This window comes from Hibiscus syriacus, unplaced genomic scaffold (assembly GCF_006381635.1).
Source record: "Hibiscus syriacus cultivar Baekdansim isolate YM2019G1 unplaced genomic scaffold, ASM638163v2 tig00000340_pilon, whole genome shotgun sequence".
Classification (NCBI taxonomy): domain Eukaryota; kingdom Viridiplantae; phylum Streptophyta; class Magnoliopsida; order Malvales; family Malvaceae; genus Hibiscus; species Hibiscus syriacus.
In genome coordinates, this window is record NW_024061783.1 from 7583777 (window position 1) to 7655865 (window position 72089).

Consider the following 72089-nt stretch of genomic DNA (forward strand, 5'->3'; position numbering starts at 1 on the left):
ACATTATTATTCCTTACTAACTAAATACGTAGTGTGTGTTGATTTCACTCGTAGGTAAGAGCAAAGACTAGCCGAGTAAGGAGTGCAACAACAATCATCAATCCAAGGTTGACTCATTAGTAATATTAGGACAATTATATCTATTCTGATAATTAGCTGGCATGTATTTGAACTTAAGAAAAATGCTCTAGAATGTATTAAAGTGATAATTTTTGTAATATTTTACAAAGAATGTTTTATTATTGTATTAAAATGTTTTGTTTTATTTTTGAATCAAAATTTTATGGGTTTTACAAATAAGAAAATGTTTTTAAAAGTCATGTGACACATGTGACTTGTGTACGGAAACGTATACGGGAAATAGATGTTAAATCGAGTGTCCTGGCTATTTCTTAAGCGTCAATCAAGGCTAGTTTTATATCATCATAACTGTTATCATTTCTAACTGTTTTGAGTTTATTATTGTTCTCACTTGTAGTATCATTTCGTGGTATTCTGGTGTTATTGGGTCCTTCAACTCTACCATTTGTACCCATGAATTCCTTATCCAAAATGGTTCATGGGTACCGATATTGTACTCTTTAGTATCGATACTTCATGTGGGATATCGATACTTCCCTTTGAGTATCGATAATGATTTTTGCTTCAATGTTTGATAAATATACCCTAGTATCAATACCCCTACTTGAAGTATTGATACTCAACCCTAATATCATCCTCCCATGAGTATCGATACCAAAACTGGCTATTAGAATTCACTAAATAAACCTGGTATCAATATGCCTCATACGAGTATCGATACCCTGTGAATGGTATCGATACCCATTGAATGAGTATCGATAATTCTAGCCTAAAAGCCCTTTATTTAACCCGTGCAACGAACAATATCGGTACTGATCTTCTAGTATCGATATCTAAGCCTAGAAATGCCTTGTTTTATCACAAAAATGCCTCTCTAACTCTCTTGTGAGACCTACTAGGTCTCCAAACATTATTAGAGTTTTATGTATGATAGTAAGGGTCATAATAGGTCCATAAACATGCTAAAAACATCAATTACTGAAACTACCATGAAACATGCTTCATGACTCATGCAAGCTAACCAATGCACATAGTGATCTACATATGGTAGAGTTGAGTTAAGAATGAGTTACCTTAAATTTTAAGCTGCTGAAATTGACCCAAAGCTCACCCAATGATTAGCTTTTCATTGTCTTTAGCGTTTAAGATTTCTCCCACTTCTTTCACTATCAAAGATCAAAAAAGGTGTTAATAACTTAACTAAGAGGTTAGAAAGAGATTAAGAATTATTTCCTAAGGTTTGTACTTCTTAGAAATGGATTAAACACATGATTTCCTTAAACCCACACAAAAACCCATATTTGGAAACCAAAGTGAAATGGAGAGGTTGAGGGCTTGATTTGAAGCTACGAAGATAGAGGTTGAGAGTCTTACCTTAGAATTTCTAAACTAAAATTGGAATGCTACAAATTTGTTACCTTTGATATCTTCTTGAGAAAAAAAGAGGATGTTGGAGAGGAAGAGAAAAAGACAAAGAAAAATGAAGGAAATGAGAAAATGTTCAGGCATGAGATCACACAACATTAAAAGTTTTGAGTCTTTCAAAATAAAAAGGGTATAATGACCTCCTTGGTCACCCTACCTTGTTGAAGATTAAAAAAAATACTCATTTTCAACTCTAGTTGGACCCAAACCAAGCCCAATCCAACCCCCAAATAAACCAAACTTCCTTACAATGATAAAGGTCCTTCTAAACACTCTCGGTTTAGCCTGAAACTATGAACCCAAGATTTAAGGCGTTACACATAAAATATAGTACAATTCGAGGAACACACCTATATCATCTAAACGACATTAGTTAATTCCTACGCTTCCCATGGTTGGTAGTACTAGGTCTTACGGAGTAAGAACCTAATATAATAATAATATAGTATTATGTGAGTAATAAAATAATAATTACTTAAACAGAAAAAACCAATAATTCATTTACAACTCTCACACATATCTCGAGTCGAATGTATAAAGTTAAACTAAGCTAAATGGAGATGATCTGGGTCCATTAGAGAGCGACGTGGAGATACTTGATCACCTTTAGAACATAACATCATCTGTAAGATCATAAATTCTAGAATTTACTTAATATAAATATAACATTAAGTAATAGAAGATTCAAAATAGAACTTTCGGGTTAGAATTGGCAAAAATACTTTGAAAACAGAGTCAGGACGTCAAAAAACATTAAAGGTAAGGGTCAATAAAAAGGTCAATAGTCAATGGTCAAAGTCAACGATCAATAGTTAAAATCAACGATCAACGGTTTTAGTCAATGATTAACAGATCAAGTCAATAATTAAAGTCAATGGGTCAGTTAGATTAGTTTGAGTCATATTCAACTCAGCTCGACGGTTCAGATCTGGATTAGGTCAGACTAATCCAACTCCTAAAACAGTTTAACCAGTTTGCTAAATTCACTCCCACACACACAACGATGATCCTTGTTGTGCTCTTTAGTGACTGAAAAATTACAAAAAAGTTCTAGATTTTGATTTTAAGGTAAGGAGAGTATCTTATTGAGGTTGGTTCATGATAGAGGACGGCGAATATGTAGTTTTTGAAAACTCAAAACAATGTTTTCTTTTAAATTAGTGATGATGGTGACATTGGAGACACCAAGAACATCAAATGAACGTGAATGGAGAGATGAGTTAAGTGACATAAACAATGACACTCACGGTAGCATGAATAACAACAAAAATGAGGCCAAACAAAAGAGACAATAGAGAGGAAAAAAGAGAGAAAAGAAACAAATGTGAATGCAAATATGGAAAAAAGAAGAAGAATGAAGTAACAGGTAGTTTAATACCCTAAAATTTGGGCTAATAAAGCAACAAGTCCCCTATAATTTTTGTAGTTTGCAAAATATGCAAAAATTTCATAAGTAAATCAATTTAACCCCAATTTTAGAGTGTGAAAACTCTCTCCCTTAAGAAAATTTTATTCTTGAAATTTTACCAGATGGAAAAGATGAGGCAATTCCGTCCTCATGAATCCTCAATCTGTCAGGTGGCCTGTACAATGCTATGGACACTCTACAATACCTTAACCATCGTTATACATATTCTTCTTAGAACTCAATCCTTAAATACAATAATCTTAATAGGATTCTACTCATAACTCAAATCAGGCCTGAGCTCAATATCTTCAATAGAAATAACATGGGATTGGTGAGAACGATAACGCCTCAATATAGAAACATGAAAGATATTATGAATTTGCTCAAGCTCTACCTGCAACTCATATTGATATGCAGCTGGTCTTACTCTACGTAAAATTTGATAATGTCCAATAAACCTTGGGCTCAACTTGCTTTTTCATCTAAATCTAAGTACCATATTCCAAATAGATATAGCTTTTCTCTAAGAAGTACAAAAATGATTACAATTTCGATTAGTTCTATTACAAGAGAGAATGAACAAAATTATTTTGAGGAGGAAGAAAGTAAATTACCAACCAAGAAGAAAGAAACATACATCGAAAGAACATAATAAGAAAAATTCTTTAAGTGGAAACAAGATCAACACTCAACATGTCCAAGATGTTTGTTGTTACTGGTGTTTGGGAAAATGACATAATTTAAGCCAATATCCTAACTAGAGCATCACTATGTTTAAAGGTGTTATTAACACTAAAGATAATCAAAATATAAGATCAAAAAAGAGGGATGTGAGCAAGATAATTCAAACAAAGACGAAAGTAAAGTTGCAACCAAGAATTGTTTAGAAGACGAAGAAACAAACAAGACCAATTATCCAACTAAAGGAGATTTTTCAAAATTCTATCAATCCATGCCTTTACACCATACATGATGAAACAAGTGTGACTTTGGTGGAAAATATTGAAGTGTCAATGAAGAGTCTTGAACCTTTCAAGTTGAAGTTGTTGATCAATGAATGACAAGTTTTACTTAGGTTGTGTCAATATGAAAAGCAAATTATTGTTGATGAAATTTTTGTCAAGTACCCAACTATATGAAAGAAATCGAATGTGAAAGAAAATTTTCCTAATAAAGATCAAGTGTTTTCCAATTATGTTATATTGTTTCAGGATTTTTTGAACCACTATGAGAGGCTCAATTGAATTACTCCACCTATATGAAAATAAAATTCTTGAAAATGATGTTCATTTTTTCCACTGTGTTTTCAATTTGAGAAATAATCTTACAAAATAGGAAAGGAATGATATGCTCTTGGTATGGTACAAGGTAAACATAGACGTTCCCTTTTCTATAAAAATATTTGATTTGAGGAAGAATGACCTAAAAGAGGGAGGGTATGATGTGTTTTTGTTAACCTTTTACGAGGCAACTTGATCGAGGCAAATCACTCGTTTCTAAGGAGTTTCAAGAATATCATATAGCTTAATCCAAATAACTCAAAGTAAGAAACCTCAACAAAAAAATATGTCACACAAACTTAAAGGAAGATTAATATTACCACATGTTTTAATTCGTTGTCACATTTGCTTAAATGTTTCTACATGACTTGCTATATTCATGAAACTTGGAAGAGAAGTTTAGATAAAACTTGGATGATCATTTATGTTATTTGGAATCTACATTGTTCATTTAATTTTTATTTCACTGTGTTCACACTTGCATGGCTGGCCACATTAAAGGAAAACCTCAGAAGCTAGCTTGCTTGAAGACTTAGATGACAAACATGCATTATTTGGAGGCTTGCACCTTATGTTAACATGGTTAGAAGTTTCTAGCTCTCAAATATATCATTTTGGAGGCTTTTGACGTTCCATACATTAACTAATGCTAGAAGATTCATTCAAGAAGATTGCTTAGAAGATTCTAAGTCTTCAAAGCATGCATTCACCGTTTAACTACCTTAAATTCATGATCATCATTCTTTCATACTTTCACAAGGAAATGGATGGTATTCAAGTAAATCGGAAGCTCTTGTTGAAGAATCAAACCTAGAAAGCTCTAGGCTCGATGAAGAATAAAAGGGGATGAATAGTAGAAGGTGGCTCCCTTATGAAGGTGGATGACAAAGATGATGATGGTGAGGATGGATTTGTGGAAAATAGATAGATAAATATTCTATCGAACCCTCCTAGTCTCAATGAAAAGTCAAACTCGATAATAGGGCTCTAAGTGTCCCATCAAACCCTCATTGTCGCAATAAAAAGGCAAACTCGATAATATGGCTCTAACCAACCCTCTTAGTCATGATGAAAAGGAAAATTGGAGTGTGAAGATTAATCTCCCTCACAAGAACTTGAAAGAACTCCAGGAGAAGAAGCTTCGAAGGCACAAGGCAATCATCACTTGCAAAAACAAACTCTCGTTGTATTATGAATCAAAGAAATCTATTTTACAGAGTTAAATAAAGCCTCTTTTATATAGGGACTGAGTTTTAAAGGTCCTAAATAACTAATGAATAAAATAATAACAAACTAAACATGTCTTAACTCTAATTCCTGATAAAATAATAATAACTAAAAATAATATTTTAACTCAACCTTAATACCTAATAAAATAATAAATATAATCCTAAAAGATAATGCATCATCCAATATTAAATTATATTACAAATAATCAATATAAATATTGAAAATTCATAATATTTACAAAATCACGTATTAATCTCATATAAAAATTTCTGCATGTGTTGTCTTCAATAAAATTAACGTATCTTGAGTTCACAATATTAAATTGATGAAATTCAAGAACTGTTGGAAAGATAAGAGACAGAAAGTTGTATCTTCAGAAGACATGTTGACCAAATAAGATCAGGATCTCATTCAAAAAGTCATTGCAAGTCTGTTGTTGTTCTGGTCTTCTTTTCCAAGGCTTGGACGAGTGGATCATTTGGAAGAGTTATTATTTCTTCCTTCGATGTGAGCCTTGTGATGCATGTATCATCCTCTATTTCTTCAAAATGATTTGACCTCGAATATGAAACATTAAAAGGAGCAACATTAGAATCGTTTAATGATTCATTCCCATTATGCTTACCGAATAGATATGCTTTGAATCTTCGAGACTTTGTAGGTTCGAGTAGAAACATTAGACCAAAGAAGCATGTATTATAGAATCTTATGCATGTATCATTCTCCCACTCCTCAAAAGGATTTGTCCTTGAATATGAAAATCCAAGAGAAATAGAATTAGATGTGTTGAAAGGAAAACTTGTGAAATATTTACCAGGATCAATGTGATGTGTCATTATGCATTTTAATCGAGGTTTCTTATTTATAGGATTGATTTCTTGTAGTCTTGAAATCCACTTTTGCATACAAGTCTTGTAATCTAATGTTTAGGTTGAAATTCAACATGGCACCAGCTATTGCTGGCTTTCTTTATGATTGCTTCAAATATTCTCTCCATGGTTTGACTCGTGTGTGGCGAGAATGAGTTTTGAAAAAATCATGTCAACTGATTTGTGAAAGTAATCCCTTAAGTCTCCTAAGTGTGGTTCATAAATTAATAATTCTCGGGAAGAGATTTATGGACTATATAACCTTTGTGGTAGTGCATCGTCTATTGTATTTTGCTTATCTCGGTCTTTTATGCACTTAAATGAGTTGTGTTTAGTATGGATGACAACTTCAAGAGTCTTACCTTGTAAAAAAGATAAGAAATATGTTACAATATCATTAAAATAAGTAATAAAATACTTACCTTTATACTCTCGTAAATCGTGACTCTTCATTGATATACCATATTGATTAGGGCTTTCATGTGGTAACCCGTCAGGAGGGTCACCTAACACCATTTGACAACTCTTGGCGATGAAAGATAGTGTGGACCAGTCTCGTGTTGCTTTTACTTTTTTATCATTTACATGGATGCCCTGTGCACAAACTATAAAGCCTATGAAGTTGTTCAAATCATGTTTCCTCATTAAGATGGAGTCACGACTAAGGCTTTCCTAGATGTAACCTTTTTGTAACAAATCTAACTCTTTGGTTTCTTTGAGATTGTATATTTGATGAGGTATGATAGAACCTTGAATTAGATTGGTTTGCTGTTGTTTTCCTCTTTCCGTTGGTAATCCGTCAGGTAGATCACCTAACACTTCTCAGAAATCCTATAAAAGAGAGGAAAACACACTATGTAAATCCTTGTTAATGTTAGAAATTGAAACAATTAATTCCCTAAAGCGAACAAGGACGCAAGGTTGTTTGTAAAGAAGATTCTCTCTCAATTCTTTTGTGCTCACACATAGATTTTGAGTCACTCTTTTTTTCTCACAATTAGGTTCACCCACCTCCCATGGGTCATTTTTCTTTTGGCTTTTGTAACTAGTGACATTTTTTTTTTCTTTTGCCTTTTTCTTAGCTTTTCCTTTTTTGCTTTCCTTACCTACTCACAAATTCTCATTTGATCTTTAGGGGCTGGAGGTGTGTCATTCTTTACTGGTCATTGTTTCTCCTTGTCAGGTTTGTCATCTCTTGGCTTTTTTTAGAGAAAGTGGAGTAGAAGATGAGGAATGATTTGAAGGATTACCTTGGTAAGAGGATGAAGTACGTTGGTAATGTTCTCTGAATCGGAATCTCTTTTAGATTTGTGATTCGATTGTTATTGCCTTCTTTAGTGTATCTGTTGAACTATATTTTGATATAATAATTAAGGTTTCAAAAATAATTCAAAGTCCTTAAAAGTTTGGAATTGAGCATAAAATAATTTTCTTTACAAGTAGTACTGATATTGTTCTTACAATATCGAAACCAATTGAACAAGTACTGATACTGTTCATATGGTACCGATACCAAAGGTAAGGGAAGTATCGATACTCACTAGGTAGTACTGATACTACCATCTTTGCTCAGATTTCATAATGAAAAAATGGTATCGATACCCAAAGGGGTACCGATACTACTTTGTATAGTAGTATCGATACCAAAGGCATAGTATCGATACCATAAGGCCCTAATGGCTAGTTAATTTAAATATAAAAAAGTTAGTACCAATACTCCCTTTAGGAGTACTAATACCCTTTGGTCTGGGTAACTTTATTTTGCACAAAAATTGATCCCCAACGGCTCCAAACAACCTCCAACGGCTAGAAACGACCACAACAACATTCCAACACATAAATAAAAGTTCAAGATACTTGAAGAAGGGTTAGAACATCTATCCAAGCAATCAAACACAAGAAAAACGTTTTTCATTCTTATTTTCAATTCTCTTATAAATATTTGTGTTTTTGTGAGCTTTTAATTTGTAAACACCTTCATTTCTAGAGGTTTATTTGTTTATACTCTTTTTCTTTGTAAAGGGTTTTGGTTCTATCTTAGCCACTGAAAAGATATGGAGTTGTAAAGGTTATCTCTTTGTCCTTGAAAAAGATATGAATTTGTTAGAAAATCCTTAATGAAGAGCTAAGGTAGTGGATGTAGACTTGGTTGATAAGTTGAACCACTTTAAATACTTATGCAAAATCTTTCTAACTTTTACTCTCCTTACTCCCTAAACATATTTTTACCAATTAACCCTCTTTGTACTTTTTCGATTGTCAATTTGAGCCTCTTCATAATCCTAACAATTGGTATCAGAGCCTAACTCATTTAGAAGGTTCAACCTCCTTGAGACATTCCTATAAGAAGCTCTAGCAATTCCCAGCACAACCGAGAAGAAATGGCTTCAACCTCCGGTGCATACTACATTGAAGATTCACAATCGGTCAACAAGCCACCTTACTTCAATGGAGTAAATTATGCCTATTGGAAGAATATAATGATGCTCTTCATTCAAACTCATGATTTAGAAGCTTGGAATTAGATCTTTAAAGGATACACCCGGCGAGATGGATGATTGGAGTGATGGAGAGAATAAGAAGTTCCAGCTCAATCCCAAGGCTATGCACATCCGCTTTTGTGCATTAGGCCCGGATGAATACGGAAGAGTCTCATCTTGTTCCAATGCCAAGGTGATATGGGATAAGCTCCAAGTCACTCATGAGGGAACCGATGAAGTAAGAAAAACCAAGATAAGTCTTCTCAACCATAGCTACGAGAATTTCAAGATAAAACCCGATGAAGACATCAAAGCTATGACGGATAGATTTTTCGTGATTGTTAACGGTCTCAAAGGATTTAAAGAAATTATCTCTAATGAGAAGTTAGTGAGGAATATGATGAACTCTTTTCCAAACTCTTGGGAATCAAAGAAGATGGTGATTATCGAAGCTAGAGACCTATTGTCTCTCACTCTCGACGAGCTAATTGGTTCTTTACTCACCCATGAGTTGATGGTGAAGGAAGAGGAAGAAGATGAAGAGAAGCAAAACAAGAAGAAGGAGGAGGTAGGCATTGCCTTCAAGTCCACCAATGAGAGCTATGAAGATTCAAGTGAAGAGGTGGATGAAGACGATGATGAAGAATAATAGATGGCAAGCTCTTCAAAAAGTTCAAAAGATTCATGTCTTCCAAGGAAGTGAAGAACGAATCAACCAAAAAGAAGGGTCTCCCGATGTGCTTCAATTGTCAAAGAAAGGGAGATGTCAAGTATGAATGCCCACTCCTAAAGAAAAAGGGATCTTCAAAGAAAAAGGCATTTGTGGCAGCTTGGAGGGATGAAGATGACTCCAATGATGAAGATGAAGTAGCCGACCTATACCTCATGGCCATCGAAGATGATTCCGAGGTATCTTTTAACTTAAATGATTTAAATTCACATTCTTTTAATGAGTTACAAGATGCTTATAATGAGTTGTATTTGGAATTTGAGACCATGGATTCCAAATATAAGAAATTAATTTCACAATTTAAAGTTGAAAATGATTTGATTTTGAAATCCAAAGTTGATTTTCAATATCAAAATGAAATTTTGAAAAATGATTTTGAGTTTTCAAAAGTCAAAATCAATGATTTAGAAAAAAAAAATTTGATTTAAAAGTCAAGCTTGAGAGCTTAACAAAAGAAAAAAAGAATTAATTTCCAAAAACAACTCATTATGCTTAAAAATGGCAAAATGCTCACATTGCCAATTTCATGGTCATTTGGAACATTCTTGTCCTATAAAGGAAAGAAAATCTTTTAAAATTAGATAAGTATGGGTTCCTAAGGGAATAAGGGGTATTGAAACTAACATTCAAGGATCCAAATAAATTTGGATACCAAAATCTACTTAAATGTCTCTTGTAGGTGTGTGGCAGCAATGGTGATGAAGATGAAGATACTCAAATGCTCTAGCCACACTTGAAAAGGAATGGGTAACCTCTAAGCTTAATAATTTTTATTTTGGTTATCTGGTTGCTTATTTAGTTTTAAGCATGCATGAGTTTTGATTTTAAATGATTATGCATTGCTTTTTAATCTCATGTATGTTGAAAAGTTTTATGATGAACATTTTAAATTTTAATGATTTTTCATAATTTTTAGTTCATCATAATGAATTTTGGTCAAAATTGATTTTCAATGCAAATGATATCTCTTTAACAATTGATATCAACTTTTCAAATGATTTGATTTTAATTTTTGACCTAAAATTAAATGTTTAAGCATGAGTTTTAAAATGTTAAAGATATCTCTCTAACAATTGATATCAAATTCTTCAAATACATATGTACTTAATTTCAACTATTGCTACTGCATAAAGTATTTTAAACTTGGATATATTGAATTTCATGAGCTTCTAACATTTTTGTTAATCTTTGTTGAAATTCAGTTTTGTTTAAGTGTCAAAATTTTAAAGCTAAATTTTGTTTGAAATGCACTTTTTGAGGGGGAGCTTTGATTTTTCAAATTTTTTTAATGTAAAAATTATCACTTACTCTCCAATGTTATGTTTGAACTTTAAAGTTGAAATCTTTTTTATTTAACAAAAAGGGGGAGAAGTATTGGTTTGAAAAAAAATCAATTTCTTGATGAAAAATGAGAGCTGAACATTTTTACATATTTTTCAACCTTTGGTACCTTTTTCATTAAACATTTTAGTAAGGGGGAGTTTTGCCAAAAACAATTTTTCAAATGTTTTGTTATATAAAAAATGAGAGATTGTTGAACTATATTTTGATATAACAATTAAGACAAAATGTTTTTCGACTTGAATTGAATTTATTCAAAAATTTTCAAAGTTTTCAAAAATAATTCAAAGTTCTTAAAAGTTTGGAATTGAGCACAAAATAATTTTCTGTACAAGTAGTACCGATATTGTTCTTACAGTATCAATACCAATTAAACAAGTACCGATATTGTTCATATGGTACCGATACCAAAGGTAAGGAAAATATCGATACTCACTAGGTAGTACTGATACTACCAGCTTTGCTCAGATTCCAGAATGCAAAAATGGTACCGTTACCCAAAGGGGTACCGATACAACTTTGTATAGTAGTATCGATACCAAAGGCATAGTATCGATACCATAAGGCCCCAACGGCTAGTTGATTTAAATATAACAAAGGTAGTTCTGATACTCCGTTTAGGAGTACCAATACCCCTTGGTCTGGGCAACTTTATTTTGCACGAAAATTGATCCCCAACGGCTCCAAAAAAACTTCAAACGGCTAGAAACGACCACAACAACATTCCAACACATAAATGCAAGTTCAAGACACTTGAAGAAGGATTAGAAAACCTACCCAAGCAATCAAACACAAGAGAAGAGTTTTTCATTCTTATTTTCAATTCTCTTGTAAATATTTGTGTTTTTATGAGCTTTTAATTTGTAAACACCTTTCTTTCTAAAGGTTTATTTATTTATACTCTTTTTCTTTGTAAAGGGTTTTGGTTCTATCTTAGCCATTTAAAACATAGGGAGTTGCAAAGGTTATCTCTTTGTCCTTGAAAAAGAAAGAACAAATTAGTGAATTTGCTAGAAAATCCTTAGTGATGAGCTAAGGTAGTGGATGTAGACTTGGTTGATAAGTCGAACCACTTTAAATACTTGTGTCAAATCTTTCTATCTTTTGCTCTCTTTACTCCCTAAACATATTTTTACCAATTAACCCCTTTGCACTTTTTTCGTTTTCAATTTAAGCCTCTTCATAATCCTAACAGTATCTTCAAGGTTTTCGTACCCATGGAGGTCAATAAGATCATTGATGTTTGAGTTCAAGCCGATGATAAATCTTGACACGGTGTCCTTTTCTTCTTCGGTTTAGTTAGCCCTATTGAGTAAGGACTGCATCTCCTTGTAGTAGTCTTCAACTGAACTTCTACCTTGTCGAAGTCGGTGTAGTCATAGTTTAACTTCTCATGTATAATGTGTCGGTAGGAATCACTTTCTTATAGTTTGTTTGAGGTCCGTCCAAGAAGTGATTGGTTGAATTTGGAAGTTCTCGATCTTTTTCCTTGTTTGCATCCACCAAGTGTGATCATATCCTTCGAATTCCATGGTGATGAAGGGAACTTGTTCAGCTTGGGGCAGTCATGGTACGTGAACATGAGATCAATTTTTCCTTCCCAATCGATGTACTTGTCCATATCGTTGTCTCCTTTGAAAGACGGGATCGTGAACTTTGGTTTTGTAAAGAGTTTGGGTGCTTGGAAATATGGTTGTGCTCGCCTGGTTACCAAAAGTTCAGTATTGTTTGGTCTTGGATTCTGGTTTGATGGATCCAGTTGTGGTTCTTGCCGTTCTCTCATGGTATTGTTAAGTTCATCAAACCTTGTTTCAAATTGAGTCGTGAGTCATACAAGTGCAACTAAGATAGCCGTAAGTGTCTTGTTGTTATTGTAGCCCATCCTAAATTTTAACACTCAAAAGAAAATTTTAAAGTAAAATAAAAATAAAAGAAAGAAAATTCAACAAAGCAAGAAACATCACAAGTCACTCCAAAAAAGTAACACAACGAGAGGCAAGTAAGCTGATCTTGTACTCTTTGAAACTCACTTTACCAATTAGTCTTCCACAGTTCGTATCGGAGTTTGATTACTACCAAAGATGATAAGAAAAACTTAAAAGCTCTAAGATGCCAAACAAGGGTTAGACTCTAAGAGAACAAGAATGCAAAGAAGGAAGAAGTATGCAAACTCTTTAGTCCTACTAACACAAGGAAGATAATGTGATAGATAATGTAAAAGAACAATTAAAAGGAAAACAAAAGGACCTAAAGCACTAAGAGTCAAATTAAAAGAAAAGAAAAGAAAAAAGAACCAAACCAGAAACCTAGAAAACACTGGGTCAACTTGAGCAACGTTTTTGAGGGGTTTACCGATGTCCAAAAATTCTAGAAAATTCTTGAATGTCTTTCAATGTGTGTAAAAACCACTTCAGAACCAAATACCTTCATTAGTATCCAATAGACTCTGTTGAATAGTGAGTCCTCAAACAACCTATTTTTCATGAACGCTTTGTTCGAAGGTGTTATTGATCTACAAAATTTCTTATTTTTTGTGTTCTTCAATATATGTAGTTTCAATCTGGAAATTTTCACCATGAAATTCCTCCTGTAAAATTTTCAAGAAATTCGACAATATTCTATATTGAATCTACCGATGAAACTTGAACGATGTATTTGAAGGCACTAATGATTTTAGACTGGAGATTACCCTTAGGATGAATATGAGATCTGGAGAAAATCAGCCCTAAATTCCTTCGTTTGTAATTTTTTTGTTTTTTTTTTGACTTTTTTTTTGTTGTTGAAAAAATAGCAAACTAACATGAATGATTTGAATCTAAATTAAAATTAAATAAAAAGAACCTCAAACGATGAATCTTTTACGAACTAGCTCCGTTGGGGTATCTTGACAGTTTTATCAAACCTAGAAAGCTCTAGACTCGATGAAGAATAAAGGGGAATGAATAGTAGAAGATGGCTCCCTTATAAAGGTGGATGGAAAATAAGGTAATGGTGAGGATGGATGGAAAATAAATGGATAAATGTCCTATCAATCTCTCCTTGTCGCAGCGAAAAGGTAAATTCGATAATATGGCTCTAAGTGTCCTCTCGAACCCTCCTAGTCGCAATGAAAAGGCAAATTGGAGTGTGAAGATTAATCTCCCTTACAAGAACTTGAAAGAACTCTAGGAGAAGAAGCTTCGAAGGCACAAGGCAATCAACACTTGCAAAAATGAACTCTTGTTTTATTATTAATCAAATTAATCTATTTTACAAAGTTAAATGAAGCCTCCTTTATATAGGGGCTGAGTTATAAAGGTCCTAAATAGCTATTGAATAAAATAATAACAAACTAAAAATGTCTTAACTCTAATTCCTAATAAAATATTAATAACTAAAAATAATGTTTTAACTCAACCTGAATTCCTAATAAAATAATAAATCTAATCCTAAAAGATAAGGAATCATCCTATATTAAATTATATTACAAATAATCAATATAAATATTGAAAATTCATAATATTTACAAAATCACGTATTAATATCGTATAGGAATTTCTGCATGCCCTGTCTTCGGTAAAATGAACGTATCTAGAGTTCTCGATATCAGATTGATGCGATTCAAGAACCGTTGGAAAGATAAGAGACATACGGTTGTGTATTCAGAAGACATGTTGACCAAATAAGATCAGGATCCCATTCAAAAAGTCATCGCAAGTCTATTTCTGTTTTGGTCTTCTTTTCCAAGGCTTGGACGAGTGGATCATTTGGAAGAGTTATTACTTCTTCCTTAAGAGTTATTACTTCTTCCTTCGATGTGAGCCTTGTGATGCATGTATCACTAACCATTCATTCATTTGGACATTAATTCACTTGGAAATACATGTATTGACGAACAAGATGAAGCATTTGAACACCAAAGGACATTTGAACACCAAAGGACATTTATTCATCTCCAAATACATGAATGGATGCCATAAAAAAGGCTTGTAGATCAAGGATTCATGATTCATCCATCTTATACATGCACCTAACTTTATTCATTTAATTTTATCATATGACTTTTGTAAGCATATAAATTGTGGCTCATTTTTCTCATTTAAAAAAAAAAACACATGGTACCTCTTTCAATTGAGAAATATGTCTAGGAGTTATCTCTTATTTTATCCTTAGGCTTATCAAGTTTGTTTGTGGTGTCTTCCTATCGAACTTATCACTTTCTAAGTGTGGTGTTCACTCATTTTGATATCATTGATTCCTATTTCGTTTATTGATAGTGGGTCACGATCCATCCTTAAACTTTCATACAAATCCATCAATTATCAATCATCCAACATTTTATCCAATACGTACCATTTCAAACAAAATTCTAATTCAAAGTTTACTTTGCTCATATCACCTTAACTCAATCAGGAACAAAAGCATCTCGACTTCATCATTCGAAGGCGTGCACACATCATACCTTTTTTTACTTGCCCTGATTTTCATTCTTTATATTCCTCATTTTGCTTTTTGTTCAAGTCTACATACGGTTGCATATCATATGCATACATCTCCTCTCATTTCTTCGCAAAAGCTTTTTTTGTCTAATAACTATTGGAGGAAATTTTTCATAATTTAACCTATAAAGAATTTGCATCGTGTGCATTTAAAATTAGCATAGCCAAATCAAAACATTTAACCTGCCTCAACATTCATTTTTTTTCATTCATTTAATCGTTCACATTCACTAATATCGTAAATAATTAACATTTTTATTCTTATGTCAATTAATTAATTTAATAAAACAATAAGGAGTACAACAATAAAATACAACTCAATACCATACAATATATGCTTACAAGATCATATTGTATGATTTTATAGTTGTTTGTCGTCACCTACATTTAGATTTACATTCACAATTTACTGCTTAATGGTTATTTAAAAAATTAGACCTGCAATGAGAATAATATGATATTTACAAGATCATAAGCTCAAATCTGATGATTATTTCAATAAAAAAAACAAAGCGTGAGAAGAATATGATGTTTTCAGTATCATAACCTAAATTCTAACGATTATTCCAATGCAAACGGAGCATGAGAAATATTTTCAAAATCAATACATAAAATCCAATGATTATTTCATAAAAATAGAGCATGGGAACAATATGATGTTTTCATAATCATAACCCATAATCCAATGATTATTTCATAGAAACATACATTTCTTTACTTTTTAGAACAACGTCGTCTTTAGACAAACTACCATAATAAAGTCACCCCCTTTCCATTCATAGAATTTCAATACAGCTGAGAAACGCCATGGAACCGAGGCTCCAACAGGGAGGGTATCCAGAAGAGGTTGCTTTGTGGGAGGAAATAGCTGCTAAGATGAGTTGTTTAGGCTTCGAAAGGAGTAGTTTAATGTGCAAAAACAAATGGAATACCCTAATGAAAACAAAGGAGAGGTTAGAATTTCAATATCAAAATATAAGTTTCTTAACTTTTCTAAACAAACCTTTTCACTATCGCAACAACACGTTTTTAAAACTCTCGCAACACATTTTAACTATCGCAACACATTTTTCAAAATCACGTTGCGAATCTTACAATCGCGTTGCGAATTTTGATATCCGCGTTGCGAATTTTGATATCCGCGTTGCGAATTTGGAAACTGAGTTGGAAAATTAGAGTTCGCGTTGCGATTTTGTTGGTCATTTTGGTAAATCCAAAATAAGTTGGTCAAAATCGTATATTATAAGGCATTTTCGGTCACTGAGGTTATTTTCTCAATAAATATTCCTACTCATGCAACAATATGTGGTTTAAACACATTTTCGAACCAGTAATTTATATAATTTTGAACCAATTTCAAACTAGGAATTTTTATAAATGCCTTTGGTTTTTTGAGTTCAAATGAAATGGAGCAGGTATATGTCTTGATCACCTTGATTCATCCAATAATCACAACAAATTCTTTTGATTTTATCAAACTCATTGCAAATTTGAGAGGATTTTGTTATTTTTTAATGCACCCACAAATATAACTAGTTTTCCCATTTTAATTCCCGCTAATCTTTTACGGCAAGTATCGATACTTGTTACGAGTATCGAACCTTATTGAAAGTTAATTTTTTCTTACGATAAGTCTTTATACTTATAGTGAATTCTATTATCTCACAAATTATTTTTAACATGTATCTCAAAATTTCTCCGATATATAACTTACGGGGACTAAATGTTACCCGAATAAATAGTTTGTTTTTAAAGTTCCAACAGTTCCTCCCCCAAATTTGGTCATCCAACGACTGAGACAAATATATCAATTTTTAGGATCGTTTATAATAATGTCATGACATAAATGAAATCTATCTCAATCCTTTGTGAATGTTTTGATAAAGAAAATGTTTACCAATTATGTCTAGTAGTATTTCACAATAAATTCAAGTTCTCTAAATTTAATACTCACAATTCATATCGAAAACTCAAATGTTTTACAATTATTTTTATTTTTTAAATTTTAGGGGTCAGATTAAAAATTGACCTATCTTACTATCGTTCCATATCATCAAACAAATGAGAGTTAACGGCTCAATTACAAAAATAACAAATTGATAACACAAGTAAAAAAAAGGTATAATTTTTAAAAATTAGTGATCAAAAGTGAATAAATTTGAAAACAAAGTGACCATTTCTGTAGTTTATCCAAAAATTTAATTCAGATGTTACCCCGTATATATTCTTAAATATTTAAATTTTTTATTAAATTAAAGACTAAAAATTCCCCCATTAACCGAGTAGAAAACAAAGTATTTCAATTATACGAGATGGAACAAAGACAAAAGGGGGCGCGAAACAAGAACTTGGCTGCAAAAATGGAGTTGGATGAATGGGAGTTGAGCGTTGAAGAATTGGATTCTCTTGAAAGAGACGCTCTCCAGAAGATCTCTCAGCAACGCCACTCTTCTTCTTCTTCTCCTTCTCCTTCTCCCTCCATTCAACAACCCGTCACCCATTGGCTTTATCAGAAGGCAATTATTTTCTTTACTTTTCTGGCATTTCTCTTCTTCTTCTTCTTCTTCTTTTTTTCAATTATGAATATGGGTTTCTTTTCAATTTTCAGTTTTTGGGTTTTCAATCTTCTTCTATTTCATTTATGATTACGACTCAGGGTGAAGCTTCGTCCAGAGTATTGCCTTCATCAATTGTGCCAAAAGCAAAACCTGGTAAGTTGCTTTCCTTTTCATTTATGTATTTTTTTACATCTATTATTCTATATAAATGTAAAGCGCTTGGATTTCTTTGAACGTATATTTGTCCAACAGCTGATCAGTGCTCCAAGGAACAAGAATCCAGGGTTTCCGTCAAACTTTTTCTCCAGGCCACTGGAAACATTGCTGCAAAATTTCCCTATAACCAGGTTAAAACACAGTCCTTCCTCAAAGTGAAACTGCTTTTATGGTTGCACTTACCCCCATGCTTTTATCGTTACTTAGGTTGTAATTGATGCTTTCCGTAAGATCCCTAAAGCCACTTGGAATGCAGAAGAAAGGTTCCTGCTTTCACTCTAATATTGACAATTATGACTTTATGGTTGGCAAGTTTTCTTTGGCATTCATGTAAATGTACCTTAGCCTGATCAGATGCTGTTGAACCTGCAGATTGTGGATGTTCCCGCAATCTTCTTTGTCATCAGCAGAAAAAGTTCTTTCTGAAATATCTGGGTGTAATGTTGAGGTCATAAATAATTTCATTTTGTTTCTCTCACATTAAGAATGCACTACCTTGTTGCTAAACTTCTGAGTTTGACTTCAATATGTCTCGATATTATTTTGTGATGTACTGGTGTTATAGGTAGAGAATTTACATCCCTTGGTGCAACGTGCTGTTGCTGCTGCAGCTGCACTCCCAGATCTTCAAGGTAATTTGATATGTGTGTAAGAATGTCTCCTTGCTAGTTTTCCTTGATAGACCATTACCACTCACCTGTTGCATGTGTTTGAGTTCTCTATTGGTATTCACTTTTATACTATTTAGTAGTTCGTATTTTCTCCTTATTTCTTGGCTTCTTCCTTTTCTTTTTTCCTAGAGTTGTATGACAGGATTCCTAAGTGTATTGAGTCAAAGCTTCTACCATTTCAGCGGGAGGGTGTTAGGTATGTGATAATCGTGGAGAGTTTTCCTCATCAAACCTTTTCTTTGTGATGCATGGATTAGTGCCTTTTCTAAGAAAATAAGAACTTTTACCTCCTCTTTCCTTGGTTTTATGTCTGTGATGCATTTACTATAGGTTATTCTTTCCCTCAGGTTTGTGTTGCAACATGGAGGACGTGCACTTCTAGCTGATGAAATGGGACTAGGAAAGACTTTACAGGTAAGTAATTGTTGGCATGTATATATATGAACTGTTCTGTTGTACGATACATTTATAGGATTATCTAGATACATAGTGTTCCACAATAGGTTTTATCGCATGGGAAATAAAGAGTTAAAGACAAAAACAATCTGCAAGTGGTCTCTGAGTTCTTTTTTTTTTGGGGGGGGGGTTTGAATTGTATCTCATGGACATTCTTGATATGCTTTACTGCTTTATTTTCAATGAAAGAAGCGTATAAAAAGTTGAAACTCATGTTTTCTAATTTATGCATTATTTACCAACAATGTTTTATAGTCAGGGTGTATTTTCTTCCTTTGAATCAAAACTACAATAAAGGTTTAGGGCTAGTTTAACATTGCTTTTGGAAAGTGTGGTCTAAGATTTCAGTTGTTTAGCACTCCTATCAAAATGTTAAAATTTGTAGTTTTAGATATGATGTTGTAAAGTACAAAATAAGTTAATTTAAATGATACTCAAGATCATTAATATTTGTAGAAATCAGAATAATTCTTTGTATTTTCTTCTTCTTTTCAATAGGACATATTACATATTTATATACAAATTATCTCTATAAAGTAGGAAACTCTAAGTAAGGAAAGATATTAATCCTAGGATATGATCCCTTAAAATAAGGAATTGTAGAAATCTATTTACAGAATCCCTTAACTAAAGGAATGGTAACAAATCATATCTCTATAATTCGTACACTCCCCCTCAAGCTGGAGAATATACATTGTATAATCCTAGCTTGAATAGGAATTTATTGAAAACAGGCTTTGGCAAAACCTTAGTAAGAAGGTCTGCAACTTATTCTTTTGAAGGAATGTATGAAAGTGTGGTTGTCTTTTTGTTAACTTGATCAACAATAAAATGCCTATCAATCTCAACATGCTTTGTCCGATCATGTTGAATTGGGTTCTTGGCAATCTGAGTAGCAGATTGATTATCACACAAAACTTCAATGTGATCCTCTTGATTAGTAACAAGTTCTTTCAGTAGTTTAAGTAGCCCAATTCCTTCGCATATTCCTAATGCTAGTGCTCTGAATTCAGCTTCAGCACTACTTGAAATGACAGATTGTTTATTACTTCTCCAAGTTGTAAGGTTTCCCCAAACAAAGGTGTTGTAGCCACTAGTGGATCTCCTTTCAGTAAGGTCTCCGGCCCAACTAAAGTCTGTAAAGATCTTAACAGTTCTGTCTTGTGTCTTCTTAAACATTAAACCGTGTCCTGGAGTTTTCTTCAAGTACTTGAGAATTCTATTTGCTGTTGCCATATGCTCTTCAGTAGGATTAGTCATGTGTTGACTTATCACATTTAGGGGAAAGGCTATATCTGGCCTTAAGGATAAATAAATTAGTTTCCCAACTAATCTTTGAAATTTCTCTGTCTACTAAGGACCCACCTTTTTTGCTAAATTTCAAGCTTGCCTATATTGGTGTATCAATCGGTTTACAACCAAGAAAACTAGTTTCTTTGAGTAAATCAAGTACATATTTTCTTTGGTTGATCACAAGTCCTTCTTTTGACCTTGCCACCTCCACCTTAGCTTTCCCAAGTCCTTGGTTTCGAATTCCTTATTTAACAACTTCAATTAGCAAATCTCTTCTTCATCATCTTCGGTAAGAATTATGTCGTCCACGTACGCAATAAGGATAGCTTTCTATTTGTAGAAGTTACCTTGATGAAAAGAGTATGATCGGCGAGGGACTGCTTGTAGCCATTTTTCATGACTTTAGTGAACCTCTCGAACCAAGCACTGGTGATTGTTTTAATCCGTATAGAAACTTGTTGAGCTTGCAAACCTTGTTGCTTCCTTCAACAGGCTTTAAGCCAGGTGGCAACTTCATATAGACTTCTTCTAGCTTGCCATTAAAAAAAACGTTTTTTACATCAAGTTGGTGTAATTTCCAATCGCAATTTACAGCAAAACTTAGGAGTACTCGAATAGTATTCAACTTCGCCACAGGTGCAAAAGTTTATGTGAAATCTATCCTATATTTTGCGTAAAGTCTCTGGCCACTAGACTAGCTTTGTATCGTTGAATACTACCATTGAAGTTATACTTTATAGCAAAGATCCATTTACAACTAACAACTTTTTTTCCTTGAGGAAGGTATGAAACGGTCCAAGTAGCATTTTTCTCTAGTGCACAAATTTCTTCTTCAACAACCCTTCTCCATTTTGAATCCTTTAGAGCTTCAGTTATGCTTGTGGGAACATGTTCTTTAACCAAGGTTGCTGTAAATGCTTGAAAAGACGGCATCAATGAATTATAACCAACAAATTTTTCAATAGGATGTTTGGTGCATGTCTAACCCCTTTTTTAATAGAAATAGGGAAGTCATCTAGAGTAGGGGAAGTGGACTTACTGATTTCTTCTTCTATTTCAGCAGTTAGACCCAAATCCAATTCTCAGCAAGCATCATATTGCAAAACAGCCTCAGGAATATGTTTTATTTTCCTTCTATAGACACGAAGTTGTTTGATTGGTGATATTTGTGGAAGATTTTGAATGAGAGTAGGTGTATTTTCAGGAAGGGTGTTTAAAGTAGGTGTGGGTGAAGTAGTGATAGGTACTACAGATGAATCAATGAGAGTAGTTACAGGTGACAAATCTATAGGTAAAGACAAAATTGGTGGCAATTCTGAAGGTTGAGAATGAAGAGTAGGAGGAGATACCTGATGTGGCTGAAAATCCTTCCATGTCTCCCCTGAATTTCAGCCTGAGTGAAATAGGATCCTGCTCATAAAATGTTATCCATAGTGGTAAAAATCGTTTAAAAGGAGAGATAGCATTTATAACCCTTCTTAAGTGAAGAATACCCAACTAGTACACACTTTAATGATTTAGGATCTAACTTGGACTTATTAGGAGCAATGTTTTGATAAAAGCAGTACATCCAAATATTTTAAGTGGAAGAATGGAGGAGATAGGTTTAAAATGGGGAAAGTATTGCAAAAATATAGATTGAGGTGTTTGAAATTATAAAACCTTATTAGGCATTCGATTGATTAAATATGTGGCAGTTAATAAGGTTTCCCCCCACAAATATTTTGGAACATTAGTGGTAAATAGAAGAGAACGGGTAACTTCAAGGAGATGTCTATTTTTCTTTCGGCAATGTCGTTTTGTTGTGGGGTTCCAACATAAGAACTAATATAAAACTATGCCATTTTCCCTGAAAAACGCACCCAAAGACTTAGCAAAAAATTCACTGCCATTATCAGATTTAAAGAGCTGAATTTTAGACCCAAATTGAGTGAGAACCATGTTATAAAATTGGGCAAAAACACAAGCAGTTTTTGATTTATCTTTTAGCAAATAAGTCCAAGTTATCCTAATGTGATCATCAATGAAAGTGATAAACCACTTACAATTATCAGCATTCTTCACCCGAGAAAGGCCCCAAATATCACTGTGGATCAAAGCAAAAGGGTGAGAAGGCTTGTGTGTAGAAGGACAATAAGAAGATTTAGTATGTTTGGCAAGAGAGCAAACTTTGCAAGAAAAAGAATTTGACCTTTTATGTATGAATAGAGCAGGAAAAACTTTCACAAGATAGTGGAAACTAGGATGGCCTAAACGATAGTGCCATAACATAACATTATCATCTTTTTTTTTAAAACGGTGAAAGATTTCGAGATTTCAGTTTTAGTAGAGGCATGAAGAATATAGAGACCATTCTGCAAGCTGGCCTTACCAATCATCTTCTTCGAGTTCAGTGCCTGCAAAGTACAATCAATATCAGTAAAAATTGCAGAACAGTGCAAGTCGGTGGAAAATTTACTAACTGAAACAAGATTGCAAACCAGATTTGGTACAAAGAGGACATTTTTAAGTACAATTTGTTCATTGAGAATAACAGTGCCATGTCCTTCTATTTTGCACAAGGAACCATCAGCCGTTTTGACAACTTTACCAAAGTTTGGAAAAAAATTGCAAAACAAATCCTTATTACCAGTCATATGATCCGTAGTACCAGAATTGAGGATCCAATTAGGGGTCAACTGGGAGGAGAAAAAAACTGTAGCATAAGGATTACCTTCTGATTGAGCAGCAAAACCAGAAAAATTTTATGGATTCGAAGTGATCTCCGGAATAGGAGAAGAAGTTGTGGACATCATCTAGGTTGGAAAGAAACCGTAACCTAATCTGATACCATGTAGAAATCAGAGTAATTCTCTGTATTTTCTTCTTCTTTTCAATAGGACAGATTACATATTTATATACAAATTATCTCTCTAAAGTAGGAAACTCTAAGAAAGGAAAGATATCAATCCTAGGATATGATCCTTTAAAATAAGGAATTGTAGAAATCTATTACAAAATCCCTTAACTAAAGGAATGGTAACAAATCATATCTCTATAATTCCTACAATATTATGATATATGGTATGTAAATTTTAAATGATTTTTGTTTGTAAAATTTAATTCGAATATATAAATCATATTTCCGATATTAAAATCATATACAAACATAACTCTTACAAATTAATAAAAATTTCATAACTGATGGAATAATGGACTCAAATGAAAAGTATCCTTCTTTCCTCGTGTCATTATCATTACATGTTAGTATTAATTTTGTATTAACATTTCAACTTAGATTATGATAAAAATATTTTGAAAAATATTATGGTAACCCATTGATAATATTGTGGTATATGTAATATAAATTTTTAATTTTTTAATCAATTAATATATATTGTTTGTAAAATTTATTTTGAATATATAAACCATATCGATAATTTATAATTAATATAAATGAGGGGTAAACTTATAATTTGGCACCCAAACGGGCTTTTGAGAAGCCCAAAGCTAGAAATTTTAGCTTTTGGTTTGGCTTGAAAAGCCAGTTTGAAAAGCAATGCTATAAAAGGCCTTAGTGTATTATGACCTTTTAGATGGTCAATATGTTGATAACTAGCAAATTTGTTCATGAGAAGGCATTTCAATCTTGCATTTTATGTTGCATAATACATAACATTTTTAATCTTTATGATTGGTCAATTTTCATTTATTATACCAGCCATAAATCTTTACCTTTTCCTTTAGGAGTTCTGTGACTATTCTTCTATTGCTAACTTTAAATATTGATGTTTTTCACTAAAGAATACCTTGTAATAATGCTTCCACCTCTTTACCGTGCTCTTGTGCGCAGACAATCTATTATAATAGCAAGTTTTATCAAGGAGATTTTTTGGTGTTTAATGAGTGGCGTTTAATTGTTTGGACTTTGGAGTGTAATAATTCTTTTAAAGTTTAACAAAAAGAACCTAGTTTACTACTTTTATCCCTTTTATTATATTTATTTTTGGTTTTGTGCTGCATATTAAACCTTTATGGGCTTGGCAGGCTATTGCTGTTGCTGCATGTGTTCGTGACTGTTGGCCTGTTCTTATACTTGCGCCATCTTCATTGCGTTTGTATTGGGCTTTAGTGAGTGCCCATCATCTTTATGTTTAAGTTACTTTTGGGAAAAAAAAGTCTATTTTTTTTTGGGGGGGGGGGGGGAAATGCTTATACTCCTTTCATGCAGACGATTCAACAATGGCTCAATATTCCTCCATCAGATATAATTGTATGTTATCTTGATTCCATTTCATGTTTCCTACCAAAATTGAAGAAAAACTGGAAATGATCCTACGAACATTTATAGGTTGTTTTCTCCCAAATGGTTGGGTCAAATAGAAGTGGATTCACAATCTTATCCTCAAATAGCAACGGTGGTATTCATCTTGATGGTCTGTTCAACATCATCTCCTATGATTTGGTAGCAAAACTTAAAAATATATTAGTGGCGTCAGATTTCAAGGTCAGTACAATCTTTGTACTTTTCAAGTTTTATGCAATCTTTTCTCCTTTTGAATTTTATACTTTTCAATATGTTGTTAATATCACCTTGAATTCATCATCTATAACGAAAGGGTAATAGTTGAGCAAAGACATAGTTTGAATTGGAGAAAGATGAATAGAAAATTTAAGAGTGTTAAACTTTGATATGGTGTCTAAACTGTCTTTTTGTTAGAAACATGTAAATGAAAAGAGTTTAGAACGGTGGGATGGATGCTCAGCAACTTTTTTTTTATAAGAAAGAGGCCTCGTTAAAACCCCCTTCATAACCGTTAAGCTACAAGGTATTTTAACAGCATTGGAAGGAGGAAATGAGTGACCAAATTTTATTAATAGAAACAAAGATTACATCCTAGGTACAACCCCCTAGATTACAACCTTTCTCATATACCTACACCTTTCTATAGGTAATAAAGCTAACACTCCAAACAAAATTCTAAAACAGACCACAAACATGGCAAACTTTACCCTATTCCCTTCTTGGCTAAAGCATCAGCTTCCCAATTACTACTCTTCACAAACCTTAGCAGGACATTTGAAACCAACAAACTATTCGCTAAATCTTTACCCAGATTGCTAAATACAGCTGAACAGAACTGTGGGTTTTTAATCCAATTAACAACCAAAGAATCAGTCTCCAATATTAGATCCACTTTGAATCTAAAAACATTTTCAGCCCTTCTTGAATAGCTTTGAGTTCTGCCAGAACCAGCGGACCAGGACCTGATGCAACTGAGAAATACTCCAGCTTCTTGCCTTCTGTATCCCTAAGCAAACCGCCGATACCACTGCACCTCCAATCACTGTTTATTGCCCCATTAACTTTAAGCCAGCCCAAAAGGGGAGGACACCATCATGTCAATGGCGAAATTATCCTTAACGTGGCCTTGTGCACATCTGCCAATGTAAGGTCACCTACAAGCAAGTCAAGAGCAACTAGAAACCCAGACTTCTTCGCCAAGAACCAAGCAGCCACTCTATATCTAACCAGAAAGCACAAATAGGTTAGATCCAACCTTCCATTTTCAAAAATTAATTTATTCCTACATAACCAAATAGACCACATAATTGCTCATGGAATAAATTTCCAAATCTCATAATTCGGAACTAAATTAGCCCACATAACAATGAATTCATTTGGAGTATTAGGCAAAGATGTACAAACGTTTCACATGCTCATGAATCTCATCCACACCCCCCAAACTAATTTACAAGATAAGAATAAATGGCTAACCGACTCGACATCCGAACCACAAAACGGGCACAGACAGAGGATCTTCAATTCCGCTGAAACCCCGCCTAATTAAGGCAGCTTTTACTGCAATCTTCTGGCGGAAAATCTGCCATAAAAAAGTTTCAACTTTAGGAGGAGCTAAACCAGTCTAGATAAATTCCGACAAAAGCGAAACCGGTTCCGAATTGCTTGACACTGCTTTAATACCCGTTTTTATCGAATAAACTCCTTCCACATTCCCTCTCCACACACAATGGTCATCATCACCTGCTCCAACACTTACTTTTTCCAATAACGAAAGCAATTCAACCCAAAGATCCATCTCCCAATCCAACAAATTCCTCCTCATCTTAATATCCCACACCCACCTACCATACTTAAGCGATCCAAAATTTGCTATAACCCTGTCGTAACCGGTTTTTGCCCGGGCACGAAATTTTACTTGGCGGGAAAACTAAAATGAATAAATGATTTTGTCAACCCAAAGATCCATCTCCCAATCCAACAAATTCCTCCTCATCTTAATATCCCACACCCACCTACCATACTTAAGCGATCCAAAATTTGCTATAAACCCTGTCGTAACCGGTTTTTGCCCGGGCACGAAATTTTTACTTGGCGGGAAAACTAAAATGAATAAATGATTTTGATTTAAACAATGTTTTGAGAGTCACCATTGATCATTTTGGGTTAGGTAGGTCAAATACCTAAAAACAATCTTTTAAAATAGTTTTTAAGAAAACATAATTTAAAAGATAAACTGATCTACGTATAACCAAAAATATTTTTAGTAAAGAAGGGATTCGTGGTCGATTACGTTTACGGAAGGAGTAGTGCCCCTATAACTCCCAAAATTGGTACTCATTAATTATAAATTCTCTATTATTGGAAAAAAATTTAAAAATATATTTATTTGAGAATCCTATTATTTCAAATTTATTAGTATAATTTTAAGAAAATATATTAATATATATATATATATATATATATATATATATATATATATATATTATAAATAAGATATTTATTAAATTAAAAATATCAGAAAAGAACTTCTAGGTGTTTTAAGACAGTCAATTTCTTAATATTAAAAAATAAATAAATATTAATAAAATATTTCTCTAAAAATAATTAAAATAAATTAATATATAATTTATAAAAATAGGATATTTATTTATTTAAGAATATCATAAAAAGACTTCTAGGTGCTTTAAGACAGCCTATTTCTTAATATTAAAAAAATATATTAAAATATGATTATTTTTCTTAAAAGTAATTTAGATAAAATTAAATTTATAAATAGAATTTTAATTTAATATATAAAAAAATAAGTAAATAAATATTATTTATTATATATGTTTATATAACTACATAATAATAATTAAATATATAAACATATAAAATTAAAATATAAATATAAATAAACAATGACTAAAAGAAATAAAATTAAAACTATAGTATTAAAATATAAAAAGTAATAAAACTTGTAAGATAAATGAAAGTATTTGAAATTAGTGACTAAATTATAACATTTTAAAATTAAATACCTAATACCTAATTAATTATTCAAAATTACAGGGGCTAAACATGCTATTTTACCTTATTGTTAATTTAGTGACTAAAATAAACATAATTAAAACAATATAATTTAAATGTAAAATATTAAAATTCACAGGCCTAATTCGAATTTAGCCTTAATTAATTATTTCGGGATTAAAATAAATGTTATCAAAATTTTAGGGACTAAATGTGATATTTATCCTTAATATATAAATATATATAGGTAGTGACTAAAATATAATAAATTAAAACTTGAATGCAAAATTAATATGCTCATAAATGAATTTCAGTGACTAAAATGAAAGGATTACAAACTAAAAGGACTACGGACGAGGTTTGACCTTTAATAAATTACACACAGACCCCTCCCCAAAACGACGTCGTTCGGGGAGGGGTATTTAAACCCTAAACCGAACGTCCTTAAGGCCAAAATTTTTTATTCTCTTCCCCTCTCTTTCTCTAAAAATCGAGAGAACAAATTCTCTTTGGCTTCTCTCTAGTTTCCCTCACCGGAGGGAATTCTGGCGCCGATCGCCGTCGCCAACCTTGCCGCCGGCCACTGCCTCCGGTGTCCGAAAAATAAAACCTTATACCAAAATGTATATTGGATCGTCCTAATGACGATTCCGGTGTCCGTTTCCCTTAAAAAGCTCCAAATCAGAGCAAATCTATGAAAATATCTTCGATTTTCGAAGGCTTGTGGTGGAGCGTGGAGGCGCGTGGTTACTCCGGTGGTGGTGTGGTTTTCCTCGATAAGGTTTCTTTCGATTTTTATCTCGGTATTTTGGCTATTTTTGGTTGATGTGTTGCTTGTGGTTCTCTGTTTTTTCTTTCTTTTCTATTTTCTGTCTGTGGTTGCTGTGGGTTTGTTTGTGTGGCTTCTCTCTCTGTTGCTTCGTGGTCTTCTCTTACAGGTTCGGTCGATGGTTTTATAACCATCACCGGCGCTCGTCTTGGACCGGGTAAAAGGGTGGCAGTTTGGTGAGTCACCAAAGTTTAGTGGTGACTCATGGTAGCCTTTAACGTGGACGGCTGGCTTTGAGTCTTCTGTAGGCTCTCGGTTGGCATCGTGGTAGTGTGTGAAGCGACGTGGAGGCGCGTAGATCGGTGGCAATAGAGGCGGCAGCCGCGTGTCCCTAGGGTTATGATACCCTAGGGTTTGTTGTTGGGATCATCTGGACCGTTGGATCTAAGCTAGATCCAACGGTGGACAAGGAGAGGCTGCTGGGGCATTAGATGAAAACCCTAAATGGGTTTAGGGTTTCTTGTTGGGCCGGTCTGGATTGGACTCTTGTAACTGGGCCGGTCAGGTTTTGGGCCTACAATGTATTAAAATTATATATTATTTAATAATAATAAAATAATATAATAATAATATTAAAACAAAATAATAATAAATAAAATATAAGAAACAAATGAAATAAAAAAACTAGTGTCTTCAGCTGCCCTCTTTGCTCATTCTTGTGTTAATAATAATAGGGCAAATATGAAAAGATAATAAGTTTCTTTTTCATTTGATTTCACTTGATTAGGATGGAAATGTTGAACAAGTTCTTCTTTGGGATTAGTTCTTCTCATTATGAACTTTTCCACTGGGGATGACAATTTATCTCTTTCTGTGATGTAATCTAGCAAAAAGTTGAATAAATTCTTCTCATTATGAACTTCTTCTTCTTTTTCAGATGAGTTCTTCTCATTATGAACTCCTTCTGGAAATGCTGATCTTCTAAAGAGGGGTTGGTAATTCAACTTCAATATGTGATGAATTAAGGCAAGATTGAACAAGTTCTTCTCATTATGAACTTCTCCACTAGGGATGACAATTTATCTCCTTCTGTGATGTAATCTAGCAAAAAGTTGAATAAATTTTTCTCATTATGAATTTCTTCTTTTTCAGATGAGTTCTTTTCATTATGAACACTTCTGGAAAAGTTAATGTTGATATATCTCCTGTGATAGAGTTATGCAAAAGGTTGAACAAGTTATTCTCATTATGAACTTCTTCTTTCGCTTTAGATAAGTTCTTCTCATTATGAACTTTCTCTGGAAAAGTTGATGCTAATCTATCTCCTTCTGTGATAGAGTCATGCAAAATGTTGAACAAGTTCTTCTCATTATGAACTTATTCTCCTTCTTCAGATGAGTTCTTCTCATTATGAACTCTACCTGGCAATGCTGATCCATCGAGTGATGAATTAGAGCAAAAGGTTGAACAAGTTCTTCTCATTATGAACTTCTTCTTCCTCTTCAGATAAGTTCTTCTCATTATGAACTTTCTCTGGAAAAGTTGATCCATCGATGATGAATTCGAATCTTTGCTAAAATCTTTGAAATTCCCGTCAAATATTCAACATGGATAAAATGAATGAAAATGTCCCTAATTTTGCAAATGTCTAAATATGATACATGAATATTAAGTTCATTTTTATTTGATTTCAAAGTGGCCAACTCGGTCTTCCTTCACTTAATAAAAATCATTTCCAGTTGGAACTCTCGTCGTAGTTAGAACAATGACCTTGATGCCCCATTTGGTCTTTGATAAAACTGGCTTTCTTTTTTTGAACTTGCATAGAAATCCAATAAATCTTTCTTCTTTGAAAAGAGAATCTATCATCTTTGAAGAGAGAATCTATTATATTTGGAAAATGTAGATGTAGATACGTCAAACTTAGTAGAGATAAATTAAGAGAGCAGTATGTTCTGATTTGACTCTTGAAACACATCATAAGGAAGATTTATCCTAATTCCTTTCATATTTCCACATCTAATCAGATCTCAAACAAAACCATTCAGACCATATCATGTTGAGATGCTTAACAACCTATTGTTCAATCTCAGTAGGCTCCACTAGTTTCTTGTTGCTAAAATTTCAGCTCCCCTTCTGTGGAAAGAAATCTTCATCATCTCACTTCAAATCTTAGTGTTGAAGAAGACAAACTTCATTTCGAATCAATAAATGGATACACCATATGACTGCAACATTGGTTCAGCACCATAATTACTGGTTCGTAAAACATTTGACAACACATTCATCCTTTCTTGTGGCTTCTGCCCAGAATTTCTTTTCTGCTTTTCTGTTTTACTTGCTTCCAAATGACTCAACAATGATTGCAAATGTTGATAAGACTTACTTTGGATTCCATGCACTTAAAAGTATTAACATAAAGTGATAGCCATAAATTTTATTTGTTTCAAAATTATGTTAATCCATTTGCAAGATGTTTATATAAAAGAATAAATTGAATTTCGAAAATAAATTGAATTTCTAAAAGATAAACTTGGAATTTATTAATAAATATATAGAAATGTATTCAAAGTCATGGCAAACATAGGAATAATAAAAATTCAAATGACTCAACAAATTATTAGCATAAGTATTTCTAAACCAATCAATTTGATATAATTTAGAGCACTGAGGTAAGCTTATGTCTGGAAGATCTTAAACGTTGCCAGAATGCTTGTAGATGTAAAGTTCCTTCCAAAATATCAAACTCTTAAGAGGGTTTAATTGCCAGATGCCTAATATCTTGACCCTCATTTTCTATTTTTTATTTATTTATTTTTTCTTTTTCATTTCATTTTTTTTCTTTTTCAAGCTTAATATTTCTTGACAGAATCTGAGTTTATTGGGTTTCTCAGAACTTTTCCATCCATTTCTGCCAAAATCAACGCTCCTTCAGAAAAGGCCTTTTTTACAACATATGACCCTTCCCAATTAGGCATTCATTTCCTACAGAAATCTTTATGTATAGGCAAGATATTTTTCAGCACTAGATCACCCTCTTGGAATTCTCTTGGATGTACTCTCTTGTCATGAGACTTCATCATCCGTTTCTGATACATCTGTCAATGGCAAATAGCTTTCAATCTCTTCTCATCAATAAGGTTCAATTGATCAAATCGAGCTTGGATCCATTCAGATTCATCCAATTTTACCTCTCTTAAAATTCGAAGTGACGAAATCTCAACTTGAATTGGTAGGACTGCTTCCATTCCATAGACTAAAGAAAAAGGCGTTGCCCCAGTAGATGTTCGCACAGTAGTTCGATATGCATATAAGGCAAAAGGTAATTTATTGTGCCAATCTTTGTAAGTTTCAGTAGTCTTTGTAATGATTCTCTTGATGTTCTTATTTGCTGCTTCAACTGCCCCATTCATCTTTGGGCAATATGCCATCGAGTTTGCATGCTTGATCTTAAATTGTGCACAAAGTTCAGTCATCATTTTGTTGTTCACGTTCAGAGCATTATCTGTAATGATTCTCTCTGGTACCCCATACCGGAAGATTATTTCTTTCTTTATAAATTTGCAAACTATAGACCTCTTAATATTGGCATATGAAGCAGCTTCAACCCACTTGGTAAAACAGTTAATTGCCACTAGGATGAAACAATGTCCATTTGATGCTTTTGGTGTGATTGCCCCAATGACGTCTATTCCTCACATAGAAAATGGCTAAGGTGTTGTCATTACAGGTAAAGGTGATGGAGGTACATGAATCTTATCTGCATATACGTGGCATTTATGACATCTCCTTGCATAATCAATGCAATCTGTATGCATAGTAGCCCCAATAATACCCATATCTCATTATTTTTCTAGCCATGGAAAGACCATTTGCATGTGTTCCACATATCCCACTATGTACTTCTTCAATGATGCTTCTAGCTTCGCTATTATTTACACATCTCAATAGCATTTGATCATTGTTTCTTCTATACAAAGTCTCACCATCAAGAAAGTATCCAGCAGTCATTCTTCTCAATGTTCTTTTATCAATCTCAGATGCATTTTGTGGATAACTTTGATACTTGATATATTGCAAGATATCATAATACCATGGTTTGTCATCTGCCTCTTCTTCTACACTGTAGCAATGTGCAGGAATTTCATATACTTGCATTTTGATCGGCATCATATCAACTTTCTTAGTTACTTGAAACATTGCAACTAATATAGCCAAAGCATCTGCCATTTGATTTTCCTCTCAAGGGAGATAATTGAAGGTGACTCTCTCAAATTCTTTCACTAATTCGAGGGTAAAATCTTGGTATTCCAGCAATTTGGGATCTTTCGTTTCCCATTCTCCTTGTAATTGATACACCACTAACGATGAATCTCTATATATCTTGAGAAATTTAATTTTTCTTTCTATGGCTACCTTCAATCCCATGACACAAGCTTCATATTCCGCCATGTTATTGGTGCAAAAGAACTCCAATCTACTTGTAAAAGGATAATAAATATTTTCTGGAGAAATTAACACTGTCCCAATTCCTCGTCCCAAGGCGTTGGATGCTCCATCAAAATAAAGCTTCTAGGATTCATCATTTGTTTTGACTTCTTCATTTATGGATATGCACAACAAATCTTCATCTGGAAAATTAAAACTCAAAGACTGATAATCATTTGATACACGACTGGCCAGAAAATCAGCTATGACACTTTTTTTTATCACTTTTTGGTTGACATATACAATATCAAACTCGGATAATAACATCTGCCATCTAGCCATTTTGCCTGTCAAAGCTGGTGATTCCATTAAGAACTTTAAAGGATCAAGTCTAGATATCAGCCAAGTGGTATGATATAACATGTATTGTCTGAGTCTTCGAGTAGCCCACACAAAGGCACAACATAATTTTTGTATTGGCGGGTATCGAATTTCACAATTAGTAAATTTCTTACTCAGATAATAAATGACTTTCTCTTTTCTTTCAGAATCATCATGCTGTTCCAGTACGCATTCCATCGAATTTTCAAAGACTGTTAAATAGAGGATTAACGGTCTATCAGGCACTGGTGATACTAAAATGGGGGCATTGGATAAATATTTCTTAATAATATCCAAAGTTTCTTGACATTCATCATTCCATACTTCAGAATTGTTCTTTCGAAGTAATTTGAATACTGGATCACATTTGTCAGTTAATTGAGAAATGAATCGAGATATATAATTTAATCTCCCCTAAAAGCCTCGAACTACTTTTTTTGTATTAGGTGATGGAAGATCTTGAATTGTTTTTACTTTATCTGGATCAATCTCGATTCCTTTTTTGCTGACTACAAATCCCAAAAGCTTCCCTGATGTTACCCAAAAGTGCATTTAGCGGGGTTGAGCTTTAATTAATACTTTCTCAATCTTTGGAAAAACTTTCTTAGATTTTGAATATGTTCTTCGATTCGGGACTTGGCAATCATGTCATCTACATATACTTCAATCTCTTTATGCATTATGTCGTGGAACAGAGTTACCATTGCTCTCTAATACGTTGCCCTTGCATTTTTCAATCCAAATGGCATTACTTTGTAACAGAATGTGCCCCATATGGTTACAAATATTTTTTTCATGTCCTCAGGGTTCATTTTTATATGATTATATCCTGAAAAGCCATCCATAAAGGAAAACCATGCATGTCCTGTAGTATTGTCCACCAATGTGTCTATGTGAGGTAATAGAAAGCTATCTTTCGGACTAGCTTTGTTGAGATCTTTGTAATCCACACACATTCGAACTTTCCCATTCTTCTTTGGTACTGGAACTATGTTGGCTACCCATTCTGGGTATTTGGTTGCTTGTAGGAAACCTGCATTAATCTGTTTCATCACTTCTTTAATTTGCAACAATATTTCTGGCCTCATTCGTCTGAGCTTTTTTTGAACAGGTTTATATTCTGGACTGATCGGAAGTTTATGGACCACTATATCTGTACTCAAACCAGGCATATCTTGATAAGACCAGGCGAAGATATCTTTGAACTCTTGGAGGAGATTTATCAATTCTTGTTTTATCTGGGCTGACAAAGTAGTGCCAATTTTCACTTCTTTCATTTCTTCATTGGTTCCAGATTTACAGTCTCAATCTCTTCTTTGTGAGGTAAGATTTGTTTATCTTCTTTTTCTACCAGTCTTAACAATTCAGTAGGAACATCACATTCTACTTCATCCTCACACTCATTGATTTCCACCAAACATATGAGACGCTCTAAATTTATCTCATGATTAAATTTAGGAATAATCATGCTATTAACATTGTGACACCTGCAAATTTAAATCGGACATATTTTCGAAAGGATTTAGTAAATTTATGAAATAAATATAAAGAATAATAAATAATGAATGTAAAAATGTAAGGTATAAAAAAATGATTGTCATTTGAGAATTTTAAGAAAACTTATATTTGATATTATGTGAACTTAACATAATTGCCCTTACAAGATAACAAAAACTTTTTATATTCCTAAAGCATAAAAGATTAGTTCTGAGTATTACTCTGAGTTAATACTAAAAACTACGGGGAGATCTTCAGCAGTCCAACTGTTGAGCGTTTTACCAGGAAGACAAGGGCGAATTCCAGCCAAGTATTTGCCAGTCTTGTGGTCATTTGTGATCATGTTGATAAATAATCCTCCCATAGCTTCTTCAATCATGCTCTTTGATCTTTTGTCAACTCTTCTTCTTTAAGAGCATCAACCAGCTGTTGCTCCACATTAACCATTCCTCCTGATTTGAATGTAGACTTCAAGTGAGGGAAAGACATGCGTTCCCATGAGACTTCTTTTCCTTTTAGTCTTGCCCTTCTATCTTCACCTCTTCTTTTCATCTCTTTGTTCCTTTGCTGAAAGTTGGGCTTAAATCCAAACCCAAAACAATCTTTCTTCATCTTCATACTTACAGGAACTGAACTTCCCTGAAGATTCCTTCCCAAACCTTTCCCAGTTTTAGCTCCTACGCCTAAAGTCTGTCGTACAGTCATTTTAGTGCAATCAAACAATCTGGGATGTGGAATTTTGCTTCCCTCAGCAATAAAGGTTGCATTGACAAATTCCAAAACTCGGAAAGAGCACTCGAGAGCATCATCATTGGTTTCAATATACGGAGCATCACTTGTTATAGAAGCAATGATTTCTTCCTCGGCTCCTACACATATTAGTTGACCATCAACAATGAACTTCAGTTTCTGATGCAATGAAGAAGGAACATCTCCTGCAGAATGAATCCACGGCCTCCCCAATAAACAATTATATGTAGGGTGGATATCTATTACCACAAAATCGACATTGTACACTACTGGTCCGATCAACAATGGTATTTCCATTTTTCCCAGCACCTCCTTTTGAGTGCCATCAAAAGCTAACACTATGTTCTGATAATACTTCATGTGCGATTTATCCACCGGCATCCTTTGCAGTGTGACCAGTGGCATCAAGTTAAGAGCAGATCCATTATCAATTAGCACTCCTGGAAAAACATGGCCATGACAATGTGTGGTAATATTCAAAGCTTTTAATGATCCCATTCCACCTTCAGGTATTTCATCATCAGTGAACGTTATGTAATTATCAGCGGCTATGTGCCCCACAATCCTGTCAAGCTTGTTTTGAGATATATCTTCAGGGATAAATGTTTGATTAAGAACTTTCATCAAGGCATTTCTGTGTACTTCTGAATTCATCAACAAATCAAGAATTGAAATTCGCGCTTGCTGTTTATGTAGCTGTTCAACCACACTATATTCGCTATGTTTCAGAAATTTCAAAAAATTTTGTGCTTGTTTTTCTGTTACGGGCTCATTAACGGTTGGCGGGGATTCATCATCAAATACCTTTTGGGTTATCACTGTAGCTTTTCCTTTTCCTTTTGCCTGTTCTGATGCATTTGATGTCTCGGGGGAATAACACCTCCCACTTCTTGTAAAGAATCCGACTTCACTTACTGTTTCAGATGTCGAATCCACACTCTTTACTTTCTCTTCTGCTTTTTCCAGAGAAACAGATCCTCATACCATTGAAATATTGGTAGTATAATTCCAAGGTACCCTGCGGGTATCCTTATATGGAAATGGTAAAGGAGTTGTGATAACCACTTTCGGCTTTGTTGGTGCAGGATTCACTGTAGATGATTTCACAGTGATGATCACTGGATCACTTGTTCTCTGGTTAGGTTTAGAATCTTCTGATGCGCAAATGTCATCGTCCCTTTTTCCTGGTTCTTCTTCAAAGAACTCTATCTCTTTGTCATTTATCAAATTTTGCACCAATCCCCTAAATTCAGGGCATAGTTGAATTCCATGTCTCTTTTCGTGATGATATTCACAATAATTCTCGCCTTCATTATGCTTTGGCTTGAATTGTTGCTGAATCATACCAGATAGGGAGTTGTTAAAATATCCAACCAAAGGGAGATTTAATCTTAGAAACATCAGTTTTTTTTTTCCTTATGTTCTCTTCCTGGATTGCGTTCACGCTTTTATCTCCATGATTTGGCAACAGATGATTTGACGTAGTTGGTGAATTGAATTACAATTTGCTAATATTAATCAAATTTTGGACCACCCTTTTGAATGCCAAACAATTTTCAATATAATGACCCGTAATTCCGTTATGGTAAACACAGTGTGATTTTACATCGTACCATGGAGGGAATGGTGGTTGCATAGGAATCAAGGGATAAGGCCGTATTACATCTGCCTTCAATAGTGAATCATAGATCTCAGCATAGGGTACTGGTAATGGTGCAAAAGAAGGCCTTTCATTTTCCCTGCGAGATCCTCTGGATTCCGTTCGATTAGTGTTTGTTTCTTCCTTCTTAACCCTTGGCTGGGTTATCGTAACACTTTTCGAGGTATCCTTGTTGTAGGCGTTCGCATTGTTAGCTTCATTCTCCTTTTTTCGATACATGGGTCTTTTGGAACTAGACCCCTCACTTGATTCCATTTTGCCACTTTTCATGACATTCTCAATGAGTTCTCCAGAAATAACCAAATCTGCAAAATTTCTGGTTGTATTCCCCATTACATGGCCTAAATATGGAGCCTTTAAAGTGTGGACGAACATCACTGTGGCTTCTTTTTCTGATAATGGTGGCTAAACTTGGGACGCTGTATCACGCCATCTCTGAGCGTACTGTCTAAATGTTTCATTGTTCTCTTTCTCCAGATTTTGGAGAGTTCATCTATCGGAGACCATATCTGTAACGTGGCGGTACTGCTCTAAAAATGCTTTTGCCAGATCCTTCCATGATCTAATGTTGGCTTTGGTCAATTGAGTATACCACTTTAAAGCTGGTCCTGTCAAGCTATCTTGAAAGCAATGAATTAACAATTTCTCGTCTTTCACATGACATGTCATTCTGCGACAAAACATGGTAATGTGGGACGAAGGGCATGTAGTACCGTCATATCTTTCAAATTAGGAACTTTGAACTTGATGGGGAGGATTAGGTCTGGAACTAAACTTAACTCGCTGGCATCAAATCCATAGAATGATTCAATTACCTCTACGGATTTTATTCTTTGCTCCAAGCTCTTGATCTGTCTGGTCAATTCTTCATTGACTTTTTCTTTCTCATTCAACTCATTCAAATCTGAAATTAGATGCTCAGGATTAAATTCTCCTATCTTCATATCTGACATAAGCGGATTTTTGCTTGAAGACGCGGGATCCACTTGTTGGTTTTCATTAGGTTTGGTCTCTTGAAGTGTTGAAGTGCGAGCATAGATTTGCACAGGTGTGATACCAGAATGATAAACTGGTTCCGGTGGGAAACCTAAAGGATACATAGGTTCCTGGTCAAAAGATACATGATTTTTATGAATTTTTCCAATGGTAGCTTGCTTTTTGAGCATATCTTCTATTTTCTGCATCATACTGTCTTGTGAGTTTGCAATGCTAGCTTCAATTTTTTCTAACTTCATTCTCATTTCTGCTTGTTCTTTACTATGTTGTTCCTCCGAGACGTTGTATTTTATCCTCCATTTTCTTAGTTGCTTTTTTAGTACCGTAGTGGTGTTGAATTTCTTGTTTGGCCAGGATAATTGCGATTGAAAATCCTTTTCATATTATTTTTTCAAATTTTATTTAATGAATGTTTATGTTAATGTAAAATAAAAATTATACATAAAGAAAATAATGTAATGGATAATGAATGTATGCAAAAGGTATTGATCCCAAAAAGTTAACTGTCATATAACAACTTCCATCGGCAGACAAAAGTTTATATATAATAGTTCATAACTAAAGATACGACATAGCTTTCCTATTAAGTTGTATGATTTCCTTTATCAGCCATGACATCTTCTTTCCAAACTTAGAAACTGGATCAACATGATGCTGAATGATCTTTGCTTCAGCAGCTAACTCCCCAATATATCTGACAACTTCGCTCATTTGTACCATGGCCTCGAATACCATGTTGTTTCTTTCTTCACTTCTTTCTTCATAGAAATCAGTAGATTTTTGCCATTGTTCATTAGTTCCATCGAGAGTTTGCTCTAACTCGGTGATTCTAACTTGACAACTGTGCAAAGTATTTTCAAGATCTCAGATTCGTCTTCGTAGTGAAGCATTCTCCTCATAACTCTCTTTAAGATCAGTAGGTCCTAGACGAACCTTTTCTTAGAATAATGATTCCTCAAGTTGCAAGATGTAAGCATTAAACTCTATGTTTTTGTTTCTACACTGATCCAAATCTTCTTCAAATTTTGTTCGTGTTTCATGTTTCATGTTTCCTTTGATTAAGCTTCTGGATTTGCACATTCTTGTTTCTACATCATTGCATTCAATTATTGGCCACCTCTTGCTCTACTTCGAGTCTGGTATTGAAGTTCTTTTTCTCCAAATCTCATTTTTCCTTTTCAACATCGAACTCTTCAATCCTTTGGCCCCTAAGTTCAAGTTCGGCAATCATATTGTTCATTTCAGCTTCAAATCCCTTGAACATGGTGTTTTTCTCAACCTCAAACCCCTCAAGCATGCTATTCTTCATATTTTCTAATTCTTTGGCTCGATCCCTTTCTTTCTGCATTTTATTCATAATCTCACGACTTTCAGTTTTGTGCTTTATAATTCGTTCCCTTTTGTCAACCTCAAGATCTTCCATTTTCTGCTTTCCTTTCTCAAGGCTTTTGAGTAAACGACTATTCTTTCCTTTCAAATCTTCGACTTGTCATTTCTCAATGTTCAACTCTTTGGTCATCTGTGTTGTTGCTTTGTTCGATCCTGATGCTCTTCGAGATTTTTGCAGCTCGTGATAATTCTTCTTTAACGTTCTAAACTCACCATCTACTTTTTCTTTGTTTTCCCTCAGCATTGCACATTGTGCTGAATGAAAGTCAACATCGACGCCCAACATAGCTTTATCTCGTCGCATTTGTTCTAACTCTTTTGAACCCTCACTTTCTGCTTCAAACTCAGCTCTTAGGATTTCTATCTCTGATGGGACTACCCGAATGTGATCTTCTATAGAGATATCCTCATTTTGGTCTGGTAGAGGAATATTTTCATTTTTCCTGATAGACCTCTATTCATCATAATCAGGGGTTAACATTACTTTCGCTGCTTTGGCTCTAATACAGAAAGTTGTTTTCTAAGCTTTAACGACCTCCATGATGTTTCTTTTGTAATTTTTGCTATGAAATGCAAACTCAGACGAATGTAACCCAGCAGTAACAGGAACAAATTGACGACCCTCCTACTGCCTTATAACCAGAAGTGGTGCATATCCAATTCCTCCCCATAAACCGAGCAATATCACCCAATTGTAGTCACCACATTTGTAAAAGAATTCCCTTTGAATTTGCCACGGGGCGCGCCAAACGATGTCATTGCTTTGCAAATTTCGAAGGGCATTTATCCACATGTCTTTCGTGACTTCTTTCGGCCATTCTTGCTCCAGAAACTCTTTGAACGCCGAGTAGTCCGTACTAAAGCGACGGTATGAAACTTTTTCTGTCCTCCAAAAATGGCTACGGATCCAGACATATAATAATTGTGCACATCCGAAAAATCGTCCACCTCCCAGTCTCCTATAAGCGCTTAACGATCGAAAAGTCTGCTAGAATTGCAGAAGCAGGATTGACCTTTTTTTGTAGCTGCTCGAACAAATCTACTACTGCAGCCTCAATGTATCCCAATGCTTTCGGGAAAATGACCATACCAATATACCAGAGTCAAGAGATCAAATCGTACTTTATCATCTGGATGACTCTGAATGATTTCTTTGATGTTGGTCCAAGCAATGCCTTCGCCTTCGTCCTTATGTTTCGTACGGGCCACTACCCATTCCTCTCGTACTCCTGCAATCTTTGCTAATTTAACTCGGAAAGGTTGAGTTTTAAATGACCTTGAATAAATTCGATTCTCCAAAGCCCCTTCTATATGTAGCAAAGTTGTATACTCTTCAATAGTAGGAACCAAATCCTCCTTATTGAAAGTGAAGCAATTATATCCGGGATTCCAGAATTGAATCAGGGCTCGAAGCAATTCATCAACTTCGACATAGAACAAATATGGGATGTCCCCGTAAGACTGATAGAACTGCAACTTCTTGTTTGAGTCTCAACTCTCCCAAATGCTTCGCAAATCTTGCATATCATTTCTTTTTAGAGAAACCGGAGCATAACTTGCTAACTCAGGTACATAATCATCCTGCAAACTGTCTCCCCCTTGTCTTTGTAAGTCCTCAGACCACTGTCTTACTTATGAGTTTGGAACTATTTGATTTGAATACTTTTTATCCATAAATGAAGGTTTTCCAATGAGACGATTAACTCGAAGATCAATACCTTTAATCCTGTATGATGCAATGCAAACAACAAAAATAAAAAAAACATAAAAAGAAATGAATTAATTTCAATAATAAAGAAGAAAAAATTTAATTTAATGTCTACCCAAATATTTCTATTTAAACATGCTTTCTACATAGCATACTTTAAATAATTTAAATTCATATGCAATTTATTCAACAAGAAAATAAATAAATTAAAAGAAAAAAGTTAGAATTCATTTCTCTTTCGTGTACGCCTATAAAATTTCGGCATGACTTTAGATCGGAAGAGTTTCTAGGGTTTACTACATGCAGAATTTCAGTTCTAAGAGTAAAGGTACCCGAATTGTTCTTGTTAGTGCCCCCTTGTGCTGCCAACCCTCAATCTTAGTCCACTACAAACTTAAGCGGATCGAGTTCAATTCGAGGGGACACGTTTCCCTATGCCTAACATGGAGAATAAATTCTCACGAAGATATAGAGCATCTGAACCTCGAAAGTTACTTGCTAGGTCTGACATGGAGAATAAATTCTCACGAAGACGTCGCTTTCACTCCCACTTAAAAGGGACAAGCTTGATTATAAAGCTTATGTTATGCAATGTACGTATTGTGTGTGAGGAGAAATATTCAAACCTCTGACAAACAAATAAACAATGAAATTTAATACTTGAAAATAAAATAAAAACAGTAATAAAGAAGAATATATAAAATATTATGAAAATAATAAGTATATATATAAAAAATTTGAAATGAAAGAATTATAAATTAAATATATGAATTTTTAATTTCTAATTAATAGAGACAATTTATAATTGATTTTAAAGCTTGACCAGTCCCCAGCGGAGTCGCCAAGCTGTCGTAACCGGTTTTTGCTCGGGCACGAAATTTTTACTTGGCGGGAAAACTAAAATGAATAAATGATTTTGATTTAAAAAATGTTTTGGGAGTCGTCATTGACCTTTTTGAGTTAGGTAGGTCAAATACCTAAAAACAATATTTTAAAATAGTTTTTAAGAAAACATAATTTAAAAGATAAACTGAGCTGCGTATAACCAAAAATATTTTTAGTAAAGAAGGGATTCGTGGTCGATTACGTTTAGGGAAGGATTAACAACCCTATAACGCCCAAAATTGGTACTCATTAATTATAAATTGTTCTCTATTATTGGAAAAAAATTAAAAATATATATTTTAATAATCTGTTATTCAAATTATTAGTATAATTTTAAGAAATATATTAATATATATATATATATATATATATATTATTTTATAAATAAGATATTTATTTAATTAGAAATATCAGAAAATGACTTCTAGGTGCTTTAAGACAATCCATTTCTTAATATTAAAAAATAAATAAATATAATAAAACATTTCTCTAAAAATAATTAAAATAAATTAATATATAATTTTAAAAAATAAGATATTTATTTAATTAAAAATATCAGAAAAAGACTTCTAGGTGCTTTAAGACATCTCATTTCTTAATATTAAACAATAAATAAATATTAAAATATGATTATTTTTCTTAAAAGTAATTTATATAAAATTAAATTTATAGCTAGGATTTTTATTTAATATATAAAAAAATAAGTAAATAAATATTATTTATTATATATGTTTATATAACTACATAATAATAATAACAATAATAATTAAATATATAAACATATAAAATTAAAATATAAATATAAATAAACAATGACTAAAATAAATAAAATTAAAACTATAGTATTAAAATATAAAAAGTAATAAAACTTGTAAGATAAATGAAAGTATTTGAAATTAGTGACTAAATTATAACATATTAAAATTAAATACCTAATTCATAATTAATTATTCAAAATTACAGGGGATAAACATGTTATTTTACCTTATTGTTAATTTAGTGACTAAAATAAACATAATTAAAACAACATAATTTAAATGTAAAATATTAAAATTCACAGATCTAATTCGAATTTAGCCTTAATTAATTATTTCGGAATTAAAATAAACGTTATCAAAATTTTAGGGACTAAACGTGATATTTATCCTAAATATATAAATATATATAGGTAGTGACTAAAATATAATAAATTAAAACTTGAATGCAAAATTAATATGCTCAGAAATAAATTTCAGTGACTAAAATGAAAGGATTACAAACTATAAGGACTGCGGACGAGGTTTGGCCTTTAATAAATTACACACAGACCCCTCCCCAAAACGACGTCATTCGGGGAGGGGTATTTAAACCCTAAACCGAACGACCTTAAGGCCAAAATTTTTTATTTTCTCTTCCCCTTTCTCTCTCTTAAAACCGAGAGAACAAATTCTCTCTGTCTTCTCTCTAGTTTCCCTCACCGGAGGGAATTTCGGCGCCAATCGCCGTCGGTCACCGCCTCCAGTGGCCGAAAAATAAAACCTTATACCAAAATGTAGATCGGATCGTCCTAATGACGATTCTGATGTCCGTTTCTCTTAAAAAGCTCCCATTCGGAGCAAATCTATGAAAATACCTTCGGTTTTCGAAGGCTTGTGGTGGAGCGTGGAGGTGCGTGGTTACTCCGGTGGTGGTGTGGCTTTCCTCGGTAAGGTTTCTTTCGATTTTTATCTCGGTATTTTGGCTTTTTTTGGTTGCTGTGTTGCTTGTGGTTCTCCGTTTTTTCTTTCTTTCTCTTCTATTTTCTGTCGGTGGTTGCTGTGGGTTTGTTTGTGTGGCTTCTCTCTCTGTTGCTTCGTGGTCTTCTCTTGCAGGTTCGGTCGATGGTTTTATAACCATCACCGGCGCTCGTCTTGGACCGGGTAAAAGGGTGGCAGTTTGGTGAGTCACCAAAGTTTAGTGGTGACTCACAGTAGCCTTTAACGTGGACGGCTGGCTTTGAGTCTTCTGGAGGCTCTCGGTTGGCGTCGTGGCAGTGTGTGAAGCGACGTGGAGCGGCGGCAACAGAGGCGTCGGGTTATGATACCCTAGGGTTTGTTGCTGGGATCATCTGGACCGTTGGATCTAAGCTAGATCCAACGGTGGACAAGGAGAGGCGACTGGGGCATTAGATGAAAACCCTAAATGGGTTTAGGGTTTCTTATTGGGCCGGTCTGGATTAGACTCTTGTAACTGGGCCGGTCAGGTTTTGGGCCTGCAATGTATTAAAATTATTTATTATTTAATAATAATAAAATAATATAATAATAATATTAAAACAAAATAATAATAAATAAAATATAAGAAACAAATGAAATAAAAAAACTAGTGTCTTCAAACCCCTCCTTGTTAACTGATAATGTAAAGAGCCTAGGAAATCTCCATCTCAGGGCAAGGTTATCGATCCATACATCCTGCCAAAATCGAATTGAATTCCCTTTCCCTACTTGCAGCACCAAAATATTACGAAACCCTATGCTGAAACTGTCATCTGACCAGAAATAATTGAAAACACCCTTCCAAAGCCAAGAAGAGTGGGCAGACAGACTACTACTTAACCTTTTCTCTCTTCTATCCAATTAAAAAACTAAAAATACAAAACACTTTGTATTATTTAGTCTCCAATGATGAAAGTTTGATCTGCTTGTACGTGTTTATTTATACTATATTTGACACTAAGGTGTTTTGGATCATAAAAATGATACTAAATCATGAAGATGATACCAAATCATTATTAGTGCAAGGCACGTTCTAGGCACTATGAATAGCCAAAGTTGTCACGCACCGGAAAAGGAAAAAGAGTACTCACCTATACTATCCTATGTGAAGTAAGGTTAATATGCATGCGTGTTATATGTATGTTTGTACTTATATTATATAATTTTGATTTTATCCTGTAAAACATACAAAAAATTCCTTTTCTTTTGTTTCCACACATGTTATATGTATGTTGTTTTCCTTTTACTAAGAAGATGTACAAGTCCTTGGATGTCACATTTTTTAAGATCAACCCTATTTTCCAAATTTGCAATTCAAGGGGAAAACTCAAGGATATTTTATCTTTGAGACAGCCATTAAAACACTCAATCTGTGTACATTCCATCTCGAAGTTTCAATCCAAAAAACTTACCTTCTACAACTCCTCAAAACAACACACCATCCAAGTCTCAAGTCAATGAGTCCACTCAACCTAAATCTCAACAAAAATATCAGAAACTTCATGTTTATTCTAGGAGAGGATGACCTTAAAATCTAGAGAATAACTCACAAATAAGAGACTGTTAAGAAATTGAATCGGAGCCTCCTGCTTCAGAAGTTAGCGTTGTATGGAATCTTCATCTAGTGAGCTTCTTGTTTCTTTTATTGATAATTCAAATTTTCCTATTGCTCAGAGAAAAGGTTTCCGAACATGTACCAACTATCTTATTGAGAAATGTGTGGCTTACGAAAAATTGTTGCCATCATTCAGAGCGTTTACTTCATCTCTTGGTAGCATTCAGATTCCAAAATTAATTCAAGAAGCTTTAAAGATTTCAGCATGGAAAAAAGAAATCAAGGTCTTGGACAACAATGGAACCTAGATCTTTTCACAGTTACCACAAGGAAAAAAAGCCAGTAGATTGCAAGGGGCTTTCTCACTTAAGTACAAAGCAAATGAGAGTGTCGAGAAGTTCAAACCTAGGTTGGTGGAAAGGGGCTTTCTCAATCATATGGAATTGATTATCAAGAAACATTTGCACTCGTTTCCAAATTGAATACAGTTTGAGTACTATTATCACTAACAATTAATAAAGACTGGCCTCTACGTCAACTTGACATCAAGAATGCCTTTTTAAATAGGAGCCTTGAAGATGTTTACGTGAAGATACCTCTAAGCCTAGAAAACGATTCGAATAGCTTTCTAGTGTGCAAGCTAAAAAAGTCATTGTATGGACTAAAACAATCCCCTCGTGCCTGGTTGAATAGGTTTGCCAAAGCAGTGATCACATATGGGTACAATCAGTCCAAGACCAAGTAGATCACACCTTATTTTTTAAAACCTCCTCAAATGGTAAAATTGCTAATTGCTATCCTCATTGCCTATGTTGACGACATCATTATAATTGGAGACGACTCAAAAGAAATCTTCAAACTGAAAGGAGTACTTGCCGTTAAGTTTGAAATTAAGGTTTGTGATATCTTAAAGAAAGTACATCTTAGGTTTTGCTCTCAGATATTTTCTATGGATGGGGGTTGCTCATATAATACAAGGGTTGTGATATCTCAAAGAAAGTACATCTTAGATTTACTAAACGAGACTGGTATGCTTGGGTGTAAACCAAAAAAACACCTATGAATCCCATCATCAAGGTAAGGAAAAATGAAGGAGGTACCAGTTGATAAAGGGCAATATTAAAGACTAGTAGCCAAATTGATCTATCTATCACACACAAGACCAAACATTGCATTCTCAGTGAATATTGTTAGCGAGCATATGAATGATCCATGTGAAGAACATTTAGAGCTTGTAAACTGAATCCTTAGATACCTAAAGATGACACCAGATCAGGGTTTACACTTTTATAAAGAGTGAAAGCCGTGAGATATAAGTGTACATTGATGCAAGTTGGGCTAATTAATTAACTGAGAGAAAACTAGTGGTTATTGCTCCTTTGTTTGGGGCAATCTTGTTACATGGAGAAACAAAAGCAATATGTGATTTCAAGTAGTGAAAGGCAGAATTTTGAGCACTTGCTTTGGGAATCTGTGAAGGAATGTGGATTCAGAGATTATTAAGCTAGTTGAAAGTAAACTTTATGGACCAGATCAAAATGCACAGTGCTAGTCAGTCTGCTGTACGTATTACTAAAATTCCAATATACCATGAAAGAATCAACCATATGGAGGTTGACAAACATTTTATTTCAAAGAAGGTCAACAATGGTATAGTTCAGCTGAGTTACATTTCCACTCAACTACAGCTTGCACCAAAGCTCTCCCAAGAACCAGCTTCGATGAATTCAAGTCCAAGCTGGGTTTGTATAACATATACACCCCAACTTAAAGGGGGAATGTAGAAAGAAGCCAAAATTAGAAGTCGTTTATTTTTTGAGTTTATTGTTTTAGGATCAGTTTTATCTGATTAGATTATTTCTTAGTTTTAAAAAGTGCGCCTAGGCGTGCCTAAAGCACAAAGAGTATGTGGGTGCATAAAGAAACGCCTCCAACTATAGAGGCAAAGCGAGTAACTAAAAGCCCACTTAAGCGCACGCTTTTGTGGCTTTTTGAAGAGGTGCAAGCGCACCGCTTCTGACGCCTGAGATAAATGCCTTCATTGTTTTTTGTTTAGTGTTGTGAACATATTGTTCCACCTGGCAACCATCTATGGTTGTGGGGGAAAAGGCAGGTGCAGGGTCTGCCACCTGTCCGTGGCCATTGCCACCTGTCCAGTTGTGCAAATGTAACCGATTATTGCTTAAAATCCTAAGTTTTATACCTGCATCAATTCTGCATCAGTTTTATAGCAATAGGCTCCTACTTGCACAAGAAGCATATGGGTAAGCATCAATCATTTGTTAGAGGAAACTTGACTTACATGATCTGGTATTTAGTTGTCTATGCAATTAAGATTTTATGGTTTACTGATAACCCAAGCTTTCCGGTTGACTGATGATGCAAAAAAGGTGTGGTAAGCCAAAACTCTTTGCATATTTGATTGTGTTAGATCTCCTCTATTTGGCCTTTTGTGATAATAATATGTGGCGATGGCAAAGTTTTAAAACGCATATTCAGAAATGGGTCTCGACTCTTGAGGAGTGGACAAGTAACGGTGAATGAATGGAGAGTGGGGAGGAGATTAAGTGCTTCAAGAGTGACCCAATAGGTAATGGGTCTGGATATATGCTTTTTTTAGCATAAAATGTACCTTACCTACAAAAGGTGTGTGCGTTCGCCCTGCACCTAGGCTCCAGGAACCTTTTGAGCCTCGGTACACCTTGCTCCTTTTAAAACTAAGGATTTTTTTCCTAGGAGATAAGGGTCCTTGTAGATAAGTTCAAGGATTATTTTCTTAGGTGATAAGAGTCCTTGTAGATAAGTTCTTAGCCAATAAGAATCTTAGGAGACCAGAAACCTAGTAGATAAAGGACTATAGTATAAGTAACACACATCCTATTTAAAAGTCTGTGTGTTTCTTTTCTTAGTCGAATGTATGAAGTGCAAAACTCCTTTTTTTCATGAAAATTCACATAGGCATCCGCCCGATGAAATATTCCTTGCCAGAAATTGTTTGAGGCACTTGTGCTGTCTGGCACTAAAGTGCAATGCTGTGGGCCTAGATGCTTGCCTTAACAACACTGCTTAGTTTACAAAGAATGTAAATGACTGATTTTTTTTTTTAGTTTTTTTATGTTAGAGATTTTTTATATTTTGGAATGTTATAGGACACGTCATATTTAGCAGGAATGGTTTGACTTGGCTGTTTGTATTTTTTGTCCATGCACATTTTTGGGTTTTCAGTACAAGATTCTTGCATGAAGTTTATAGATGTCCTGTTTATTTGAAAATTTTCTTTGTTTGCACATGCTTCTACCGTTGATTTCCCCCTTTTGGTAGGTCGTGATTGCAGATGAATCTCACTTTTTGAAAAATGGTCAAGCAAAGAGGACAACTGCTTCCCTTCCCGTTATAAAGGTATTTCTATTTTGATAAATGGTGATAGAAGCTTAAATCTGCTTTTTATTTATGTTCATACTTAACTATATTATGAATTCCTTAATTTTCTGAAAGAAATTCACCTTTTACCATAATAGACGGTTTGGTTTTCAAAATGCTATGTTTGCTGGTTTACTGAAGAAACTGGATGATAATTCAATATCGACAATTTAAAAGGCCAGAGCGATACTATTTCACTTCTTAGGTAGTATGAATATGACCAATTACCCGGCTGGGTGGGGTGAAGCAAGCAGCAAGAAATTTGCCAAATAGAACACAAAGTGCTCAAATATAATATCAACTGAGATTGTTGATTGTTAATATGGATGGAAAGAAGCATGCAGCAATGATCATAATTAGCTAAAAGTATCATGAACAATTTACTGCATCTTTGATTCCTTTTAGTGTTTCTTAGTGTTGCTTTTTGTTGAAATTTCAGAAAGCTCAGTATGCAATATTACTTACTGGAACTCCAGCTTCGTCCCGGCCGATTGAGCTGTTCAAGCAGGTTCTATAAATGCTATGTAGGAAATATGCTTTGCTAGATTTAGAGCTTTATGACGTTGCATTTTAGTAATTTTGTCGACATTTTTGTACAACTTGCAGCTGGAAGCTTTGTATCCTAGTGTATATAGGAAAGTGTGGTGAGCGATATTGCAAAGGTGTAAGTGACATTCATTCGAGGATGGCAGATCTTTAACCTTTTAAGGATTCCCATTACATTAGGTATTGAACAACTTTTTTTCCTTTGGCCAAATTTCCAGGGAGTATTTGGAACTTATCAAGGTGCTAGTAATCATGAAGAATTGCACAATTTGATGAAGGCTACAGTCATGATCCGCAGGCTTAAGAAGGATGTTCTCTGTCAGCTACCAACGAAGTGTAGGCAACATGTACAGATATGATAATGTTCTGGTGGCTAATCTTCCTTTTCAGTTTGCTTTCCTCATTTAGTGAGCTTCATATTGAATAGATGGATGGTAATAAATATTGCTTTTGTCTATAATCAATTACATTATACTTTGCTTGTCTAGAGAAGTAAAAGAAGTGAGACTGGTACTGAAATCATCCGCAATTTATTGGACTACTTAACAACCAACATATTAGAAAAAAAGATTAATGATAATGAATATAACAAGAGAAAAGATGAGTGAGAGAGATAGAGACGTAGAGAGAGAAAGAGAGAGAAAAATTGAAAGGAAAGTTTTCTTCCGAGGAAGTATGGTCGGCGTTCATTGATAATCTAAGCAGAAGAGTGTCTCGACGTGAGTTAAGGGAATTGTTCTCAACTCAGGGTCCGGTAGTAAGAGTGTTCATTCCTAGAGAAACAAGGAATCCGAAATACAAATTCTCCACATTCGCCTTTGTTCATTTTGGTAATGAGGAAAGTGTAAAAAGGGCTATATACTCCCTGATTGATGGTTGGAGAATTACAGTTGGTGCTGCAAAGGACAAGGAAGCTCGGGTGAGGTCAGTAGGGCAGAATAGTTCATTGGCGATGACTCCAAAGCTGATCTCAGTTGATACATCAAGGTCAAAACAGAAAGTTGTTATTAATAGGAGCTTTAGGGATGAAAGACCTTACAAGGATGCCTTATTGTCTAATAGATTGAAGAGTAATGTATCGGACCAAAGGGAAATGGAAAATGAAGGCTTCAACAGGAGGAAAGGAATGAAAAACATTTGGGAAATGCACATTCCCTCAGAGAGTTCCAGCTGGGTGAAGAGGTCATTAACGGGGATCATTAAACATTCTTTTGAGCTAGAATTAGTCCAAAAGGCTCTAGCTAATGAAGGTTTTGAAGTTCAGATTGCCAGATGGGGTTATGTTTGGAATTCATGTATTGTAACTTTTAAGTCGAATGAAGAAATGATGAATGCATGGTTGATGAAAAAAGATGAATTATTTTTATGGTTTGATAGGTTGGCACCTTTACTAAATAATGATGGTAATCCAATGGTTTTTTGCCTTGTAGAGCTATTTGGGGTTCCATTATTATGTTTGCAAAACTCCTTGGAACGATTAGCAGGGAGGTGGGGAATGGTGGAAGACATCCATGAAGATTCAAAGAATAGAGCAGACCTCTCGATGGTGAAGATTCTGATCAGTGTGGCGAGCCCTTATGATGTCCCTGAGATGATAACACTTGGTTCTTATGGAAGATCTTATACAGTAAAGATTAAGCTGGGTTCGGTGCTTGATTACTCAGTTTTTCCTCACAAGTCGCCGGCGGGAGGTTCCGACGATAGCCAAATTGGTGAGAAGATTACTGGACAGGAAGATGACAGGTGTCTGTCAGATAGACGCATGGTTTGACCAGGGAGCAGCTTACGAGGGTTTGGTTGGAGTGGGTGGGAAAATTCAAACCCCAATGCTTAAAAGAGATGGGGAAGGCATTAATTGTGAAATGTCAGACTGTCAGGATCTTGGGAGAAACAATTTAGGTGAATATGCAGGTTTGGGATGCAGTTTTTCAAATTTTTCGGCTGATGGGTTTGTAGCCCAGTCAGCAGAAAATAGGCAGCCTGGTTCTACAATTTTAAAAATTATTCCAGCTGGGCCATCTATTAAGTTGGACAGGTTTGGGAAAATGGACCAGAACCAATTTTTGGTTCAATCATCCAACTTAGAGGAAGATAATATTGGAGGTCTGCCTCATTCCAGTTCGGTCCAATGCAGTGGAGGAGTGGAGTTAACAGCAGATTTAAAGAGGATTGGAACTAATGCACATTCTGCAAAAAGGATTTCTAGGGGAAGATCGCTCTATCGAGCTAATTCATCTTTAACTTCAAAGAGTGCCGTTGGAAAGGAGAAGAACCGCTAGTTATAAAAGGGTGTATAAAAGATCAAGGGAGAGAAGACATTGGTTAGGGAATGACCCATTTGCATTTTTTGGAGAATAGGAAGTTTTAGAAAGGCTCAAGGGGAAGGATTTGGATCAAATTTCAGTTCTGCCAGTCAATGTAGTTGCAGAATTTAATATGGAGTGTTGACTAGGGAGGCATTGGATCAAGTTAGCATTACAACACTTTCTTCTTCAGCATTTTCAGTCCTCTTGGAGGAAGCATTAGCTACTTGGAAAATTAGTAAGCTATTGGGGGTGTCCTTCAAGGATGGGAATTCAACCTTTTAGGAAAAAATTATAAAGTTGGAGGAAGATTTGAGGAGGGCATGACATTCTGTTTTTCTTCGGTGTTCTGGTAATTTATTCACTTATGATTAAAAGTTAATTAGCAATTATTACATGGAACGTTAGGGGATTAAGAAGAAGGGAAAAACACAGAGCTGTTCAAAAGTTAGTTTTAAATAAACACCCTATAATACTTTTGCTGCAAGAAACGAAAATGGAGAAGATTTAGAGACATTTTTTGAGGAGAAGTGGTTTGAGTACCCTCCAAGGGTTTGCAGAATCTCAAGCAGTGGGTTCTTCTGGAGGTTTATTGAGTTGTTGGGATGAGTGTATGTTTGAAGTGGAACATCATGTTATTAATAGAAGGTTCATTGCTACTTTTGGGAAATTTCGACCTTCACAATTTAGGTGTGGTTTTATTAATGTTTATGGTCCTGTTGAAGAAGAAAAGTTAGTTTTTTCGAAGAGTTAGCTGTTTTTATTTGTGGACAGAGTATCCTATGTGTGGGAGGTGATTTTAATGTGTATCTTTCTGAAGAAGAGAAGGTTGGGAGAGCCCAAAATATAAATTCAATAAGGATTTTTAGTCATTTTCTCCAACATACAGGCTTAATTGATTTACATTTACATGGAGTAGGTTCACATGGTGCAACAACCAGGAAATACCCACCTTTGTTAGATTGGACAGGTTCCTAGTTGATGTCCATTTTCTGGAAGCGTTTCCTGAAACTACACAGTATTTGTTACCTAAGTCTGTATCAGATCACAATTCCATTTTCCTTGAGAATGGGGAAGTTAGTTGGGGTAAAAAACCATTCAGGCTTTTTAATTATTTGATGGATGAAGAAGACTTTCAGAATTTAGTTTGTTATGTTGTTCAGGACAGCAAGAGCAAAAACAACAGAGCTGGAATTTTTTCAATCCTGAGAAAAACGAAACACGTTTTTTTCACGCATGTGTTTCAGTTGGGAGGAAGAGGAATTTCATGAGTGCTCTAAATGTCAATGGTGAGATTACTCAAGATCCGGCTGCCATCAAAGCTACTGTCAAGGACCATTTTTTTTGGAATTTTTATCACTACGTCTACCTTGGAAGTTGATGATTTGAAGCTGAATTTTTCCAGAATTTCAGTGGAGCAAAGTATCTTTTTGGAAAAAGAATTTACGGAGGAAGAAATTTGGGAGACTTTACAATCATGTGATAGCAACAAAGCTCCCGGACCGGATGGTTTAAATATGGGCTTTTTCAAGAGATTTTGGTCTGTTCTTAAGGTCGATATTCTGAATTCTTCCATAATTTTTATATAGGGAAAGATTGGGAGCATGGAGTAAATCATACTTTCATTACTCTTATTCCCAAGGTGTCTAATATTGGTGGATTACATGATTTTAGACCTATAAGCCTTGTTGGAGGGTTGTACAAGATCCTTTCAAAATGTCTTTCGAGGAGATTAAGGAATTGTATTACTGATTTGATAAGACCTACGCAGTTTGCCTTCATTCTAGGACGTCAAATTCTGGATTGCTATCTTATAGCTAATGAGGGAGTTGACTTTTGGAGGAAAAAATGACTTAAAGGCTGTGTGTTTAAAGTGGACTTTAGAAAGGCCTATGATACTGTGGATTGGTCTATTCTATTTACGGTTATGGAGAAAATGGGATTCGGCAGGAAATGGAGGAGTTGGATTAGACAATGTGTAACAACAGCTTCAATTTCAGTTTTGGTCAATGGGGTCCCTTCTCAAGAATTTCCTATGGCAAGGGGTCTCCGTCAGGGTTGTTCTCTGTCTCCTCTGCTTTTCAACTTAGTTGGGAAACTTCTAAATTTACTGCTTTTAAAAGCAGTCTCTGAGGGATTGTTTTGTGGACTGCAGATTGGAAGAAATGAGACCGCTATTAATTTATCTTATCTGCAATTTATCTAAATTTGCAGATTACCTAATTATTTTCTGTGGGGATTCGAAGAAACATATTTTAAATGTTAAGAAGGTCCTAAGAGTGTTTGAAGTCATGTATGATCTTCAATTGAATTTGAAGAAAAGCAGGTTATTTGGTGTTAAAACGGCTGCAGAGGAGTTTGATGATTGGGCGGCGTTTATTGGTTGTGCAGTTGGGAATTTTCCTTCTGAATATCTAGGCTTGCCTCTCGGTACAACACGGAATTCTTCCTATCTTTGGGATCCGGTGGTTTCAAAATTTTACAAGAAGTTTGCAAGTTGGAAAGCTGCCACTCTTTCATTGGCAGGGAGGTTAGTCTTGATTAAATCGATTCTTTGCTCACTTCCAACGTACTACTTGTCTCTCTTTAAAATCCCCTCTTCGGTTAATTCCAAACTCAATTCCATTATGTCTAAATTCTTATGGGGAGGTGGAATGGAGAGAAACCAAATTCATTGGGTTAGTTAGCCAAATGTGTGCAAATCTAAGGAGGAGGGAGGATTGGGAGTGTTGAATATTAAAAATATGAACAGAATCCATCTGGGGAAATGGTCTTGGAGGTTTGCTAATGAAAGGAATGTTGTTTGGAGAAGGTTGATATGTTCTAAATACAATTTAGATCCTTGCACATTATTGTTCAATAGCAAGGTACCAGCTCAATCTTCTTGGATATGGAGTTCAGTGGTTAATACTCATTTTAAAGAAGACTCATTTGGCTCAAAATTTCGTAGTATGTGTAGAATTCAAGTTGGTAGTGGTCATTTTATTCGATTTTGGCAGGACAAATGGACAATGGACTGCCCTCTTAAAGTCTCTTTTCCGAGGCTGTTTGCTCTCTTCAAATCAGAGTGGTAAATTATTCGAATTCGGCGAGTTTAGTTCTTTGGGTTGGATTTGGAATATTCAATTGAGGAGGAGCTTGGCAGATTGGGAATTTGAACAGTGGGTGAATCTGATGACTATCATTTCTAATTTTTGTCTGTCTAAAGAGGACAGCGATGCTCTGATCTGGAAAGGGAACGAGGCTGGTGTTTATTTTGTAAATTCATGTGTGAAGATTTGTTCCTCAGGTTCCCAGGAGAATTCTTTTTATAAGAAAGTTTTGTGGAAAGGATTGGTGCCACCAAGAATTGAGTTCTTTATGTGGTAGGTGGTTCTTCAAAAACTGCCAGTGAGGACTGAACTGGTTAAAAGAGGGGTTACGGATATTGTAGATCTCTCTTGTCCTCTATGTAATTTGGTTTATGAATCCTCTTCTCACTTATTTTTCTCTTGTTCTGTCGTGTGGTCTCTTTGGAATAAACTTGTGCAGTATTGGAACATTAGCTCGGTTTTTCAAGAAAATGCACAGAACTTTCTGTTGGCTTGGGAAGAACTAAATTCCAGTTCTGCTATTTGGAACTTTATTCCCGCTGCTGTTATTTGGACTGTTTGGATAGTTAGAAATGATATTGTCTTCGAAAGAGGGAAGTTAGACCATACTAACTTATTTTTTTTAGCCAGAGTTAGGCTTGCATCTTGGTTCTTAGCTAAGTTTGCAGATTCTGTGATTTCTTTGGATTCTCTTATCAGTGACCCTTCCCTTGGGAATTCATGTTTCCATCTTAACAAATCGATTGTCTCTACTATCCCTTGGTCCCCCCTCCTAAAGGCTTTGTCAAACTGAATGTGGATGCAGCTACCAGTTGTGATTGGAAGAGCAGTGGAATTGCGGGTATTCTAAGAGATGATGAAGGTATACTTTTAGGTTCTTTTAAGAAGGCTACTGGTTCAGGTCCTCCTATTCTGATGGAGTTAAAGGTTGTTTATGAGGGATTATATTTCTTTGATTCAATGAGTATAGGTATTAAGGGTCGATTGATTATTGAATCAAATTGTAAAATGGTAGTGGAATGGGTTAAGAATGGAACTATGTGTCCTGATTTCTATGCCTCCACTGTCAGTGACATAGTGGTTAAGCTTAAAGAAGTGGAGGGAGTTATTAGATGGGTGGCTAGGACAGCCAATATAGAGGCTGATGGGTTGGCAAAGTTTGGTATTGGCTAATTTTAGTGTGTTTTTAGGTGTTTTTATTATGGGTTGTTATGATTGTTTGTAAGGGTTTATCTTGATGTTGTAAATCTTATGTATCTTTTTATTAATAAAGTATAAGGCACTCTTTTCCTCCTTCCTCTGATTAAGGAATTCAATCTGAGTTCCTTAATCATGAAGGGGGTTTTTAATGAGGCCTTCAATTCCTATAAAAAAAAAAGATTAATGATGCAACTGCAGTCTGGTTGCAAACATCCAAGATATACGGGCAGCGATGTCAATTAAACATTGCTTCTTTTGCTCTTTTGGAAGTTATAAAATCTTGACATTAAGAATTTATTTTCTCTGGCAACCAGAAGAATTCCTTGTCAACTTGTTCATAATATCCAATTTTTATATCTCATTGGCTCTCTGCAACTATTGATACACATGTATGCATTCACATTATACCGTTGTATGAGTGTTTTCTTTTATGGATTTATCTTTATTCGACTTTTTCTAATTTGAAATAAATTCTCAGGTGTTCCTAGAATTGACTGAAAAGGATATGAGACAGATCCGTTGTTTGTTTCGTGAGGTAAATTCAATCTGTAATAGTTGCCTGTTAATTTGAATTTGATCTGAATCAATGCTGAAATTGCAATGGTAGCTAGATCTTGAACTAAATTTGTTCGACTAATTTGTATATACTTGTGGTATTAATATTGTTAATTTGTTATAAATATTGGCTAATCATGTAATTCAGTGTTTTGCTGATAGATCAATAATTCAGTACAGACCCCTAATTTCTTACTAGCTTAGGTTCCCATATTATTTAGGTTCTGCTTGTATGTTAATGTGCATATAGTGGCTTATAATACTTATTTGGATCAGTGACTTTGCCATCATGTTTGACCTTTTATGTTTTAATCTTCTTGTAATTCTTCTGTATCCTGAGGTGGAAATGTGTAAGTGATATATTACCATCAATGGGTTACTGGGTTCTTTCGGAAGGTTTTCTAAAGAGTGATATGGATCTAAAAGAGCCACCTAATACCGCTGAACTGAACTGTTTTTTTAGTTGGAGGTTGTAAAGGGCAAAATCAATGCGTGCAAGTCAGAAGAGGAGGTTAAATCACTCAAACTTGTGCAGAAGAATCTCATAAATAAGGTCTTTATTATTTTTTTTTCATTTTACTCTGAGTTGAAATAGTATGTATGTGCAATTTATTTTGTAGTATTGGCATTATTTATTTATAATTGAAGCTTGACTAAATTCCTTATTCGTTCCATCATCGTCCTCCAGATTTACACTGCTTCTGCTGAAGCCAAGATCCCAGCAGTTCTAGATTATCTAGGAACTATCATTGAGGTGCGTTTTGTACTTTTCTTTACAAACCTCTGCATTTATAAATGTACACTGGAACATTTTTGTGTAAATAATTCTCACCATGATGAAAGAGAATTCAAATTATAGTCATAAGCTTAATTCTTACATTTTTTTCCCTTTCAAATCCATCATGTTAATAGAAACCTAATACTAATACTACTTTAAGTTCCCAAATGCAACTTTCCTTCTTTGGCTATGATTTTATGGTACTATTTTGTATTTTCTGGCGATATAGCTGCCTGGTAATGCCCTCCGTCTGATGCTTGTGAATAATACCGATGGAGATATGAAATTCCGTCCTACAACTGATTTAGCATAAGGAAATCTAATACGAGGATCTGCATTGGATATTGAATTTTACTACCTCGAAACTTGAAAGAGGCAGCAATGGTGATTCCTGACACCTGAAATATCCAACCCTCGATGTGTTAATATATTTTTGCAACTATGATTCTCCAGTTTTCGTGAAACCTTATAGTTTTCTTTTCTCGTGTTGGATTCTTTTACTTTTGGTCCTTGCGTACTTATTTTTTATAAGTAATTATTGCAGGCAAACTGCAAATTTATAATGTTTGCACATCATCAGCCAATGATTGAAGCAATACATCAGTTTCTTCTCGTAAGGCAACTTAAATTTGTCCTGAGCTTTTCCGAAGTTTTGACCTGTTCTTATAAGATGTTCCAAACTTACAGAAGAAGAAAGTGGGTTGCATTCGAATTGACGGTACTACCCCTGCAACTGCGAGGCAAGCTTTGGTTAATGATTTTCAAGAGAAGGATGCTATCAAAGCCGCGGTGGTATCACCTGTTTTTGTCCAATAAGTTTTATGTTTCTTATCCTTTAATTTTCAATGTAAATTGGGAATGGACAAATGTGATTTTCATTTTTCTTTTGTTTTGCTGTGGCAGCTATCTATAAAAGCTGGAGGTGTCGGGTTGACTTTAACAGCTGCAAGTACTGTTATCTTTGCAGAGTTGTCATGGACTCCAGGTGACCTGATTCAAGCAGAAGATCGTGCTCATAGGATTGGCCAGGTAAATCACCAGAGAAATTATGTCTGATGAATATCATTTTGGAAATTATGGAATTTACGATCACTATATTTGTTCGTAAAAGTGGAACTCTGATTTCAAAATTTACTATTGCATGAGCCGAAAGTGATTTAGAACAGGCTTTAAAAATAGTCTGAAAGTCTCAGTAAAATCTCCAAAATTTCTCAAAACCACTCAAAATTCTCAAATATTTTAAAGTATCACTTTCTCATGAATCAAAACATAATAACTCGACCTAATTCTCAATATTAATAGTCCTAATATGTATGTAAACCCCTTAACTGTAGTAGAAACATAAAATGAATACCAATAAAACCGTATAGCTCTAATGCTTGGAAAATGCTCATTAATAAATTATCTAATCTAAAAGATCCTTGATATATATATTAAAATTAAAATCGAACCAAAAAATATAGCATAATATCCAAATAAAATCTTAAATAAGATAGTTTTCGAAATAGTGTTCTTCCATTCTCCTTGAGTCACCTTGGGAGCTCATGTTTGATCCTGAGCACCTAAGTTTTTCACCAAATGAAGAGTCCGGCATCTAGAATTACTTGGTTGCAGTATGGCTTGATGTGCTGATCAAGAGAGGCATTGAGACAGAAATAGTACCCAGATAACTAGGGATGACAACGGATAGTGTTTATTTAGAATTTGCGGATGTACAATCTGCTATTAGTTGATTCTCAGATATTGCTAATTTGGATTCAAATATTGTAATAACTAAGTGTAGCAAATAGATATTTACTCTTGGATATCCATTCTTCAAATCCGTTTTACTTTTGTATGTAACGGATTCATATACCGACTCCACCCGAATAGGTTTTATTTTAGATATGAATCCCCCTAAAATGTAAAGCAAATTAGATATAGTAATGAATACGTTTTACTTTTGTATGTAACGGATTCATATAGCATAAGATATTCAAGTTCAGTTTACAATCTGGTTTATTTAATTAGGATTCAGATTCAGGTAGTAATATTTGGACTTAATGCTGATAATATACGGATTTGGACTATAAAGCAATTATTTGGTTTCGGATTTGGATATTACGTAAATTATATATATTTGACACGCTGTCATCCCAACTGAGATAACAGACTACATAGGCTTTACTCATGTTTATGAATTTTTCATGAAGCCAATATTTTCATTCCAAAATTTATGCAGGTCTAAACGGATTCTGCAAGAAAGTTGTAAAGGACAGTCTCATTAGGCTCCGCTTGGTGCTTTAGGTTTTTTACCTTTTCCTAAGCTAAAGGTAAAATTGAAGTAAAGGAATTAGGTTTGGGATCAATATTTATGAGCTATCTACCTACTTATCTTACAGGGAAAGTAGCACTTATCTTGAAAAACAGAACTTGATGAGTTTTACCTGTGATCATATTATGGTATCTAGGGCTTCTCTGGAACAAGATGAATTTCTTTTAATTCTGTAATCAGAAATATTTTCTCCCACTGCTCAATGTTCTCTCCGTTTATTTTGTTTTCTGACATGTATGCCTTCATATTCTTAGGTCTCTTCAGTGAATATATACTATCTGCTAGCAAATGACACGGTCGATGACATCATATGGTATTTGGTTTCGTTATCATGTTTGTTAATCTTGGTCACTCCAGTATGCCATCTCACATATGTTGATGATGATTCATTACTATATCTAATTTGCTTTACATTTTAGGGATGTTGTCCAGCACAAGTTGGAAAATCTGGGTCAGGTACTTTGCTTCTGGTTCTCTATCACACATTCAGATATGAAGCAAAATCTAATTCAGATTTAGGGGGAACTCTTTATCTTAAATTTCTTTTAGTTGGTAAACTGAACTTGAATTTTTTTTTTTATGATTAGATGCTTGATGGCCATGAGAATACTTTGGAAGTTTCAAGCAGCCAAGAAGTTAAAAGTCCGATGAAGCAGAAAACTCTCGACCCCGTCCCACAAGGAAGCCCGGGGAAGCTGAAAACTCTCGATTCTTTCTTAATGAAGCGCTGTAATGACATGGACAATCCTGAAGATCAATCTAAGCTCAAATACCCCAGGAAGGTTTAGAGTACAGGTAGATGGGAGTTGTAAAATTTGTGCTGGTGAAACACATTATGCACTTGCTTATCTGATCATAATATCTTAACTTAGGTTAGGTGTTAATTCTGGGAATGTAGGATTCCCTTGCCATTACCATCATAATAGAATCCATGCTCATATTTAATGTGCTGTTTTGATTGGTACAATTTTTTTTCCCAAGAAAATTCAAGGCATTTAATTAACATGAAACATTTTTCGTAAATGCCCTCCTTAAAAAGCCATTGTCATAACCATTTTTTGAAATAACAATTATATTTAAAAAAACAATTATGACTTTATTTTGAAAATTTGATGATATATGAATTAATTTCAATTAAAGTGAATAGGAGTCACCATCAACATGTGGGTTAAGTAGGTCGAATACCTAAAAATATTTTTTAAAATAATTTTAAGAAAAATCATTTTTTCAAGACAAAAATAGGTTTGCGTTTACTAAAAATCCAATTTAACAGGTCCGAGAGTCGATTACACGTGGAGAATGATTAACAATCTTACAGCGTCTAAAATTAGTACTTAGTCGCTTACATATTATTGTAAATGGTGGAAATCATGAATTCGCATCGATAATTAAAGTTAATTAATTTCTTTCGAATTATTATTATTAGGGAAATCATTAGTTTGAAAAGAAATATCGAGATTAGCAATCCTCCATCGAAAAAGTTATATCGTCTATTTTTTATCTGTACAAGAATATCCTCTCCTCTTTGATAAAAAAAACACAAATTGAGTATAAATGGAAAATCAACATTTGCGTAAAATAAATTACCACATACAAAATGCCTTGGATCATTTGAATAAAAAAGATTTTATTAGTAAAATAAACTAGATTTATTTCAAGTTCACATTTCGTTCGAATATCGTATCGGATCGCACTACTTCCACCAAGCAGTGCTTTCCACGCTCATTCTACAAATTGGTGTTCTTGAAAATATTCGAATAACATATCTAATAAAATTTAATAAATAAACATATTATAATAACCAACATATATATATACATAAATATGTAAGGTTAAAAATTTAACATAATATACATACATGCATACATTTACACATTAATTGAAATAAAGAGATTTATACAATAAATAAATTTATCCCACAAAAATCTTTAAATCATGGCACTTGTTTCAAACAAATACACTTATTAACATACATATTAGGTACATAAGTGATAATCTGTAAACATTATGGATTAGAATACAAAGTAATAAAAAACTAAACAAGCCAGATTAATTTATGAATAAATAATAATACCACATAACATACATATGTACAAATATAACTACATATACAGTGCCAATGAAAATGAAACACAAATATTTCATACAATAATTTCAAGAAATTAAAAAATAGAAACAGAAAAGCGAGGATCTAATGTGCAATAAACCCAAAACACTAAAGCACTAAAGATGATGACTAAAATGAATAGGGGCAAAACATAAGCTTCAAAGCATAAAATACACGATTTTAAACATTCGTAAATATGAAGGACTATAATCAAATATTACATAAAATCAGTGGTCAGAAGTCTAAATATGAACAAATATAATAATCATATTATAGGGACTGAAATAAAACATAAAATAAAAGAAGAAACTGAAATGGAAAGATGAAACTTTCATTAAGTGACCGAAACAAGAACGTTATAAAATCGGGACCCTTCCCATGGAATTAACCTGAAACACCCCCAACCCGTATCCGACCCGGATCCGAGTCTGAGGTGTCACATTGACTTTTCAAACAATCACTTTTACCAAAAGAATGAAGAATTTCAAATTTATTAAAATAATTAATTTACAAAACATATCAGAGCGTAAACTATTCAAATCTCTTAATTACATGCCAACTATATACATTAAACAAAATACATACTAATCATTTCTTTTCTGATCTGATCCGTGGAAAGGAGAATCTGACCTATCTTGCTCTTCTTCGTTTCTCATCTCGCTTTCCGGAACCTACATGTGAAACACTCACACGCTAAGTCTATAACTTAGTGAGGCATTAAACTTATAAAAGAAACTCTAACTATTTAAACATGCATGAACATATCATCTCATGATGCCACACAAAACAACATAACATTATATATAATGTAAGGTACACATATATATATATATCACACCTTATTCCACTATCAATATTATTATCATTTATATCTTATAATCAGATCCTCTTATACCTAACCTTTTAATCAATATATGACTCATTTAACCCAAGCAATACCCACATCATCATATAAATCATATAATACAATTCATATCACAAAAACATATACATCACATGTAATATATTTATTGTTATTTCTTTGTTAGCCTATGTACATATGTGAGAATTGTAGATATGTGAGTCTATTGAGGTTGCGCACTATGCTGTCACCACAGCTCGTATGGCGTCCCACTAGGGGTATATGAATTTGTCCCGAAGGACCACTATGAAATGTCCCGAATGACCACATAGAACCCTCAACTCTTGGCATACCAACTATACCTCTAGCCCTCATGACATATAACATGGGCATTATTATTTGTCATTTGACATATTCATATAAGCATATCACATATTCCTATAAGCTTATAGCTTCGTTCTCATATACTTGTAATCGCGTAGTTTCTTTTCACATAGTTCATATCAATTCTCATATTCATATGTCACATAGCCCTTATCACTTTGCATGGTCTCACATATATATTTTCCATGTAACTCATATCATATGATTCATATCTCATTCTTATTTCATTATATGAATCATCTATGTTCATTCACTTAATCTCTTATGTTCATAAATATCATATAATTTCTTTAACTTATAGCTTAAATCACATGTTCAATCTCTTTCATATAATTTATTTCATAATCTTATATTATCATTGAGGTCAACTGTATTTAGTTTATCTCACTTAAAGTCTAATTTATATAATTAATACAATATCATCATATCATTACGTATGCCCATTGCACATAAAATCACATGTAACACCTATTACTATATTCATGTATTCATGCATACATAATAATTAAATCATCCATATTAACATTCATAAAATCATGCAATCAAATATTGGAAATAGACTCATTGCGAGTCTTTTTCCATACACATCATGTACCAATGCATATGCACTCACCTGGCCTCACTATTCAATACTGATCTCTTATCACTTCTGTTAGAGTATGCCCAAAGACCAATCATATGATGATTGTAATAATACTTTTATTTACCGATTTTATTGAGTAAAGGCATTGCCACTATTATTTTCAGTTATATATATGTGTTTAACATAAACTGGAAGATAATAAAGTCCACATAATGACATAATTGTTATTATTAAAAGATCCCTAGTCAAGTATTATTATGGATATGGACAATAATAATACGCTTAAGACTAACATGTTATTGATTTATGGCAACGGGTTGTCATTGACATGGAGATGTCAGAATTGATACATGATTATATTGTTAGAGAACAATGTATTGGATTTACCCACCATGAGCATATGTCTTGGATTATTATGTGACAGTCATAACATTGCTCATGGTGATGACTATATATATGATCCTCAGACTTGAGATCAATATTATCCCCAACATATATTGTTGTATATTTTGATGCAGCTAAACAAGCTCCGTAACTAGTTGCTCTATAAAGACTGTTATTGAATATATCTCAATATATGTAGTGGATGTGTATGATTAAGATATGATTTGTCCTTCCTACATAATAGGAAATATATCACATGCCACTTGATTGAGTAAGACTAGAAACACATGGCCATGCTCGAATAAGTTGATATGAGATATCATAAACTATTCGTTAATTAAAGTCTACTATAGATATCAAGAAACAATAGATACGCTATACAAGTGTGACTATTCCACGACTTGTGCCTATTCTAGATATAAATGACATAAGGATGTAATACATAAAAGAGTTAATCACCAAGATGATATGTCGAATCATATTTTCTTGTAACTTAGGTGACAATGATATATTGCTAGATGTCACTCACTGTATGTTATATTAAAATTGTTCTAATAATTACTGTTAACGTTACAAGAACCTACATGGTCACACCCTAGGATTGAAACGAGCAAAGATGTACAATTTGTTGTACATTACTAAAATATATATCTAGAGTTAATTAAATATATGTTTTAATAATCCCAAATTAATTTCAATTAATTAAATATTTTAATTAATTTGAAATAAAAATTCTTATATGATAGGGTAACTTGGATATAAAGGATTATTAAATTCCAATTAATTAAATATAGATTTAATTAATTTGAATAATAAAACCCTAATATTAGGGTAACTTGGCTATAAAAGGGTGTGTTAGGTCTAGCAGCCGTTTTAAAAACACACACACAAAACCTTCAGTCATTTTTCCCTCAAAACGGTTTTGGGGAAGAAAATTATTGCTCTCAATCGGGTGAACTGAGTAGAGGTCGAGACGTGATTTCGTGGAGGCTTACGATTTGAACCAATCTACACCACCAGTATTCACTGTTGTCCTTGCTATTTTTCAAGGAACCCAATGTAAGTATTCGCATCCCTTCCTCCCGATTTTAGTTTTTCATACTTGGATCGCTGGTGAGACCGTCGAGTTTTGTTTCTTCTATGCCATGGGGTTCACCGACGGTCCTAACAGTGGCATCAGAGCCACTTGTACGATCTGAATTTGGGTTAAATTTTTGGTTGATGCGATATGTATGAGATGCATGTTCTAGTTTTATCGATTTCGGTAAATATACTGATATTATTGTTCGAATTGATAACCGAAAAGATTAATATGTTAATTTGTTAATATGTTTTTCAATCAATTTGTTACTGGATGATCTGTGAGAGTGCGATAGCAGATCGCGTTTGGAAGTGGAATAATGGTTGTTCTGATGCAGAAAACCTTCGAGATTGAAAATCCCAAAAGCACGATTCTGTTGATAATTATTATCAAATCGTGAAGTTTTTCAATGGAAACAGAAGTACTGTTTTTCAAAAAAAAAACCACCGACCATACGCAAGGGGCTTCGTCCCTTGACCCCTCATCAGCAGTACAAATTAAAGGCCTATATTAAAATTGTTCTAATATTTTAAACAAAGGCGTAAGAATGTGTATATATATATATGATATGATATGTTTGTTTTGCATGGTGTTTGACATGAATGGTTATAGCCCTTGTTCACTTTATAATGGTTTAATTTGAAATACGGTCTACGAGCCATGCCTTTCTATATCTCTTTTGTATTTATCTTCTCATCTTACTCCCTCGTATGTAAAACGAGTTTCTTTTAAAATTGTAAACCTATGAATATTCACAAGGAGCAGAAGAATAGCGAAAAGATGCCTAGAGAGTAGTCTTAGGCTTTAGGGTTCTTGGTTCTCCCATTGGCTTGGGATGGGCCACCTTAGTCATTGTTTTGGGCTATAACCATTGCATCTTATTTATTGCTATATTTGTTATGTATGCAATGCATCAAATGATAAAATAAGAATAAATATTGATGAGATCAATAAGGGTCTAATATTAAAATGAACAATGATGAGATAATTACGCAAATCCCTCTTTATAATCTAAGTTAACTTAATCGTCCAATATTTACCCTTGTTAAGGCTTTGATCGATATTGTGTGGGCTTTGCCAAAGCATTGGCATATAAATCTATCTTAGTTAAACATGATGAATAAGCAAGTGATATTCACCGGTTGAAATATTGGTAATAACTTAGCTAGGTTATTCTAATAGGATTAGAAATCTAAAGGTTAAATATTTTGATAAGTCATAAGATGACTTGAACAAAAGTTGTTCACCAAAATGAGGAGTTACATGAGATGTAACTAGTCAAGTGTTACTTACCTAAATAATCAATATCCTAAAAGAAAAGCCAAAGCTGATTTAGGAAATTGATGTATTATGGATCCTCACCCACTAGAAAAATTTTCGTTGAATTTTTTTTGAAATTAAAACAAAGAGGGTTTTTAATTTTGAATAAAATAGTGGGAGTAATTTGTAAATAAAGTCCTATTTATAAATTTTAATTCGGTAAATTTACTTACTTTAATATTTCCATTGTTGTAGATTTAATGGCAAACAACACTTTATCACTGCGATCACTCCTTGAGAAGGATAAACTTAATGCCATAAACTTCCTTGACTGGTTTCGTAATTTGAGAATTGTTCTCAAACAGGAAAGGAAGGAATATGTCATTGAGGAACATGTTCCTAATGAACCGACATCTAATGCTGCAAAAGCTGACAAAGACAAATTCAAGAAACATATGGATGATATGTTAGATGTTGGATGTCTAATGCTTGCCACCATGACTCATGAGCTTCAAAAGCAACATGAGGACATGGTTGTATATGAAATGATTTAAAATCTCAAAGAAATATATGAAGGGCAAGCACGTCAAGAGAGATATGAGACCTCTAAAGCTCTATTTCAATGCAAAATGGCAGAGGGAACTCTTGCAGGAGCTCATGTCATCAAGATGATGGGGTACATCCAAACGTTGGAAAAGCTGGGATTTCCTCTCAAAGATGAATTGGCTACCGATGTTATCCTGCAATCGTTGCCAGATAGCTTTAGCCAATTTGTCCTTAATTTCAACATGAATGAAATTAACAAGACTTTGCCGTAGTTACTTGGCATGTTACGAACTGCTGAAAGTAACATGAAAAAGGTTGGACCTAAGCCCATTCTGATGGTCCACAAGGACAAAGGAAATGGAAAGAAAAAAGGTAAGGGCAAAATCTAAGGGCAATGGTAAGACCAAACCAAAAGAGAAAAATGCATTGAAACCCAAAGGGGGAGTTAGCAAATAAGGAAAATGTTTCCATTGCGATAAGACCGGACATTGGAAGAGAAACTGCCTAGTTTACCTTGAAGAGGTCAAGAAGGTAAAAGCAAACAGAACGTTTGTTTCAGGTATTTATGTTATTGATGTTAATTTGTCAACATCTACTTCTTGGGTATTAGATACCGGTTATGGTTCTCATATTTTTACTTCTGTACAGGGACTGCAAAAGAGAAGGAATCTGGCTAAAGGAGATGTGGACCTACGAGTGGGAAATGGAGCAAGAGTTGCTGCATTATCTATAAGGACATATGTTTTATCTTTGCCTATTGGACTTGATTTAAATTTAGAGGATTGTTATTATGTGCCTAGTTTGACTAAGAACATTATTTCTATTTCTTGTTTGGATAAGATTGGTTTTGAGATTATTATTAAGAATAATTGTTGTTCTTTTTATCTCAATAGTGTTTTTTATGGTTTAGCACAATTGGTTAATGGTCTCTATATTTTGGATCAAGAAAACACCATTTATAACATAAATACTAAGAGATCAAAAACAAATGACTTGAATCAAACTTATCTTTGGCATTGTCGTTTTTGGCCATATAAGGGAGAAACGCATATCAAAACTCCATAAAGATGGATTCTTAGATTCATTTGTTTCCGAATAATATGATGTATGCGAATCTTGCTTGTTGGGAAAAATGACTACTTTTAATAGTAAAGGTGAGCGAGCAAGTGATTTATTGGGGTTGATACATAGTTATGTATGTGGACCAATGAATACACAAGACATAGGTGGATTCCATTACTTATTTACTTTTACCGATGACTTCAGTCGGTATGGGTATATTTATCTTATGCGCCATAAATTTGAAGCCCTTGAAAAGTTTAAGGAATTTAAAAATGAAGTACAAAATCAACTAGGCAAGAACATTAAGGAACTTCGATCAGATCGAGGTGGAGAATACTTAAGCATAAAGTTTGATGAACTCCTAAAAGAATGTGGGCTTGCCTCACATCTTACACCACCTGGTACACCATAGTAGAATGGAGTTTCTAAAAGAATGAATCGAACACTGTTAGACATGGTTCGATCGATGATGAGTCATAGTGATCTTCCGAATTCTTTTTGGGGACATGCACTTGAAACATCCGCTTTCACACTAAATCATGTTCCATCTAAATCGGTTCAAAAGACACCATACGAGATATGGATTGGGAAACATCTTAGTATATCTTTTATTAAGATTTAGGGTTGTGAAGCTTATGTAAAACATCAGATGTCTACAAAGCTCGAACCTAAATATCATAAGTGTATATTTGTTGGATATCCTAAAGAAACTAAGGGATAATATTTCTTCAACCCTAACGAGAACAAAGTGTTTATTGCTCGAACGGGAGTTTTTCTCGAAAGAGAATTTCTCTCAAAGAAAGGGAAGGGTAGAAATATTGAACTTGGAGAAGTTCAAGAGCAACAGATAAATGAACCTGAAGTTGAGCATGTTTCACAAGTTGTTGAGGAGCATTCAACAGATTTAGAAACACAACCACTGCGTAGATCCACAAGAGAACATCGTGCACCTGAGAGATTAGGATTTCTCATTAGAAAACATGGAGATGTTCTTTTTATGGATCAAGATGAGCCCAGGACTTATCAAGAGGCAGTGTCTAGCCCAGACTCTCAGAAATGGCTTGAAGCCATGAGATCTGATATGGATTCCATGTCAGTAAACCAAGTGTGGACTTTGGTTGAACCACCTGAAGGGGTCAAACCTATAGGGTGTAAATGGGTTTTCAAGAAGAAAAACCGACATAGATGGTAATGTACAAACATACAAGGGGTGACTAGTCGCTAAAGGTTTTCGACAAGTTCATGGTGTAGACTATGACGTAACATTCTCCCCTGTAGCTATGTTTAAGTCCATCTGGATCTTGCTCGCAATAGCTGCATTCCATGATTATGAAATAAGGCAAATGGACGTCAAAACCGCATTCCTTAATGGAAAACTTGAAGAGGATATGTATATGACACAACCAAAAGGTTTTGTCTTTCCAGGAAATACTGGAAAGGTTTGTAAGCTACATATGTCTATTTATGGACTAAAGCAAGCTTCTCGAAGCTGGAATCTTCGTTTCAATGATGCAATCAAAGAGTTTGGTTTTATCAGAAATGAAGATGAGCCTTGTGTTTATAAGAAGGCTAGTGGGAGCATTGTTTCTTTCCTAATCTTGTATGTAGACGACATACTCATCATAGGAAATGATATACCTACTTTACAGTCTGTTAAGACTTGGTTAAGTAATTGTTTTTCTATGAAAGATTTGGGTGAGGCAGCGTATATCTTAGGAGTTAAGATCTATAGAGATAGATCAAGACGACTTTTAGGCCTGAGTCAAAGTACATATATAGACAAAGTGCTGAAAAGGTTCAGTATGGAAGAATCCAAGAAAGGATTTTTGCCTATGAGACATGGCATTTCTCTTTCTAAAGAAATGTGTCCTTCAATTCCACTAGAAGGAGAACGGATGAATAAGATTCTATATGCTTCGACTATTGGTTCTATAATGTATTCCATGATATGTACTCGACCAGATGTATCGTATGCTCTAAGCATGACGAGTCGGTATCAAGCAAACCCTGGTGAAAATCACTGGGTTACAGTTAAAAATATCCTTAAGTACTTAAGAAGAACTAAGGATAAATTTCTTGTCTATGGAGGGGAGGAAGAGCTTAGTATAAAAGGTTATATTGATGCCAACTTCCAAACTGATAAGGATGACTCACGATCGCAATCGGGTTTTGTGTTTTGTCATAATGGAGGTGATATGAGCTGGAAAAGTTCGAAGCAAGACACAATAGCTGATTCTACAATAGAGGCTGAATACATTGCAGCCAGTGAAGCAGCAAAAGAGGTTATTTGGATCAAGAAGTTTATATCGAAATTAGGGGTTGTTCCCAGCATATAAGATGTTGTAGAACTCCGTTGTGACAATAATGGAGCCATTGCACAAGCAAAGGAACCTAGATCTCATCAACGATCCAAACATATTCTTAGGCGCTTTCATCTCATTCGAGAGATCATTGATCAAGGAGATGTGGAAATATGTAGAGTACACACGGATGACAACATTGTTGATCCCTTGACGAAGACTCTTACACAGCAGATGAATGATCGTCACATGGAGTCACTCGGTATTAGATATGTGAGTGATTGGTCTTAGTGTTAGTGGGAGATTGTTAGAGTATGCCCAAAGATCAATCATATGATGAATGTAATAATACTTTTATTTACCGATTTTATTGAATAAAGGTATTGCCGCTGTTATTTTCAGTTATATATATGTGTTTAACATAAACTTGAAGATAATAAAGTCAACATAATGACATAATTGTTATTATTAAAAGATCCCTAGTCAAGTATTATTATGGGCATGGAAAATAATGATACACTTAAGACTAAGATGTTATTGATTGATGACAACGGGTTGTCATTGACATAGAGATGTCAGAATTGATACATGATTATATTGTTAGAGAACAATGTATTGGATTGACCCACCATGAGCATATGTCTTGGATTATTATGTGACACTCAAACATTGCTCATGGTGATGACTATATGTATCCTCAGACTTGAGATCAATACTATCCCAACATATATTGTTGTATGTTTTGATGCAGCTAAACAGCTCCGAACTGGTTGCTCTATAAAGACTGTTATTGAATATATTCAATATATAGTGGATGTGTATGATTAAGATAGTATTTGTCCTTCCTACATAATAGGAAATATATCACAGGTCACTTGATTGAATAAGACTAGAAACGCATGGCCATGCTTGAATAAGTTGATATGAGATATCATAAACTATTCATTAATTAAAGTCTACTCTAGATATCAAGAAACAATATGGGCTATACAAGTGTGAATATTCCAAGACTTGTTCCTATTCTAGATATAAATGTCATAAGGATGTAATACATAAAAGAGTTAATCACCAAGATGATATGTCGAATCATATTTTCTTGTAACTTAGGTGACAATGATATATTGCTAGATGTCACTCATTGTATGTAATATTAGAATTGTTCTAATAATTACTGCTAACGTTACAAGAACCTACAGTGCCACACCCTATGATTGAAACGAGCAGAGATGTACAATTTGTTGTACGTTACTAAAATATATATCTAGAGTTAATTAAATATATGTTTTAATAATCCCAAATATTTAATTTTAATTAATTAAATATATATTAATTAATTTGAATAATAAAATCCTAATATGATAGGGTAACTTGGATATAAAAGGATTATTAAATTCCAATTAATTAAATATAGATTTAATTAATTTGAAATAAAAACCCTAATATGATTATGGTAACTTGGCTATAAAAGGGTGTGTTAGATCTAGCAGTCGTTTTAAAACACACACACAAAACCTTCAGTCGTTTTTCTCTCAAAACGGTTTTGGGGAAGAAAATTATTCCTCTCAATCGGGTGAACTGAGTATAGGCCGAGACGTGATTTCGTGGAGGCTTACGATTCGAACCGATCTCATCACCGGTATTCACTGTTGTCCTTGCTGTTTTTCAAGGAACCCACTGTAAGTATTCGCATCCCTTCCTCCCGATTTCAGTTTTTCGTACTTGGATCGCTGGTGAGACCGTCGAGTTTTGTTTCCACTGCGCCATGGGGTACG

The 72089-nt window shown here is 34.2% G+C and overlaps 1 pseudogene; it reads left to right on the top strand.

Annotated features, from left to right (window-relative positions):
- Window positions 1-17617: 17617 nt before the first annotated feature.
- On the top strand, window positions 17618-60714 carry LOC120203782 (annotated as a pseudogene).
- The last annotated feature ends 11375 nt before the right edge of the window (window positions 60715-72089 follow it).